This window comes from Phocoena sinus, chromosome 2, assembly GCF_008692025.1.
Source record: "Phocoena sinus isolate mPhoSin1 chromosome 2, mPhoSin1.pri, whole genome shotgun sequence".
Lineage (NCBI taxonomy): Eukaryota > Metazoa > Chordata > Mammalia > Artiodactyla > Phocoenidae > Phocoena > Phocoena sinus.
Window position 1 is genome coordinate 88,940,846 of NC_045764.1, and position 72,089 is coordinate 89,012,934.

Genomic DNA, 72,089 nt, shown 5'->3' on the forward strand with positions numbered 1-72,089 from the left:
GACTTCCCTGGTAGCACAGTGGCTAAGACTCCACGCTCCCAATGCACGGGGCCCGGGTTTGATCCATGGTCAGGGAACTAGATCCCACATGCATGCCACAACTAAGAGTTCGCATGCCACAACTAAGGAGCCCTGGAGCCACAACTAAGGAGCCCTGGAGCCACAACTAAGGAGCCTGCCTGCCACAATGAAGGAGCCAGTGCAACCAAATAAGTAAATAAATAAAATTTTTAAGAGATTAAGCACTTTTCATCAAAGACACCTTGAAGAAAGTGAACAAACACAAACTAGTAACATGTATAAGTAATAAAGAACTCATATTTAGAAAAAAATACTTGTACATAAATGTTCATAGCAGCATTATTCATAATACCCAAAATGTGAAAACCCAAATGCCCATCAATGGGTGAATAGATAAATAAAACATACTGTATCCATGTAATGGAATTCTAAGCAATAAAAAAGAATAAAATACTGATACGTGCTGCAATATTGATGAACCTTGAAAACATTATGCTAAGTGAAAGATGGCATTCACAGAGGATCACATATTTTATAATTCCATTTCTATGACATATCCAGAATAGGCAAATCTATACAGACAGAAAGTAGATTAGGGTTGCCTTGAGGTGGGAGGCGGGTAGGGTAGAAAGGAATGGGGAGTGACTGCTTGTGTGTATAGGATTTCTTTTTAGGGTGATAAAAATGTTCTAAAATTGGTTGTAGTGATGGTTGCACAGCTGTGTATATTTTTTTAATTGAGTTGTACACTTTAAGTTGGTGAACTGCATGACATGAATTATATCTTCATAAAACAATTTTAAAAAGTAACTTGTTGGAAATAAAGAGCCAGGGGACTTCCCTGGCAGTCCAGTGTTTAAGACTTCACCTTCCAATGCAGGGGATGCAGGTTTTGATCCCTGGTTGGGGAGCTAAGATCCCACATGGCTGGTGGCCAAAAAACCAAAACACAAAACAGAAGCAATATTGTAACAAATTCAATAAAGACTTTTTAAAAAAAGAAATAAGGAGCCAAAATGCTTAAGTTTTAGTTTGGTTCTCCCAAAAGCAGGTCATAAAAGAAGGATTTGAGTACAACTGCTTTATTTAGAAGGTGATTCCAAGAAGTAGCACTAGGAGAATAGGGAAGTAGGAAAGAAAATAGAAGGAAGCCTAATATGGGGTACAATAATGAAGAGCTTACCACTGATAGCCACTTGTGCTCCATCCCACTGGGCACCTTTGAGAGGCTGAGTAAGAACCTTGTATAGTTTTCTACTGCTGTGTAACAAATTACTGCAAATAAGCAGCTTAAAACAACATACATTTATCATCTCACAGTTTCCATGGGCCCTAAGTCTGGGCACAGCTTACCTGGATTTTCTATTCAGGGTTTCATAAAACTTCAAACAAGACGTCAGCCAGGCTGCATTTCTTTCTGGCACTTAGTGTCTTCTCTAGCTTCACATAACTGATAGCAGAATTCAGCTCCATGTGGCTCTAGGACTGGGCCCTCAGCTCCTGCAGAGGGCCTGCAGCTCCTTGCCATGCAGCCCTCTCTAGGCCCACTCACAACATGGCGGCTGACTTCTCCAGGCCAGCAGGAGAATCTCTCACTCCAGTCTGCTAAGATGGTGTCTTACATAATATCATCACAGGAGTGAAGAGCCCATCACATTTGTCATATTTATTGAGTAGAAGCAAGTCTCAGGTTCTGCCTGCAGCAAAGTGAAGGATATTATCCAAGGCTATGATTCAAAACCACAATGAATGTTTTACCCTTAGAGGTAAAAACATAACCGAGTTGTCCCACTTGCAGAGCAGAAATATGGGGAGATTCATCTACCAATCCCCAGCTGTCATTACTCTCTATCATTTCTTGCCTACTCCACATTGGACAAACAAATGTGCTCCTGCACCCAGAGGAAGCCCTGCCGCAGTGAGGCTCAGCTGCTTGCCTAAGAAGCCTTCAGCATGTCTGAGAATTGCAAGGGCCAAGAGGAAGCCAGCTAAGCACTAGAGCACCCACAATACCTCAATAAATTTAAAATAAGGGGGGAGGAGGAACAACAAATTATGTTTTAAACACCTATTTTTAAAATTATGACTTATGATATGCTTAAAATATTAGATATAAATGAAAAGGGCTAAGGCTGTAGAACACGGAGATAGTATTTGTAAAAAAATGTATGAAATACATTACATATTGTTAATCAGGGTATTTATAATACTTCAAGTTTTAAGTTTTTTTTAAATCAAAGAAAGTCACCATGAAAATACTAATAAGAAAACTTTAAAACATAGTCTTTGGCACAAGCCATCTCTCAGAGGTGCTAAGCAAAAGTCATGGTAAAAATGCCACAGGGTATCATAGGAGAAAAAGCAGGGGCTGTTGAAAGCTTCAGACTTCCCTGGCCCTTGAAGGAAGGAATGGAGGTTCAGTTCTGTATCGGCCACCTCTCAGGCTGTCCCATTGTACAGGGCACCCTATTGCTCCTTGGTGTTCTTCTTTCACCTGGATTAGCATCTGGGTATCCACAGGAGAATAATGAACACTAGCCCATACCCTTTGGAGTTGAATCCTCCCACAGTCATACCCTCCCTGAGATTACTGTTTACAGAAGTACTTATGGCCAAGGCTGTAGCTATTATCACATCCTCACTGCCCTCTTCCTGCTGTGCATTACCTGGATCTAGCAGTGCATGTGATGGATAAAGATGTGAAAGTTTATGTCATGGCTCTCTCAATTATAAACTGTGTGATCTTAAGCAAGTCCCCTACCGGCTTTGACAAATAGTTTTTTAACTGGAAATAAAGATATTGAACCAGATAACCTCTTAGTTCTCTTCTAAGTCTAAATGCTCTGAGCTCTGTGACAGTATTTGTCAAGTCTCTCTAGAACAGCACTGCCCGACAGAAATTTCTCTGATGATGGAAATGTTCTGTAGCTGTGCTATGCAATATGGTAACGACTAGCCACTCATGGCTATAGAGCAGTTAGAATGGGGTAGTGTGGTTGAGGAACTAAATTTTTTACTTTAACTTTATCAAAAAATAGCCACATGTGGGCTTCCCTGGTGGCGCAGTGGTTGAGAGTCGGCCTGCCAATGCAGGGGACGTGGGTTCGTGCCCCGGTCCAGGAGGATCCCACATGCCGCAGAGCGGCTGGGCCCGTGAGCCATGGCCGCTGGGCCTGCGCATCCGGAGCCTGTGCTCCGTAACGGGAGAGGCCACAACAGTGAGAGGCCCGCGTGCCGCAAAAAAAAAAAAAAAAAATAGCCACATGTGGCCAGTGGCTACTGCACTGGACAGCACAGCTCTAGAGATAAGCATGGGCAGAGAATAATTATTTCCTTACTAAGTGTAATCAAGCAGTTACTCCATTTTGTTATCCAGAGTCATTACAAGGTTTAAATAAGAATACATGTAGAGTACTTCAAACGTTACGTAGTCCATAGTAAACACAAAATAAATGTTAGCTTTTCTATTAACACTCATTTTATGTAGCTGATTTTTGTTAAATTTTAATTAGTAGCCAGCTTTTTGTAGTTTGATAAGATAAACAATAGATTTATGAAACTAAGCAATTATCTCCTTTGGTTCAATATTTATGTAAATGGGAAAAGGAAAAATACAGCTTGAGAGTGTGGTAGAAGAGGTTAATCGACTCTGGGAATTTAATATATATGGAAGCATAATCTCAAAAATCAGACCTGAATTCTCTCCCTTTTTACAGAATAGTTTCCATTTGCAATAGTTTTTTTTTTTTTTTTAGTTTCAGCTCCATTTCCTCTGAGCCCTTAAAGGGTCTCAACCTCCATTTCTGTGGCTCAGTAGTTTAACAACCACTGAAAATAGCTCATTTTACCTCGTTAGGTGCCCTTCCAAGCAAGATAAAATGGCTAATTACATATGCCATTAACCGAATGCAATTCCAACTAACTGACAAAAAATATTATACAGCAGCAATTTTTGAAGAACAAAGTTGTATGAAATACAAGGTGGTAAGTCAGAAGTTTGTCCCCAGGAACAAAAAATTCTAAGAATTCACAGCAAGACAGTAAATGTTAAGATCTGTGCCTTTCACGTGGTATCCCGTAACTATGGGAGTTTCATCTTTTAACCAAAATTCACTGAGTGTGGGGTATGTATGAGCTCTGCTAGGCACCATGAAGTAAACAAATGTGTCCAAGATATAGTCCCTGACCCTCAGGAAGCGTGCATCGTCCCTTCTACTTATAGTGCTCCAGTGACCCTCCTTTGCCCCTACGATAATATCTGTAGTGTATAGTTCATCATGCTCCCCTACTAGCCGCAACTTTCCTACTCAGCCTGATCTCTCCAGCGCTCTCCCATATGTCCTGTCCCTCAGCCTCACAAGAGTACAACTGTCCTCTCACCAGTGCATCCCTGCAGCACAAGCAAGAAACACCCCCCCAAGCTGTCCAATATCCATGACCCTCCAGCCTCATTTTCCCTAAAACGTACACATTCATTCGCCTCTCATTTTTAAACTCTAGCATGATTTCCCCTGTGAGAACTGCTTTAAAGCCTCTCTTTTCTTTCTGCTCACATTACAGCTTGAGCATAACAATATGACTGTGATGGAGATATTGTTCTGTGAATCCCTCTCTCCTGAATCATAAGTTCCTAGAAGATAATGACCAAGTCTTCTCATTTATGTAACTCTACATCCTAGACATAGGTGTTCAAAGTTTACTGAATAAAGTAAAAATGAGATGTTTAAAATATGCATTTAACTAGATTGCAGTGCAAAACAGCATGGGATGCATTCAGCTTTTCAAGTAAAATGCGACGGCAAATTTGATGGGGGATCTCTCACACAACAAGATCTCTCAGGAAAATTTTATCATTTTTAGTTAAGGTGACAACTGGACCAGTCCCTGAAAGTAGAAATGAGAAGGAAATGATAGCAGATGTGGCAGACAGGATCTAAAGGTTAACCACTATGACAAATATTTATTTATTCATCCATGACCATCTAGTTGCTGAGTGCTTTGAGAAATCCAGTGAAGATAATGCATGGTTCCTATCCTCAGGGATTTTAGGATTTAACAGTAGATATGAGTATTGTATATTCTTCACTGAGTGATCCACCAGAGCTAAGGTAGGGGAAAGTAGTTAACAGTCTTAATCAAGCAGACACTGTCAAGACACTGGGGTGTTTGTGGGTTTTTTTTTTTTTTTTTTTGAACCAGAGTGATGTGAAAGGTGTATACAAATCCATCCAGGAGTCATTGAGGGAAGAATACCAAATTGCAGGTAATTCTATCCAACCTATGGACACAGAAGCTTCCTTCTTTTCTCTTATCTTACGCATGCTGAGTTGCCTATCTACTTCTGGATTTAGATGAAGTACCGTAATGCAGGACATGGATCTGACTCCCTGAAGAGCTTTTTCTTTCTTTTTTTTTTTTTTTTTTTATTGCAGTACGCGGGTCTCTCACTGCTGTGGCCTCTCCTGTTGCAGAGCACAGGTTCCAGACGCGCAGGCTCAGCGGCCATGGCTCACGGGCCCAGCCGCTCCGCGGCATGTGGGAATCTTCCCGGACCGGGGCACGAACCTGTGTCCCTTGCATCGGCAGGCGGACTCTCAACCACTGCGCCACCAGGGAAGCCCCCTGAAGAGCTATTGATGGACTAGAGATACAGGAGATTTAGTTCCCCTGAGGACCAACAGGAAACAGAAGACAGGAGAAAGGAGACAGATAAAAGGTCTCTCCTTTCTCTCCCCCGTGAAATTTTGAGGTGTGGCTCTTTCCTGGTGAAGCCCTGTGTGGTGAGTGAATACAACCGCTGAGGTGTGTGCTGTGTCCTCAATAGCCTATTGTGTAGCCACAGGGTAACACTTGATTTGCTTCATATCGTTCTTTGACTCTCTTCCCCTCTTCCCTCACACTCACTGCCCTAGGCTTGTACCTCTTAAAGTTGTAGCACCCTAATCCTTAACTTAGGCTCTGATTTCTAGAGGCCCCAGACTAAGACATTATCCTATTCTTTGTTTCTCAAGTATAGTAATTTTTAAATATTTACTGATTCAGTAAGAACTTTATTTTAGAAATAGAATATAATCCAAGCCAGTTTTAATTTATGAGTTTACGTGAACTGTATCATGAGCCCTGGAGCAAGGATCATTTCTAAAAGAAAAAAAGCTGATAGCAAATACGTAAACAGTTCTTACTATGTGCAATATTCTAAGCACAATTACATAGATAAATAAATTTATATTAAAAATATGTTAATTTATTTTTGGCTGCGTTGGGTCTTTGTTGCTACATGCGGGCCTTCTCTAGTTGCGGTGAGCGGGGGCTACTCCTTGTTGCGTTGCATGGGCTTCTCATTGCAGTGGCTTCTCTTGTGGCTATAACTATAAAACTCTTAGAGGAAAACATAGGAAGAACATTTTTTGACATAAATCACAGCAAGATCTTTTTTGACCCACCTCCTAAAGTAAAGGAAATAAAAACAAAAATAAACAAATGGGACCTAATGAAAATTCAAAGCTTTTTCACAGCAAAGGAAGCCATAAACAAGACGAAAAGACAACCCTCAAAATGGGAGAAAATATTTGCTAACAAATCAACAAAGGATTTATCTCCAAAATATATAAACAGCTCATGAAGCTCAATATTAAAAAAATAAACAACCCAATCCAAAAATGGGCAGAAGACCTAAATAGACATTTCTCCAAAGAAGCCATACCGATGGCCAAGAAGCACATGAAAAGCTGCTCAACATCACTAATTATTAGAGAAATGCAAATCAAAACTACAATGAGGTATCACCTCACACCAGTTAGAATGGGCTTCATCAGAAAATATACAAACAACAAATGCTGGAGAGGGTGTGGAGAAAAGGGAACACTCTTGCACTGTTGGTGGGAATGTAAATTGATACAGCCACTATGGAGAACAGTATGGAGGTTCCTTAAAAAACTAAAAATAGAATTACCATACGGCCGAGCAATCCCACTAGTGGGCATATACCCAGAGAAAAGCATAATTCAAAAAGACACATGCATCCCAAAGTTTATTGCAGCACTATTTACAATAGCCAGGTCATGGAAGCAACCTAAATGCCCATTGACAGATGAATGGATAAAGAAGATGTGGCACATATATACAATGGAATATTACTCAGCCATGAAAAGAAACAAAATTGAGTTATTTGTAGTGAGGTGGATGGAACTAGAGTCTGTCATACAGAGTGAAGTAAGTCAGAAAGAGAAAAACAAATACCGTGTGCTACCACATATATATGGAATCTAAAAAAAAACAAAAAATCGTTCTGAAGAACCTAGGGGCAGGAGAGGAATAAAGACGCAGATGTAGAAATGGACTTGAGGACATAGGGTGGGGGAAGTGTAAGCTGGAACAAAATGAGAGAGTGGCATCGACATATATACACTACCAAATGTAAAATAGCTAGTGGGAAGCAGCTCTGTGCTTTGTGTCCACCTAGAGGGGTGGGAGACGGAGGGTGGGAGGGAGATGCAAGAGGGAAGAGATAGGGGGATATATGTATACATATAGCTGGTTCACTTTGTGATACAGCAGAAACACACCATTGTAAAGCAATTATACTGCAATAAGGATGTTAAAGAAAAAAAAATTAAACATTCTTTAAGAGCCAGAAATTTTTCCTTCTAAAAGATCAACTCTACTTTGAATAACAAGACAATCTGAAACCCCTATTTCATGTCCTCCTGAGTGGTTATTAGCATAGAAATTGTGTGCTGCCTCTAGTATGCATGTATTTTTCACTTTTAAATTTAATTTCTTTAAAATGAAATCAGGTATCCTGAAATTAACTCAAGCTCTGTAGTCAGACTTGCACTCAAATTCTGGATCTGCCACTTAATTATTATGTGATTGACTCAGTCCAGTTCCTTCAGAAAGCATAACTGGGGAAAAGATTAAAGTTCTAACTTCTTATATGGGGTGTGCTGATGAAGAGGAAAGAAATGAAAAACCTGTGATGTGATACATTACCAAGCTGGCTGCTACACGCGACAAGTTGTGAAAAGAAAAAGTGTGTTAAGCAGGAAGTGTATTCCCTTGGCACGTAGGGCTTCTCTTGAAGAGTTACAAAGGAAACAAAAATTAGAGTAGTCCGCTGAGAGTGAGGGGAAAGGGTGGGGATTTAGGCTCATCTTCCTCCCTTCCCTCATCCCCATTCGTCAGTCCTTATCCCATGTGGACTTAATCACCCTGCATTTCCACGTTAGGTCATCTGACTCCAGCAGACACTCGGGAGGCCAGATCCTACGCCCCAAAGTGTGTGTTTCATCTTACATTCGTTTTCTATTGCTGCATATCACATTACCACAGCTTAGCTTCTTAAAACACAATTAGGTTTATCTTACAGTTTCTGTGGTTTGTCTGCCCAGGGTGTATATAAGGCTGAAATTAAGGTGTCAGACCGCTGCATCTATATCTCAAGGACAGACGAGGGAAAGATCTACTTCCATGCTCCACTGGCTTGTTGGCAGAGTTCATTTCTTTGTGGCCATGTAATTGAGGTCTCTTTTCTTGCTAGCTGTTAGTGGGGGACCAATTCAGTTCCTGGAGGCCTCTCCTGGAATTTTGCTGAGTTGCCCTCCTCACAGCTTGGCAGTCTGTTCCCTCAAGCCTGCAGCAGGATCTCTGATGCCCTACCTTCTCTTAAACATCAAGCCCACACAGAGAAATTTCCCTTTTGATTAATTCAAAAAAAAATCAGTAGATGAATAACCTAATCATGGGAATCATACCCCATCATAATCACAGGTTCTGCCCACACTCAGAGGAGGGTACTACACAGGGCATGTAAATAAGGGACAGGATCTTAGAATTCTGCCCACCACAACCCAATTCCAAAAGTGAGAGGATAACCAGGTGTTGCCAGGGCATGAAACGAGAGAAAAGAGGAAGTCAGGGGACATGAAAACATAAAAATTTTGTCTCAATACATTGACCCTGGTCAATTTACTCTTGTATTTTCTCCGTGTGAAAAATTGGGAAAATGAAGCTAAAAACTTATATCATTTGGTGGAAGTATTATGTTAGAGTGCCTATTAGTTATCATTTTTTCCTATTTCCTCAGTGTCAGACACTCAGCTATGCACTCCACACGCATTCATATTTAACTACTTCCTATTCTGACAAACCAGTGAGTTTGGTCTTCAAAGCCTCATTTTGTGGAAGAAGCTATCCACTTTGTTGTTACTGCCTATACATCATGTAACATACTTGGTGTAGTGTCTCACGTAAAAGCCTCTTTTAAATGGTGGCTATTATTTTGGGAGTTGTATAAGTATTTTTGGTGAAATCATAATTTTATATTTGTATAAAATTTAAGCCATATGGCTAACAGGAATCCTCTTGCCTCCCCGCAAAGTAGAAGAAATAAATTAGGCAAACACACATAAAAACTTCTTTAATTAAAACTATCTTTTGGCTATTTGTGTTACTATTTTAAGTACTGAACGTCAGTGAAGGAATAAAAGCTTAACTTTACTGAGTATATATGTGCATAAGTGAGTGTGTTTGTATAAGTGTGTGAGAATCCAGCAAATGCGTACTATCTTTAAGAGTAGAGGTAGGTGCAAGAAAACCTTGTATTTTTTCCCCATGATCCCACCAGAACTGCACAACAGGCTACTTACAGCATTACTGTCAAAAGGATTAACAACGTGTATCATCAAAAAATGCAAATAAAAATTAAAAATTTTTCTTCTAATTATAGAACTGCTGTTATTTTCACCCATTATCTCCCTGCCCTCCACCGGCCAGGATTTTTTCTTTTTTTTTTTTTTAAAACCAGCTTATCTTCCCTATGTCCCTGTCTTCCTTTCTTCTCCTTGCCTTAGGTATTGTCCTGAAAATGAAGGGAAAACAAAATACTAAAAGGACCAGATTACAGGAATGAAATACAAAGGCAAATTTTACTTTAGCAATATTCCTGCCAGAGAGAATTATTACAGTCTAGTGCCTCTTAGTCATTTTCAAGTACATGTATCAAGTCCCCAAACAGAACGTATACAAAAATGAAACCTATGAAATTCAACTCTATCAATCAGCTTTAGCTAAATTACACTGTGATAACAAGCAACCCTCAAAAATCTTGGTATCCTACAACAGCAGAGGTTTATTTCTCACTCAGTTTGTATTTTCAACATGAGTCAGCTGTGGCTCTGTTCCATGAATCTTTAAGTCAAGGTCCAGACTGAGAGAGGAAACCCCTAACTAGAATATTTCTCATCTTGTGGGGAGAGGAAAAGGCGGCCAAATCACAGACCATGCAATGATTCTTAAAGTTTGTATTCAGAATTTAATTTCTTATTAAGAAGTGAAACGTAATTTTCACTTATTCAGAAGTGAAACGTAATTTTCACTCATTAACCATTTCACTTCATTGCAGTACAGATAGCCAAGCCTGACATCAAAGGAGCAGGTAGTGATATATATAGTCCTTCCTTACGGGGACAGCAGCAAATATTTTGAACAATAGAATCTACCACAGTAATTTACATTAATGCCACAAAGGTAAATTATTCCACCATCCTCAAAGTAGAAGTAACATCACATTTCTTTGTATATCACCAATGAAATGATTCCCCAAATGCATGGTTTTGGACTCTCCACCAATCTGGGTACATAGGCTCCTTGAGCTTGGTCTATTTCTATTTATGTAAAATCTGCAATGATAATAGAAGACAAAGCCCAGCTGTAAAAGGTGCAACTCCCAGGAGCAACGGCTATAACAACTGTGGGATGCAACCTCTCTGTCTAGCACTATTTATTAGTCTAGTGTCTTACACACCCAGCTGGTCATTTTGTGTCTAGCATGGTCCATTCAAAGTCAGACAATTCTGCTATCAGCTTCACTCTCTTTATGCAAGCTTATACATAGGGGATATTAAAACTATGTCACAAAACACTTAATATCCAGCTTACAGATACACAGGTAGCCAAACACTCTTGTGATACAGCCACCTCTAAGGTGCTGGTTCCAAGCAGGCTTAAGTCTACTAGTTTACCTATACAATGTGGTACTGTAGTGTGATTTTTTTCCCCCCAACCTGAGGAACTCAATATCACAGCAAGAGTAGGGATGCACTCCTTGCAGCACTATTCCTTTCTGTTTCTGGAAATAATACCTCTTAATTTTCAATGAGGCTTGTAGTAGATACTGTGCTTGTACCACTTCAGGACCAAGGCACTCATTCCCACAGCAACAAGGTGTGTTGGCTACTGAAGGCTCACAGCTGTGCCCCATCCAGGTTGCCCTTGACTGAAGAAAGCTACAAATATCGCTCCTCCCTAAGGGCAATCCACATCCAATAATTTGTTGATGTGCTGATACAAAAGACTGTCCCCTTCATCACCTAAATTGGGAAGCCACTGAAGGGCCTAGTTTTAGAGTTCCCCGCAATATTGGCCGAAGCTGCTGTTGCAACTGCATCGCAGTTCAGATTCCCCCTCAGCCCAATTCTACATTCATTGTTCCCTCAAAGATATTGATCCAGAGATCATACACAAACGTATGAAAATACCGATGTCTCAGAGTCTGTTTCCCAGGGAACCTGATCTGCAGTGGTTGGTCTGGAAATGATCCTACAAATCAGACTCTCAAATGGATTTTGGAGTTGAATCACTAGGAAAGAGGAGGCCATTATTGGTAGGAGGAGTATAGACAGCCCCTGGCTTGCTGTAATGACGCAATTGTTCAAGAACGCTTATGGGTGATAAACTGGAATGGACTTTCAGTAGAAGGGAATGCACTGTCGGGTGCAACACACAAGGCAGCTGAGAAGTACAGGGAAAGTAGTTATTACCAAGAGTACGGAATTGGCTGGCTGTTGCCGAGTGTACCCAATGCACTAAAGAAAGCAGTGAGACGCTAAGTATCATTAATCACCAATTTAAGGCAAAACTGGAAAGCCAGAGGCCCTTGTTGGCAACATATAAAGAGACTCTTACCACCTGAAGGCAGAGAGCAGAAAAAACTAAGGATTGGGCCCAGGTCTCAATTATAATAAAAGAGTAGAAGAGCTCCAAAGGGGGTTGAATTCTCAGCCTCAGCAACTCTTCTATTGCTAAGAGAGTAGATCTTAAAAGCTCTCAACACATGAAAAAAAGCTGTTATCATGTGAGGTGATGGATATTAAGTAAACTTCCTGCGGTGATCATTTCACAATATATACATACCTCAAATCATTATGTTGTACACCTAGAACGAATATTACACATCAATTACATCTCAATTAAAAAAAAGAAATGTCTTCTACTTCAAGAACAGGCTCTTGAGAAATAGTCAATCCTGCAGCAGCAAGAAACACCAACCCAAGTTCAATCCTCAAAGAATGGTCATATTACATTAAATTTATCAAGTTATCTTGCTGTATTATATTTCATTTCAGCACAACACGGACAGAGAAATATATCCATGGAGATAAATTAATTAGGAAAATCCAAAAGAGAAACCTGAGCTTTGAAACAAAAATAAATATACCAGCAGTAGTTAAAGTCTGTAGGTTAGTTGAGGACTCAAACACCACTATATAAGCTAAATGAAATTGCCCTAACTCTCGGTTTATTTTTTGAACAATTGACTAGAGTTAGTAGTGTAACCGTAGGACAAAAACACACGTAACCTTTAAATGCATATGCCTCAGGTTACAAAATGTAATGGATTAGAGTATGAACATGTAACTCTAATCAGTCCTAAGTGTATTGGGGAAGGAGGGAGAGCAGGGAAAGGAGAAGGGAGAGGGACATAAATAGATTTAGTATTTCTCAGTTACTTCCCCAAAGATATAAGACACCCCCTCATCCCATCTCCTTGGGAGATGTGCCTTGGTATCTCAACAGGACTGTCCAACGCTTTTCTATGTTTCTTGCTCTCTCTCTGTCCAAGTTTTTCTCGTTCTTCAAACCTCAGGAGTAGCTGGCTAGGAAGAAGGTTATCTTTTCTCCTAATGGAAAAGATTAGCATCTCAATGATAAGTTTTTCCCATCCCTTTCCCTTCTATTTCCAAACTAGGGAACTCCTTTACAGAGTCAACTTGTTTTTCAGCCCAGACCACAATTGTTTTGTCTCTTATATCTTCCTTCTAGAAATTAGAATATTTTTTCAGGAAGAATGGTAATTATTATCTTTTCCTTATACATTTTACTTTCCTTTTGTTGTAAGCTACGTTCTCCGAGAAGCAGACTCTGAGTGAGTCTAGTACTCAGGATGTTTATTAGGGCAGGGGTCCCCAACCCCCGGGCCATGGACCAGTAGCAATCTGAGGCCTGTTAGGAGCCAGGCCACGCAGCAGGAGGTGAGCGGCGGGCCAGCAAGCGAAGCTTCATCTGCCTCTCCCCATCGCTCCCATTACCGCCTGAACCATCGCCGCCCACCCCGTCCCGTGGAAAAATTGTCCTCCACGAAACCGGTCCCTGGCGCCAAAAAGGTTGGGGACCACTGTATTAGGGAATGCCCTTAGGAGCAACACAGGTAGAAGGAAGGAGAAGAGAGCTAAAGTGAGCAGAAGTCAAGCTATAACACCAACCCAACAGCCTCAGGCAGCTAGAGTTCTGGAGGGAACTCAGGGGCAGGGCAAACCCGTCAGAGTTTTCTCATGTTGGGTTAAAGCGGCTGGACCTTTATATTCCCACCTTGATTAGTCATCGAACATAGTCCAACTATATAGTTAGGATTCTATACAGAAAGAGAGAAAGATTAACTTGAAAAAATTGGCTTACGCAGTTGTAGAGGCCTGGTAAGTCCGAGATCTGCAGGGCAGGCAGCAAGATGGAGACGCAGGGAAGCGTTGCAGTTGGAGTCCAAAGGCAGTCTGCTGCAGGCCGCTCTCCTCTTCCAGGGCCATCAGCCTTTTTCTATTAAGGCCTTCAGCTGATTGGATTAAACCCGCCCACATTATGGAGGACATGCTCTCCACAAAGTCTACTGATTTAAATGCTAATCTCTCTAAAAAGATACGTTCACAGAAATATCTAGAATAAAGTTTGACCAAATATCTGGGTCTTGTGGTCTAGCCAAGTTGACACATACTTTTAACCATCACACCACCCAGAAAGGCATGATCTTGAGAAAGATGTCTCTACAGCTGAGGCAACCTATGAAGGGGCTGACAGCTGAAAGCAGTCTGCTGATAGCATGCCTCGCAGCTGGGGCAATGAATCCTTTCTTGAAATGGAATCTGAGCCACGCCCTTCTGTGTTCAGGTTCATTAAATGTATTGAACAATTAAAGTTGCAGTTTAGAAGCTTATTCAATACGTTTCAAAGCAAAGGTTAATAAATATATTAAGATACAGTCATGGAGGATACATACGCCTTTTTTGTTCAAAAGAAATGAATAAGTAAGGGTGTTTTAAATATCTGAAATCATTATTTACATATGCAGTAAACCACATGTAGGGTCTACACTGTCTAAGCTACACAGATTAGTTACCATCACTCATCCAGGTAGCCTCCCTCAGAGTTAGCTTATATCCCTTATCCCTTTCAGAGCCTGACGTGGTGCTCTATTTAAGGTGACTGTAGTGGAGGAGGGGCAAACAGACAACTTACAGAAACTTATCCTGTGACTTAAGCAATTATTTGATAACATTTCCTGGAACAACTAATAAGTATTATTCAAGGATAACTTGTCAGGACTCAGAACAGAAGCACAAATACACAGAGATCTCAGTTTCTATCTCCCTCGTTTTTTGCTTCTCTCCAGGTTCTAGTAGGCTTTACAACAGATGTGAGAGACCATCAAACCAGGAGTTGGGTGGATAGATAAAGACTGATTGAAGTGGAAGAATGATCACTTGAGATGTGCCTCCCCCATCTCCCCCACCTGCTGGAACTGATTCCACTGGAGGAGTTACCTGTACTGCAAACTCAGCTAATGAAATTTGCATGGAAGCGATTCCTCTCTCGCCTTGGCCACACTGACTAGCTCAGGAATGGGCATGTGATGCAGAATGAGCCAGTGAAATATTTACGGAAGTTTCTGGGGAAAAGGGAGGGAGAAACTGTGTGGTGAGAGGTGAGATTGTTGCAGCCACCCTGAATGTGAGGTGGGATGACAGAGAAGAGCCTTTTTGTCAAGGACTAAGCCTCCGGATTAAAATACACTTAAAGTTAGCTCTACCTCTGAGTTTTTCAGTTATGTAAATCTGTGAATTTTCTTTTTTGTACTTTCTGTGAGGTATATCACACACACACAAAAGAAAGCATAAAATTCATGTGAGGTTTAAAGACAATAATAAAGCAAACAGCAAGGTAACCGCCAATCAAGGCAAGAAATTGAATATTGCCAGCATCTCAGAAGGCACCTGTATACTCTCGCCCCGCCCCCCGCCCCCCGCCCCCAGAGGTAACTGCCTGCCTGGATGTTGTGATAATCGTTTCTCCTCCGTACCACATAGTTTCTGTTTATCCTCCAGATGTACTATCCAGCCTTCCCCTTGCTCTATACCCCAAGAGAAATAAATTTGTGTATTACATTAACAGATCTTCTTGTCCTCTGGTTTTCAGTTGAATGTGACCGAGGGGAGGTAGTGAAGGAAAATTAGAACATGGGAGGAGAAACCAGGGAGTTTCTTTGTTACCCGCTATAGGACAGTGTCTGGCAGCAGCTACGTCTCTTCTTGGAAGTTCCTGCCAGGCATAGCCCTTCCCTTCGTGGTCCCCATGACATCATGGTTCTAGCCTCTACCAGAGGACTCCAGCGACTAGGGTCTCATAATACTACCCCCTCCCCACAACTCTCCAGCCCAAGGAGTTCCTGTTGTTTCTAATCTCTGGTAAAATCCACCATCCCCTCTTTGGTTTCTCAACTCCTCTTCACCTGTGCAATTATTTCCCTGTATTGAAATACTTAGAATTTATTTTTCCTGTCTAGTCTACGAGATTAAGAGCAATAAAACGTTAGCCACACTATCAGCCAAAGGGAAAGCTTTGAACATTTCACCAACTGTGGTTGTTGATAAGGGTAAGAAAGGTTCTTCATAGGTTTTTTAAAAGTCTTTATCATGCTGAAATCTATGATAGTATTTTTCTATACCTACTGAGATTATCTCATGATTTTTTTCTCCTTTAATCTGTTAATGTGGTCAAGTTACATTAATATTCTGTTTTCTCAATCTGATCCTCCCCAAAAGCAGACTCTGCTACAATGAGAAGCAAAATCGGGAAGCGGTTCTTCATTTTCTTCTGTGCTTAGTTGCCCACACACACACCCTTTTTTTTTTCTGTGAGCTTGTCATTTAACTTGAAAATTTTCTTGTAGGAATTTTTTCAGCACCTAGGATAAAGGGACATTCATCCAGGGATTTGGATTTTCTTCTGCCAATCCTGGACTACTTGTTGGATCACCAAAGTGATGCAAATTTAAGCTAAAAATTCACTTGATGGCCAACCTATTGTTCAAACTTCTCAGGGCCTTTTACCTCCCTGCTTTGCTCACTCTTCACAGAGGTAAATTTTCCTACAAGGCCCTAGGGGTAGAGATCTAGAGCATATTTAATTCTGGATCACCCTTACTCTGAAGAATGGTCTTTGGAGTCCCAGCATGGAGGGAGGGTCTCCCACGAGGTGCCCCATCTTGGGGAAATGCTGTGCTTTGTCTTCTGAGGTCCCTAACAAAGCTGAAAAACAAACAAGCACAACACAACACAACACAGGTTTGGTAAATGTTCTTTGAACAAAACAAGATTTAACACTCAATTTACCTTTCTAGGTTCCTACTCTCTTTGATGTTGGCCTTAGAATTCTGTTAGGGGAACCACTGACTGAAACAGCCCACCCTGGCCAGGCACCACAGTAACCACTTTCATGAGTTATCTTATGACAGGAGGTCCTGGTAAGGAATGCGGAACTAACAAGCCACCACCAACTGGAAGAATTTGGGAAAGGTCAAAAGGAGAGGAGATGCCAGTCCGTATGTCCACCAACCTCCCAGAATCCTCCTCGCTGGAATCCATCTTGGCTGAGTGATGCACACGCCACCAAGAAGGACCCTGAAACAGAATGACTGGCCAGAGACAACGGGGAAACTAAACCCATCACCATTAAACCTGAGACTTCAAGCCACATGGCAGAGCAGTCCTCCTGGGTTCCTTTACCCTGCTACTCTCCACCCGGGTGCCCCGTCCCAATAAAGTCTCTTGCTTTGTCAGCACGTGTGTCTCCTAGGACAATTCATTTCTAAGTGCTAGACAAGAGCCCACTCTTGGGCCCTGGAAGGGGTCCCCTTCCTGCAACAATTCCTCACCACCTTAGCATCTCTTCAATACTTTTAAGAATAGTTTTTATTTAACATAGCATTTTTGTTTTAAGAGGAAAGATCAGTTCTAAATATCCATATTATCAGAAATGGAATTCTGCTCCCTTTTGTTAAAAGCCAACTTGAATTAGGTTTTCTGTCACTTGCACATGAGAAAGTCCTAATAATTAAGAGGGAGATGTGGCTTTCCATGCATCAAAATGATGTACTAAATGACCGGTTAAGTGTAGAGGAGATAGTGTCACTGCATCGTCCTTTGTCACTTTGCTCCTTGAAATAAACCTTCTCAGAACTTGTGGTACATTATTTCTCTAGTGTATTCTATGCACATGTTTATATCACCCTATGGGTATTACTGGGTGACATTAAATCATGGTTTCTATCTATCCATGTATGCTATAAAGGCCTTCAGGACATGGACCAGACTTATCCATTTATGATTCAGTCCACAAATAACCATTGTGTCTTGTACAGACACTAAAAATACAGTGGCAAACAAAGCAGCCAAGATTCCTGTCTTCATGTGCCTCACATGAAAGTGGGTAAGAGAGATACCAATAAAATAATCAAATAACAAAATGTATGAAAAGACATGGTGCTATGAGAGTATATAATGAGGGAAAGGGTCCTAGCAAGTAAGTCAAGAAAGGCTTTTGAGGAAACAATAATTGAAGCTGTTAGCTTCTGTGGAAAACATTACTGACTTTTCAAGGCATTAAGAATTATTAGGGAGAATTTTTTTTCTGTTAATTCTAAATTGTTCATTTAAAAATAACTGTGAACATGATGGCTTGTAGGCTGATTAATTTGAAATTCGATCAAGTAAATTGTTTTAAACCTTGTCCATTCCAGTGAACTCTGTATGGGATGCTTTTTAACCACAGGGTCCTGTCCTAAATCTAAGAATTCATCTCACACAAAATGTCAAGTGCATTTCCCTAGTACTAATTCTTTCAAATTCTAACACCTTTCCCCCAGAACTATCACTATTGTAAAGCAAACTAAGGCCATCACCATCAAATACTTAAACTGTATATTAAAGATGTCATCCCATTTATCCGTGTTATCCTAGTGTCTGTTATTTCAGACGAGGTACAAATGGCCACAGATTATTTGCCAGCTAAGCTTAACAAAATGGCTCAGTTGAATAACTCAAGGCATCTTTGCTTCCTCAAACATGAGACACTAATATGAGGTAAGCATTATTTTCTGGACATGTTTTTTTCAGTGAAGTGTTTAAGATTTATGGGGGGCTGAAAAAAAAAAAGATTTATGGGGTCATTTTTTGTGATTATTTCTGATGTTTCCTGACTACATTTACCATTTTCAGAACTCAAAGCAGCAGCTCCAAGTCACTAAATCATGCCTGGCCCTCTCATAATTCATTCTAGCAGGATACTAACTGAACCAGAACCGTTCTGTGTTGCCATCTGCAAAGCAAGGTCTGGGAAGTGGAAAACTTTTAGCATTTGATCCAAAGTAGGGCAACTCAATTTTTTATAAAAGTCACCTTGAATTTTCAATCCCCCAATACATCTATTTCTCTTCACTTCACCCAACTCTTCGTAATCTGCAGAAATTCATTTTTAAGGGATGCATTTTAAAATAAAGGAACATTCTAACTAAACATTGTAGTAATCATTTCACAATATATGTAAGTCAAATCATGATGCGGTATACCTTAAACTTATACAGTGCTGTATCTCAATTATATGTCAATAAAAACGGGGGGAAAAAGGGCTTCCCTGGTGGTGCAGTGGTTGGGAGTCCGCCTGCCGATGCGGGGGACACGGGTTCGTGCCCCGGTCTGGGAAGATCCCACATGCCGCAGAGCGACTGGGCCCGTGAGCCATGGTCGCTGGGCCTGTGCGTCCGGAGCCTGTGCTCCGCAACGGGAGAAGCCACAAAACAGTGAGAGGCCCACATACCACCAAAAAAAAAAAAAAAAAAAAAAAAAAATGGGGGAAGAAAGATGAGAGCTGGTAAAGTAAGCTAGGTAAAGAGAGAGGCAATAAGTATCATAGGCAGAGGAAACGCTGTGTGCAAAGATCAGGATTTGATAAAGAATGCAGCATCCCTTCTAGACACTATTTATTGCCTCATCAACATCCATTTAGCCTTTTCTTACTCTGCATATGATTTCAATTTTGTTCAGATATCCGAATCCATCTCTGGATACTCAGGAGAATTTAATTAGTTTAAGCTAATTAGTGTGTGGCATTTCCTTGGCGACTATTATTTGTTCAGCCCAATAAAATTTAAAGGGAAAGACCTAGTCCATGCCTCAAGGAGAGATTTTCCTCTCTCTTTCCTGCTGGATGTGATCAAAAAAAGCTTGTAACCCTTATTTCCATTGACAATCCTCTGGCTACAGCAGCCTTAACATGAAGCCAAACTGTGGAGAGCTTAGCACAAAACAGAAATAAATTCAAGTATTTCATAATAAAAATAGAGGAACATTCAAAATATCACAAGTTTGTATTTTGTTCATATTAAGCCAATAGGCTTAAAAATGTAATTTGACTACATCGAGATTTAATTCCCAATGTGAATATATTAAGAACATGTTCATATTATGTTAGACACATAGCATACAGTACAGTTACAAATAAACAATTCTGCAATATTGCCAGCTGTCTAAAATTTAAACAAGCAAGTCAGGGAAACAATCTGTTCACACATCGTATTGTATTTAATCACATTAATTTAAAATGACTCTTGATGATTTTGATAAAGCTGATGGTGATGTTTATTTTTTCCATTTCTTCATTAATGCCATATTTGTATAGTATTAGACAATAATTTGTCAAGGTGCTGGAATACATTTTATTGAAAATAGTGTAAATATCTTTGTCAATATAAAAAAACATTTGTATTATAAAACTGTCACATAATTCCGAGAAAGTTTTCAAAGCTATTGTTCAGTAATTTCTTTCTTTTTTTTTTTTTTTTTTTGCGGTACGCGGGCCTCTCACTGTTGTGGCCTCTCCCATTGCAGAGCACAGGCTCCGGACGCACAGGCTCAGTGGCCATGGCTCACGGGCCCAGCCGCTCCGCGGCATGTGGGATCTTCCCGGACCGGGGCTCAAACCCGTGTCCCCTGCATCAGCAGGCAGACTCCCAACCACTGCGCCATCAGGGAAGCTCTGTGCACACCTTTTGACCTGAGTATCATTTCATAAAGTGGGGTAGCAGGGAAAGGCCATAAGTGTGCTCACCAAGGAGCATAGTAGGGCTGACACTGGAGACTAAATCTGACTTAAATGAACTTGGATGAGGGCAACAGAGTGGCAGCAAGGGCAAAGCAAGTACAGCAGAGAGCTGGGCAATCGTTGGTCCCAGAGGTCCTTGCCAACACAGAGAACAGCAGGAAACACAAGCATCAGACCATACATGCCATCAGCAACGCAGGGGCTGTTTTGAGAAAGCCACCCAAGCACAGGGCTTAGAGCAATGGGAGCGAGGCAAAGGATGGAGATGGTGTGAACCGGCTGCAGGGAGCAGAGAGGGGCTGAGGGAGGGGGTGGTGGAAGGTAGGCAAGTTCAAGGAACTCGGCCATCCACTGGCCTCACAACAAGGCCTGGGTCTTAAGCAGGATTTTCAGGCAGAAATCATAAGTGGGAAGCAGACAGAGCCCGGGAGAATATATGCCTTGCTGCCCCCCTAACTTCAACATTTCTTGAGTCTTTTTCTCCTGGCTTCCCAGAACTGGGAGTTGAACACAAGGTTTCTGGGTGGTTGGATATATTTGGCTACGTAAATGTACTCAGCTTGTTTATAACTGACAGGCTTGCCACATTTTTGTTTAGCATCAAATCATTCTTAAAAGATTTGCTTTCACAGGTCTCTCAGTCAGCACAATTAGCTGAACACCTGTTGTGTATACTGAGCTGTGACCTAGGTGTTACAGTGTGAAACAGAGGATATAAAGATACAAACAAATGTGTCCTGTACCCCACTCAGACCCTCCTCATCAACCATAAACACATATGAAAGTGACAAGAAAATACAGCCAAGGAAACAGGAAGGGAAATGCAAACTCTTCACTATATAGCATTTTCTTTTCTTTTCTTTTCTTTTCTTTTCTTTTCTTTTCTTTTTGCAGTACGCGGGCCTCTCACTGTTGTGGCCTCTCCCGTTGCGGATCACAGGCTCCAGAGGCGCAGGCTCAGCGGCCATGGCTCACGGGCCCAGCCGCTCCGCGGCATGTGGGATCTTCCCGGACCGGGGCACAAACCCGTGTCCCCTGCATCAACAGGCGGACTCTCAACCACTGCGCCACCAGGGAAGCCCCAATATAGCATTTTCTTTATGATGCTAGGGGCCCTGGGCTACTGCCAAGTTCATCCAGAGATTAGCACCACCATGGGTCTGAGGATCCTCAGCTGACTCTCATGCTGCTGAAAAGCAGAAAACACTTGACTGTGTTCCCTGGAGTTCTGGATGCCCTAAAACCAAAGCCATTTTCCTCATAGAAGAGCAAGGATGCATTCTCTCTCCCAACTGAGTTGTACTTTTCCTTGCAGGAGCCAAAGCAGTGTTATTTATGCCCCAAGATCTCTGAGCTGTTGATGTGAAGCAACATTCCATTTTTACGACAACCCACATTTTCTTTCACAGAACTCCTGGTCAAGAGGCAAATGAATGGTTGCCAGGACAGAATCCCACTGGTGACTCAAGATTGGTTACTGGGTCAACCTTGTCTAATTCTCTCTTCCTTTGAGATGAGGGTTTCTTCCCAGGAGGCTCCCATGTCACTCATGTAATAAATTCACGTAGGCGTGCTTCCCCAGTTATGCTCAGATGTCTGGACACAATTTATGCACAAGCTGTACCTACCACTCCCCACTCAACACCACAATAAGAAAGAAGTGGAGATGTCTGTCACTTAGTTTCCCCGTCAAGTTCATCAACAAGATGTATAAACCTTGTTAACTGCAAATAACCTAGAGAAAGTTGAAGGCAGAGAATATATGAGAGTGACTAAATGAGTTAACTTCATATTTATACAAGGGCCTAGTGGCTAGTCACTTTCTGATTCTTTAAGAAGACGTCTATATCTCCTCACCTCCCTTGAATTTTCTCATTCCTCCTAAATCCAGCAGGAGAGCCATTGGCTTTGTTGCTCTCGTTCTCAAAAGACTTCTTTCTTGCCTTTGACATAGTTACTCATTTCCTAATCAGTTTTTGAACGGATTTTCCACATCAGCAGTGAGATACTGTATCCCTTGAAAAGACATGCCCTCTTTTAAATCACTCTCTCCAGTGCTTCTCAAACTCTAGCATCCATTAGAGTCACCTGGGGGACTTAGGAAAACACAGATTGTTGGGCCCCATCCCCAGTTTCTGATTGAGTGGGTCTGGGGTGGGGCCTGAGAATTTGTATTTCTAACACATTTCCAAGTGATGCTGAGGCTGCTGGTCCAGGCACCACACCTTGAGAATGGCTGCTCTAAACCAACATCCAGCCCCTTTGTATTCATGAGCTAAGTGGAATGTTACAATGAGCTTCGCAAACAGCATCAAGGAGCCGCCAAAAGGCAGATGCTAGAGTGGTGTGTTTTTGTTCCCCTCAGAAAGTGTCTCACCTTGAGCCGGTACTTCCTAAAGCACCATCTCCACTTTCCTACCACATTTTTTATATCCCGGCTTTCATGATGAGAATTAGAATAGGATGTTTCTGTAGACTTTTCAGATACTCACCCAGTTATCATGTCTCTTCATCTGCTGAACCCAGTGGCTTGAGAAATCTCTAAAACAAAACTTTAGTGCTGTTTCCAACTAGCTGTACAAAACATAAAATAGGAGATTGCAGGAGCAGTCAGACTAGTAGCCTTAGTGCATCTGCAAGGCCAAGATGCCTAATTGCACTACCATAGTTACAGTCACCCTTGAGTTCTCCTCACACATAAGCAGTTGCACAGAGAGAGTTATTAAAAGACTGCTTGTAAAAACATTATGGGCTCAGACTTGGCCTCCATCAACTCATCCTAGCAGTCATGACTTTGAACATAAATTTTAAAAATCCATTTAGTCTCTGGGCAATTGTAAGCATCAGTTGAAATAAACATTCTAAAAATACAAAAATGTTTATTTTCCAAGCAGCAGACATTTATGTTTTGCGCTAGTCCAATTAAACCAAAACGTTAACGACATAAATGTAATCATTCAGTGAGCTGGGGCTAAAATTCAATGGAGGAACAATTACAAACTGCTCTATTGTTGAAAGCCCTTGTTCCAACTAACCTGGAGAATAGACTTAGTGCTCGAACTACACAAATCTAGACTTTCTTCACTTCTTCATCAGGAGAAGGTAATAACTCCGAGTTGAGAAACCCTAGCATGATAAGAAGTCAGGTATTTATAAAGCTTCATGTAGGTTGGAAATAAAAAAAGAGGCCAGGAATGTGAAAGAACAGCATGCAATCCCTTTACCTGCCCAGCCCTCTTTACTGGGACAGGATTTACAGATGCTGTAGAGGCTTTTGCAGATGCTAGTTTGAGGTTTTCCAAAAGATCCTGTTTCTTTCAGCATCCTCTCTAAAACTGTAGCTGAGTCAAAGACTAACAAATTGTTCGGTATTCAACAATATTTATCTAGCACCTGCTATGTGCCAAGTACTTAAAAATACACGTTAACACTTAATTCAAATGTGCCTTTAAAATTTCCTCTGTTCTCCTAAGATTTTAGCACCAGAAGAGGCTTTCTGGGCAAATCTAGAACAAGAGCTAGTCTCCACACATGCTGTTACCTGGGACAAATCAACCAGCCTCTGGTCTCAAGTTTCCTCAACTGAAGAAAGACCAGCTGTATCATGCCAGTGGTTCTCAAACTTTAGCAGTCATCAGAATCACCTGGAGGACTTGTCAAACCACAGATTGCTGAGCTCCACCCCCAAGTTTCTGCTTCTGGAAGTCTGGGGTGGGGCTCAGAAACTTGCATTTTTAACAAGTTCCCAGGTGATGCTGATGCTGCTGGTCCAGGGATCATAATTTGACTAGAGTTTAATGATTATTGTCTAAAAGTTTTCTGTCTTGCCAGGTTGCCCCTTGCCAGGTCCAAGACCAGGCTTTTTCTGGAAGATTTTTTTTTTTTTTTGTCTGTGGCTGTTTGTGTTTCTGCGTTGCCAGTATCTTCAGCTGTAAGGCTATACATGAAGCTAGAAGAAAACTAAGGGAACTCATCACTGTGCTATTCCTTAGGGTCCTAAGGCCCGTCTGCCTTCTTTTTCTGTTTTACAGAGTCTTATGTTTGCTTTATACAAAGTGTCCAGGGTGCTTAGTTGTACTTACCAGGAGAAATAGCAGAAAATGGGATACATGCCTCTACTCCATAATTCCAGAAACAGAAGTCTCTGGTCCACATTTTGAGAACCACTATATCAGATGATATCTCACATCCCTTCCAACTCTACACTCTATAATTATGATTTTTAAAAGTGTCCTTATGAATTCATAAGACACATGGCAGAGCATATACTGAGCAACATAGAGAAGGGATAGTGCTGGCCCTTTGGACCTCTATCTTTTCTTTTGTTCTAATTAGCTACCAATTAGCACTACCAGGTGTAAGGTCTGGGGAATCCTCAGCTAACTCTCAGCTGCCAAGGTTCTCCTACCACACCTGTTCAGACCACACCTCCAAGTAAGTATTCTGGGTTCTACAATTTGCTAACCTAGGACCCATTCTCTGGGGCCTCCCTCTGTGCCAGAACTAGTCTGTCAAATCTTTCTCTATGTGGTACTGGTGAGGAAATGGCCACCTGCTTCCAAGATTTACCCTTTTACAGGGACTTTATTTCTTCTTAACTCAGAGGAGAGGTTGGTGGTGATTTCAGATACTTTGAACCATCCTGGTCAAGTTGGCATCACTTCTTCACTAGTTGTCCACAGTCGCCTTCCAACTGCTCGTCTTCTGTACATTCTTGCCCCTTGAAACCTCCTTTCAACATAGAAACCTGAGTGATCTTGCCAAAATGAAATACTCATGGCTTGCTTAGCTTTAATTACTTCTTCAGCTCTTAAAACAAATAGTGAAATACTTGGTATGTCCAATGTGGCCCTGCGTGGTCCAGGACCAGCCCCTTCTCTCACTTCTCCCCTTCTCTGCTCCCTGCACTTAGTCACAATGACCTGCACTGGTTTCAACAACCTTCTTTGGTTCCATACACCTTCCTGCCACTGGGCTTTAGCTCTTGCTGCTCATTCTCCCTGAAATACTCTCTCTATTCAGCTAGTTAATTCCTACTCATCCTCCTGCAGGTGTGAACTCAAATCTTTCCCTGATTTCAGGGAAATCAAAAGACCTGGTCAGGGCTTCCCTGGTGGCGCAGTGGTTGGGAGTCCGCCTGCCGATGCAGGGGACACGGGTCTGTGCCCCGGTCTGGGAGGATCCCACATGCCGCGGAGCGGCTGGGCCCGTGAGCCATGGCCGCTGAGCCTGCGCGTCCGGAGCCTGTGCTCCGCAACGGGAGAGGCCACAACAGTGAGAGGCCCGCGTACCGCAAAAAAAAAAATAAAATGTCTAAGGTGAAGAGCTAACTCCATAAAGGTCCAAGTTGGCCTTGACAGAACACTTCCCCTTTAAAAAAAAAAAAAAAAAAAGACCGGGTCACATCCTGCTGCTACTCACTTATAGCACTGTTTCTTTTCCTTCATAGCAAATATGATCAAATAATCACAAAATCACTTTTAGTTATTTATTTTTGCACCATTATATCACCAGCACCTGCCACAACGCCTGGTGCATGAGATAAGTACAATAAATCTCTCTTGAATATTTGAGCAGGAGAGACTTACCCCAAAATATCACATCTTAGTCGTTAAGTGTTGCAAAAAAAATAAGTTGTTTCACTTCAATCAATAGTGCCCAGCATTGAGTGCTTTTTCAAACACATTGAAGGAGATAGAAGATTTTCATATTTCATTTCATGTGTTAAAGAACTAGCAAAGTGTTCAAATACTCAACATAGTAGAGTTTTGCCATTCAGAAGGGCTCTGTCTGGGGACTTTGGCTAATCCCTCAATACATGAAAAATTCCATAGCATTTTATTTACTCCATGAAAGTGTGGTTCAACAATGACAAATAAGCCTTTACCTTCTAATGCTTCAATGAAATGACTGCTGAGCCTCCTGACTTTAAGTCACATTAGCAAAGAGACTCAGTCATGAGTTTCCTAAGCATATCCTCGACCCCTGAGGTAACTGCTCATTCAGCATTCACTGAAGTTGTCTCTTATTTGATGAGCCTAACCAAAGAACACATTGAAATCTTACAAATCACTTTTATTGTTCCATAGAGTGCCTATTGCAAACTTGCTCTGGTCATGGACAGAATAATAGCTAGAAATAATTTGGGATAAATTAAACATAGAGTGTTGAATTCAACTAAGAACCATCACTTTCTTTGACCTTGTCTAGAGTCACAAATACCATAAGATGAAGAGGTGTCCACCAAGGGCCTCACAGGAGCAGAATCTTGACAAACTGCAAACCTCAGATTAAATCATAATTAAAATGTGAACAAGATCCCAGTTCATTTACTTAAGTATAGTTTGAACAAACCATACAACATTAGTTAGAATATATTTGCAACTACTTTTAAAAGAAAACATGTTTCGAGGCATCGCATTTATAGATTTGAGCTAAAGATTGTCAGACATTCATAGAACGTCCACCACCAAAAATATATATATAACATAAAACACATGAAACATGACTCTACTGTGAGAGTGGTTATTCAAAGCTACACCTCAGTGAGCAAACCTGGCTTAACCTACAGAAAATTCAACCAATGAGAATTCTGTAATGCCTAATCACAAACACACCCAGAGGAGTTTGTATGTGCCAACAACCTGAATTTAGTAACTAAGCTGTAGTAGTTGCTGTAGTGTTTTGAAAACAAAAGTTAATTGAAGAATGTGAGCTATCAAAACACAGCTACCAATAAGGAAAAGAAAATGGTAAGGCCAGAAAATCTGAATTGAGTTATGCAAAAAAAAAAAAAAAAAGGATAAAAGGTAATTTGAGAAAAATTACTTTGGACTAAGGCAAGTATGGTTAACAAGTATTTTAAGTGCCTACTCTGATGTATTGGTAGGGACTGCCCAGAGAGTTAAGCTTAAAATAATTGTGAGGCAGGGGCTAAACTTAGCAGGAAAAAATGAATGGTCAACTTGCAATATCTGCTATGGGCTTGAGAGAAAGGGATAATGGGACAAATTCCATTTTTGTTGACCCTAACCCAGGGTCTCTGTACTTTTAGAGCTACTTCTAACTTCTTGTCTTCACCAGTACAAGCAGTTGGCTTCACTGGGAGTGTTATTTTTCACAAAGAACTAAGGTATTTTACCCAAGGGCTAGTGTGCGTAGGACAGCCAAATCCCACCAGGGTGTTGTAAGGTCTACCAGCTGGCTCAGGGGCTTGCTGCTACCCACTAGCCTGACAGTATGCTCAATTCCAGTTCTCGCCTCAGTATTTTCAAAATTACTACATGGGCATTTAGCGTCAGTCACTATTAGTTAAAAATGCGGTGGTTAAATGTGTAAATGAGATTCAGTATTTGGTTTATGCATGTTATTAATTGTTTGCTTTTAGACATAGTTCTTGATACAAGTTGGCAATTTTATATGGGAAAGTATAGATATAGTAGTAGATGAATACCCACATAAGTAATGCTAACTTTGCAGATGTGAAGAAAAAAGCCCTTTAGAACTAAGCCTTGAAGGATTAATAGACTTTTGAAAGCAGATGATTAGTAAAAAAGCAAGCATTTCAGGCTGAGCAACGTTGGAGAAAATGTTTTTAACTTTAGTTCCTGCTGCTTCCTCCAAAGATCCCATGGCTACTTTACCGATACTGCTAAAAGTCTCGTTTATGTTAACTCTCCACTCTTCTGCCTCTTGGTTGTATTAGTGGGTGTTATCCTAGGACATACCAGTTGAGAGAAACAAGAAACTTCACAGGGTTAGGGAACCACTGCTGTGGTCTATGAGTCCCTTTCTAATTTTTCTGGACTTCCACAAGCAGAAGAATAGGATGTATAATGTATTATATATCCCAAGATTCTCAGGATGATGAAAAGGAATAGAAGAAATTCAATAGATTGAGAACAGGACAGACATCTCTTTGCTGCTATAGAACCCAAGCCATATTTCCTTTTTTTTTTTTTTTTTTTTGATTTGGTTAGGACACAAATGGCTTCATGGGTTTCATGCTGCAGAGAAAGTTTTTTTTTAACTTTTTATTTTATATTAGAGTATAGTTGATTAACAATGTTGTGATAGTTTCAGGTGTACAGCAAAGTGATTCAGTTATACATATACATGCATCTCTTCTTTTTCAAATTCTTTTCCCATTTAGGTTGTTACATAATATTGAGCAGATGTCCCTGTGCTATACAGTAGGTCCTTGTTGGTAATCTACTTTAAATAGAGCAGTGTGTTCATGTCAATCCCATACTCCCTAACTATCCATTCCCTCCATCCTTTCCCCCTGGTAACCATAAATTCGTTCCACAGAGAAAGTTTTGAATGATCTGAATGTAGCAGCTAGTTAGAAAGGCCCCCTGCCTAATCACAGACACTTGTCCAGAGCAGCTTCTTCACAGATGACAAAGACCTCAAACCTTGTATCTACCATATGCACAAGCAAATCCAGTGCTTGTGACTAAGAAGAATATGATGTGGCAGACTGCTTTAGTCTGCTTCTCAGACCATAATTTGTAATTTAATTTTATTGCTGACAATTTTAAAGATCATATTTTTCTACAGAAAATATAAAAGTCCCTGTGGTCTTTGGTGCTTTGCGTTTATTTCTATTAAAAACTTGGCTAAGCACACTTTCTGACATTAAAATAGTACTGCCTCAGTCAAGTTCCATAGAAGCGGGGTCTGAGAGAGGAATTCTGGTTCAAGGGATTTACTGGGGGAGTACTTTGAGGAGTAGGACTGTGAGGGAAGCAGGGCAGGGCAGGGCAACAACAGGAAGAGGGAATGTGCTCTCAGCTGGAAACCAGCTTCAGTCTGATCCCTGGGGAAGCCCTAGGGGCTGAACTGCAGCACAGAATTGCACCTTGAGGGAAGAGGGCTGGCCTTTGTATATACTTGCTGGAGACATTAGTCAAGGTCATCTCTCAGAAGGGAACATCTGCGATGGTTATCATCTGTGGATGAAAGATATCAGTAAACAAAAGGATGTTGTAGTCAAGCCATCACATTACAGCCACCCCTACAGTACACCCTGAGGGAACTCAGGATGAGAAAACACAGGATACTGTCCCCAGAGAGCTGAGGTGCACATCAAAGGAATGATTTCAGTGAGCCCAGACTCTTGCATCTCCCCATACATAGAAAAGCACTAAATTCCTTAACTTGAGATGTCCGGTTTTCTTCAATTAACATAATCTTTTGATGCTCCAACAACCTGGTCTTTGGTGCAGAAAGTCCTGTCTATCCTGGCTCCTCACTTGCCTCCGCAGAGCAGTCTATCAGAGTCATCTGAGATGTTGTGTCCCAGGCTTGATGTCCTCAGTTTTGCCCACTGAATAAAACATAACTCGCAACTTTTAGGTTGTGCGTTTTTTTTTTTTTCAGTTGACACAACGTTCAAAGAAGCTGGAGGACCTGGGCAGGACAACGACAACATTCACTAAAGCCATCCTCATTGGCAACTGGTCACCTATGACTTTCATTAATCAATTGATTTCTCCTACTTTACCCTCCTTCCCTCTAGTCCGGGGGTCAGCAATCTTTATGTGAAAATAGGTATTTTAGGCTTTGCAGGTCACATAGCATCTCTGTCACAACTACTCAACTCTGCTGTTCCGGTATGAAAGCAGTCATAGACAATATGTAAACGGATGAGCCTGACTGCGCGCCTATGAAATTATTTACAAAAATGGGGGCAGCAAGTCAGATGTGACCCACAGGCCACTGACTCCTGCTCTATCTAGTTCTCTCTCCTCAACTTCCTGACTTATTTCCTTAACTGCTCATCTCTCTCTCTCGCATGTAATCTCACATATAATCACATGTAATTGTATCTATTACTTCCCCATTGCTCTCCTTCCTACTTCTCCCTTTTCTGAAACGCCTCCCTGTCATCTTCCTTTCCCTTCTATTCCTCTACTTATACTCTCATTTGACCTTTGAAATCCAACATAATTTGAAGTACCTCGCACAGTGGCTTAATAAAATCCCCACTGTTCTTTTTTTTAATGATCTCATCTTGTTTTACCATCCCACCTCTCTTCTAGTTTGTTGACTGAAAAGAAGTGTACAACCTAAAAGTTGAGAATTATGTTTCATTTGATGGACAAAACTGAGGACTTAAGCCTGGGACACAGCCTCTCAGCTAGCTCTGAGGGACTGCTCCCAAGAGGTAAGGGAGGAACCAGGATATGTAGGGGCTTTTGTACCAAAGCCCAGGCAGTCGGAACATCAAAATATTACCATTAATTAAAGAAACCCAGACATCTCAATTTACTGAATCTAGCGCTTTTCCATGTATGGGAAGAAGCAAGGGTCTGGGCTCACTGAGGTCATTCCTCAGCTATCTGGGGCCAGTATCCTGTTCTTTCCCATCCTGCGTCCCCTCAGTGTGCATTGATGGGGGTGGCTGCAGTGGCTGAGGGTTTGGCAATGGGCAGTCCCTTTGTCTCCATCCTGAGCTCCTTCAGGGCTCAGGGTCGGGGCGCCTGTAGTGGCTTGATGGCTGCAACCTCCTTTGTTCATGGATATGGCTGGCAACATTTTTCATTCACAAGTTCTTCACTCATTTCTGATTCATCAGTATATCCATGTATCCTAAAATTCAATCCTCTCAGGCTGGTCTCCTAGAACAGCGGTCCCCAACCTTTTTGGCACCAGGGACCGGTTTCATGGAGGACAATTTTTCCACAGACGGGGGAGGGGATGGTTCAGGCGGTAATGCAAGTGATGGGGAGCGGCAGATGAAGCTTCGCTTGCTGGCCCGTCACTCACCTCCTGCTGTGCGGCCCAGTTCCTAACAGGCCCAGGACGGGTACCAGTCTGAGGCCCGGGGGTTGGGGACCCCTGTTCTAGAACAGAGCGAAAATATTGTACCCACTAACCAGTAACAAATTCTTTACTTATTCCTGACTCATACAAAAGTCCAGGTTTTCTGTTTGTGTTTCTTTAGTTTAGACATTTCTTCGATACTCTGAACACTGGTTCAAGTTTTATCTGTTTTATTTGGAACAAGAAAAAATATTGATTTTCAACAAGTCTGGTACCCCAATCTAACCTCACACCCTCCTCAAGGAGCATCTAAGGACACTATGTGATCAATAATCAGAAAAGCAATCAGAGGTAGAATTTTCCTTGGAGAAGAGATAAATTTGTTTTCCATGTAGAGAGCTCTTTTAGCCTCCCTTTTTAAGATTGTTTTATCCTCTTATAACTCACTTCTTCATGTGCTTTTTCTGAAAATAATGTTCTAAAATCTCTTTCCACTTGGCAGGAGGCATTCTTCTAGGGTGGTGATCTCAGAGGTAAGAAGGCACAGAGCTACAGCAGAAGCCTGTAGATTAGTTAGGAAGCTACGACCAATTCACCAAAGTAACATATCACTTAAGAGTTTGGGTGTAAGCTACTAATAAGGTATTTCTTTTCACTGGAAAGGACCCAAGGTACATATCTCTGGGGACTAACTGGAGTGGCAGCAGTCACAATAGGCAGCTGAGCAATGATCTGGGCATTCAGGATCCCAGTTAAATCTTGTCCCAGAATCACACCTGCTGAAGTTGGGTATATGCAGAAAAGCACAGAATATGGGAGACGGGCTCACTCAGAACATAAAGAGCAGCTTTATTTCTCATGGGAAAAGCCCCAGGTGGAGGGAAAAAAGTCTCTGGCATTGGGAGATGTTCTCCATCATGGTTCTAGAAGCCATCTCAGTGGGGATAAAGATTTATCTTAAGGGCTAAGACAGGTTCATTCTTGAAGTACATATGATAACAGCAATATTGTAACTGATCCCACTTGGAGCAATAGCACTTGGTCTTAGTTGGGGATAGGAATTCATTTCTAGGTTGAGACAGGCCCAGCTCAGATAAGGAAGTGTATTTGGGGCCTGACAGTATGAAGACAGAGTAGGGGGCAGTGTACTCCCTATCTTACGTTTGTTTTCCTTCTTTCTCCTATATTCAGTGAGAATTGAAGACTAGCATTGATGGGAATGCAAAGCTGTGAATTTTACTTCTAGAGTCTCCTGTCATCTGTGGGGAATTGCTTGCTTGCCAGAAAGTAGGACTAACTACATTTGGATTCCTTCAGAAATAAGGAATTGAGTACAAGTAGTTTATTTGGGAGGTAATCCAAGAAACAGCTGCAGGGAAGTGGGAAATGAGACAGCTACCACTGTGGCAACTGGAGCGTCATCCTGCTGGGAAACTTCAGGAATCAATGGAGAACAGGCAATTCAAAGATATCCCACCCAAGCTCTTGATTATGAGGCTTTCTAACCTATCCTGGGCACAAGAAGCATGTTCCAGCTGCCTTAGCAAGGCTCCCAGCAAAGAGGTACACACACTGGCAGTTGGAAGTAAGACAGGGAGTGTACCACAAAGTTAAGGCCCAAGAGAATGTGGCTGGAGCACCAATAATATCTCTTACAAGGTATACTCCTGAACTCATTTAAGTGTGGACTCTGGAGGGAAGAAGCAAGAATGCAGAGTCCAAAAGGGATAGAAAACATCTTGTTTTCCCTTTCTGGGGAATTCAAAATATATAATCTGGACACTAAATGGAAGAAAAGGGTCTCACAAAGACATGGAGAAACAGATGTTACCATCTCAAAGTTAGACATTTTATGAGAAGAAAGGAATGTTTCAGAGTTGTGCATATTTTCCCTCCCCTTCCCTCTTCCCACCAAGCATGACAATTACAGTGTAAGAATCCTTTGTCAGAAGAGCTATTACATTTGAGTTTGAAATTCAAGGGTAGTAGACTAGACAATCGGTATCAATTAGCCAGGCCCTATGGAGACACTGAAAGCCTTTCTCTATTGCCCTCTCTCTCTTTTCCTAATCCGTTTTCTCTGTTTATATGATCTCCTAAATATGCTGCATCTCTTTGGTAGTCTCTGGCTGATAACAAATCAGGGTTAGAGTCTAGGATATGTATTTAGTACTGGAAATACTGGGTTGCTTGGGAAATACGTGTGCATAAGACAATTTGTACTTAGACCAGAAATATTTAGTTCAGTAGATCTGTGTTCTGACAATTCCTTGGAACTTTGGAAATATGGGAGACTTGAGATTTAGGTAATTTCTGAAGGTGCCAAAGGAGCAGTGCCACTTCCTATGCAAAATAGTCCAGCTGTTTGGAGAAGAGATCCAGATATTAATCAGACACCAGAAAGATACCACACAGCTGAGACTCAGCCAAACAAGAACACAATGAGGGGGAAAGCACTTTGTATGCATTTTGTTAGGTCTTTAATCCCCCTAAGAACAAGAGACTGACTCTGAAAAGCAAGACAATTTTTAAAATTAAATCAAATAACAGTGTCAAGTGGAGTTATAGGAATTGGATTTACCCTCATAACTTAAACAACTGAAAACCTGAACAAAATACATGAAACCAGTTTTCATGTAATGAATGACAAAATAGCAGTACAGAGATCCCTGAGAGAAGGGACACAAATAAAATGAGCTCTACAACTATACCAGGTTACTGTTCAGCAGTAGTTTCTAGGTCTCACTGCAGAGGGATAATCCAAACAGCCCAGCACTTCTCCTTGAGTTCAGAAGACAGTGACTGGAATTTGCAAGGGCCAAGATAGCTAAAATTTGTGGGGCAAAAAACAAAAAAGGAGAGATATGCAAGAGACAGAGCTCCAGATTTCTGTAGAGTCCCCTGCTAAGTAGAAAAAGACATGTGTAACAGGGAAAGAATCAACAGAAAAGAGTAGGAAGAACAATTACAGAAGCCTACTCAGAATAGGAATAATCTGTGTTCCTACCAGTCAGAGTATAAAGATATCGTAAGACCAGGTGCATTATGTAGAAGAATATCACCACCATAATAGAGCTAAGTGGATGCTCAACTAAAGGATGGTCTGGATCCATCCTAACAAAGCTTGCAAGCAAAGTTCAAAAAGATTCAACTGATTCCAAGTAACTAACTGCACATTAGGATAAAATTCAGCACTATTTAACTGAAAACAGCAAAACCCACCAGCTAAAAATATAAACAATGCAAAGTCACAATGTCAAACATGCAATCAAAAATTATAAGGCATGCAAAACAGCAGAAAATTTTGATCTATTACCAGCCAAAAGAAAAAAATAAAATAAATATAAGTAGATCAAGAAATGACTGAGGACCAGTCCCTCGCATCAAGAAACTTGCATAAGCCTCTCAGATAGCCTCATCCACCAGAGGGCAGACAGCAGAAGCAAGAAGAACTACAATCCTGCAGCCTGTGGCACAAAAACCACATTCACAGAAAGACAAGATGAAAAGCCAGAAGGCTATGTATCAGATGAAGGAACAAGATAAAACCCCAGAAAAACAACTAAATGAAGTGTAGATAGGCAACCTTCCAGAAAAAGAATTCAGAATAATGATAGTGAAGCTGACCAGGACCTCGGAAAAAGAATGGAGGCAAAGATCAAGAAGATCTTTGAAATGTTTAACAGAGACCTAGAAGAATTAAATAAAAAACAAACAGAGATGAACAATACAATAACTAAAATGAAAACTACACTAGAAGGAATCAATTGCAGAAAAACTGAGGCACAGGAACGGATAAGTGACCTGCTGTGGAACAGAATAAAGAAAAAAGAATGAAAAGAAATGAAGACGGCTTAAGAGACCTCTGGGACATTAAACCCAACAACATTCGCATTATAGGGGTCCAGAAGGAGAAGAGAGAGAGAAAGGACCAGATAAAGTATTTGAAGAGATTATAGTTGAAAACTTCCCTAACATGGGAAAGGAAATAGCCACCCAGGTCCAGGAAGTGCAGAGAGTCCCATACAGGATAAACCCAAGGAGAAACACACCGAGACACATAGTAATCAAATTGGCAAAAATCAAAGACAAAGAAAAATTATTAAAAGCAGCAAGGGAAAAATGACAAATAATATACAAGGGAACTCCCATAAGGTTAACAGCTGATTTCTCATGAGGAAATCTACAAGCCAGAAGGGAGTGGCATGACATATTTAAAGTGATGAAAGGGAAGAAACTACAACCAAGATTACTCTACCCAGCAAGGATCAAATTCAGATTTGATGGAGAAATCAAAAGCTTTACAGACAAGCAAAAGCTAAGAGAATTCAGCACCCCCAAACCAGCTCTACAACAAATGCGAAACGAACTTCTCTAAGTGGGAAACACTAGAGAAAAGGACCTACAAAACAATTAAGAAAATGGTCATAGGAACGTACATATTGATAATTGCCTTAAATGTGAATGGGTTAAATGCTCCAACTAAAAGACACAGGCTCACTGAATGGATACAAAAACAAGACCCATATATATGCTGTCTACAAGAGACTAACTTCAGACCTGGGCACACATTCAGACTGAAAGTGAGGGGATGGAAAAAGATATTCCATGCAAATGGAAATCAAAAGAAAAATGGAGTAGCAATACTCATAAGACATAAAAAGACTTTAAAATAAAGAATGTTACAAGAGACAAGGAAGGACACTACATAATGATCAGGGGATCAATCCAAGAAGAAGATATAACAATTATAAATAAATATGCACCCAACACAGGAGCACCTCAATACATAAGGCAACTGCTAACAGCTATAAAGGAGGAAATTGATAGTAACACAATAATAGTAGGGGACTTTAACACCTCACTTACACCAATGGACAGATCATCCAAAATAAAAATACATAAGGAAACAGAAGCTTTAAATGACACAATAGACCAGATAGATTTAATTGATATTTATAGGACATTCCATCCAAAAACAGATTACACTTTCTTCTCAAGTGTGCACGGAATATTCTCCAGGATAGATCACATCTTGGGTCACAAATCAAGCCTCAGTAAATTTAAGAAAATTGAAATTATATCAAGCATCTTTTCTGACCACAATGCTATGAGATTAGAAATGAATTACAGTGAAAAAAATGCAAAAAACACAAACACATGGAGGCTAAACAATACATTACTAAATAACCAAGAGATCACTGAAGAAATCAAAGAGGAAATCAAAAATTACCTAGAGACAAATGACAATGAAAACACGACAATCCAAAACCTATGGGATGCAGCAAAAGCAGTTCTAAGAGGGACGTTTATAGCTATACAAGCCTACCTCAAGAATCAAGAAAAACCTCAAGTAAACAGTCTAGCCTTACACCTAAAGGAACTAGAGAAAGAAGAACAAACAAAACCCAAATTCAGCAGAAGGAAAGAAATCATAAAGATCAGAGCAGAAATAAATGCAATAGAAACAAAGAAAACAATAGCAAAGATCAATAAAACTAAAAGCTGGTTCTTTGAGAAGATAAACAAAATTGATAAACCATTAGCCAGACTAATCAAGAAAAAGAGGGAGAGGACTCAAATCAATAAAATTAGAAATGAAACAGGAGAAGTTACAACAGACACCACAGAAATACAAAGCATCCTAAGAGACTACTACAAGCAACTCTATGCCAATAAAATGGACAACCTGGAAGAAATGGACAAATTCTTAGAAAGGTATAACCTTCCAAGACTGAACCAGGAAGAAATAGAAAATACGAACAGACCAATCACAAGTAATGAAATTGAATCTGTGATTAAAAATCTTCCAACAAACAAAAGTGCAGAACCAGATGGCTCCACAGGTGAATTCTACCAAACATTTAGAGAAGAGCCAACAGCCATCCTTCTCAAACTTTTCCAAAAAATTCCAGAGGAAAGAACACTCCCAAACTCATTCTATGAGTCCACCATCACCCTGGTACCAAAAGCAGACAAAGATACTACAAAAAAAGAAAATTACAGACCAATATCACTGAGGAATATAGATGCAAAAATCCTCAACAAAATACTAGCAAACAGAATCCAACAACACATTAAAAGGATCATACACCATGATCAAGTGGGATTTATCCCAGGGATGCAAGGATTCTTCAATATACACAAATCAGTCAATGTGATATACCATATTAACAAACTGAAGAATAAAAACCATATGATCATCTCAATAGATGCAGAAAAAGCTTTTGACAAAATTCAACACCCATTTATGATAAAAACTCTCCAGAATGTGGGCATAGAGGGAATCTACCTCAACAAAATAAAGGCCATATATGACAAACCAACAGCAAATATCATTCTCAATGGTGAAAAGCTGAAAGCATTTCCTCTAAGATCAGGAACAAGACAAGGATGCCCACTCTCAACACTATTATTCAACATAGTTTTGGAAGTCCTAGCCATGGCAATCAGAGAAGGAAACGAAATAAAAGGAAAACAAATTGGAAAAGGAGAAGTAAAACTGTCACTGTTTGCAGATGACATGATACTATACATGGAGAATCCTAAAAATGCCACCAGAAAACTAGTATAGCTAATCAATGAATTTGGTAAAGATGCAGGATACAAAATTAATGCACAGAAATCTCTTGCATTCCTATACACTAATGATGAAAAATCTGAAAGAGAAATTATGGAAACACTCCCATTTACCATTGCAACAAAAAGAATAAAATACCTAGGAATAAACCTACCTAGGGAGACAAAAGACCTGTATGCAGAAAACTATAAGACACTGATGAAAGAAATTAAAGATGATACCAACAGGTGAAGAGATATAACATGTTCTTGGATTGGAAGAATCAATATCGTGAAAATGACTATACTACCCAATGCAATCTACAGATTCAATGCAATCCCTATCAAATTACCATGGCATTTTTTACAGAACTAGAACAAATCATCATGGTGGTGTGCTGAATTGGGTGATTGGGATTGACATGTATACACTGATGTGTATAAAATTATGACTAATAAGAACCTGCGGTATAAAAACAAACAAAGAAAAAGAAACAACTAATACTAAACTTTCTTTGGGTTATTTGTATGGAAATATGTTAATATAAATGTTTCAGACATTACATGAAATTTCTAAAAATCTTATGTGTTCTGGTATAATGTTATAAGTCATAATTCTAGGTATTACTTTAAAATGTATTTCTCAGAAATAACTAAATTTCCTTGTCAACTGCATTATTATGAACTCTCATCAAATCTTTAACCGTGGTCATTTTTAAGTCTTTTGTCATTTACAGACAGTTCTGGGTGCACTCTGATGCTTTTGCAAAAATATTCCTATAAAAGGGTTTCATCTTCAAGGAATTCGTGGAAAAGACTCTGACAAGTACAAGTTTCTGGTAACTGACTATACTGCTAAACTGAATAAATAAGCATTTTCAGAACTCTAACGGAAAACTGATGAATTCATAAAAGTGCTAACAAAAGATCAAGATAAAAAAAATTAGGGCTTCCCTGGTGACGCAGTGGTTGAGAGTCCGCCTGCTGATGCAGGGGACATGGGTTTGTGCCCCGGTCCAGGAAGATCCCACATGCCGTGGAGTGGCTAGGCCCGTGAGCTATGGCCGCTGAGCCTGCGTGTCCGGAGCCTGTGCTCCGCAACGGGAGAGACCACAACACTGAGAGGCCTGCATACCACAAAAAAAATAGAAAAAAAAAAAAGAAAAAAGAAGTAATTACATGGGACTGAGTGAACTGATAAGGATGATTATAATTTTTGTGACTTTCTGTTTGAATAAAAAAAAAAATTCCACAAGGCCTGAGAGGCAAAAAACATACAAATCAATTTTCACTGCAAAGTAAAGAAGCTGTTACAGTGGAGGATTACTGGACTGAATGTCAATATTATGACATAGTATGAGTGTATTTTGTGTTTAGTAATTGCAATCATTGTTGCTTTTTTTGTGGTCATCCATTTACAATGCTTGGTGTCAGTTTATTTATCTCTTGTAAAAATAAAATACAGTGTGTGTGTGTGTGTGTGTGTGTGTGTGTATGTGAAAAAGAAATACTGATGGTAACCTGCTGTATAAAAAAATAAATAAATAAAATAAAATTAAAAAAAAAATTTTTAATTTAAAAAATAAAAAGAAAAGATAATTGATTACTGCTTTGTTTTAAGGACACATCTCAGGTGCCAGAAAAGCTTTATAAAAGTCACTGCTGAATCAGGCTTAGAGGAAGAGGTGTAGCTACCCAGCCCATCTGGTGCCTCGGAAGGGGGCCTTTTGGTAGGGGGTAGGGAGAAACACTCCCATTTCTTCTCCTACTGGTATTCTTAGAGATTTGCTTATTTTACTTATGTATGAAAAAAAATCAACCATTCAACCATAGGGCTCAGGGGAACCACAAAGGGAACAAGCATTCTGCCCTCCCCTTGGGAGTCTACCACCAGCCAGAGCACCACAACTGCAGGCAGCAAGGGCATGCTGACACAGACCCGAGTGAGCAGGAATTGGGAGTTGGAGCAAAGGCAGAGGGAGAATTTCTCCAGTTCCTTGATCTATTTTTGTTTTAAAATATTCAGTAGCAAGACTCACAGCAGACTGTCCCTTGCCAGCAGAGTGTCCCTTGCGAAGCTACAACTCTCTATGACATGGTCTTCCAGGAATTGATTCTAATCTGCTCTGTGCTGCTTACTCACATAAGGAAAATAAAGCTAATGTAGACCCCGTGGAAACTTCAGGGAACAAACTCTGTGCATTTATATACCAACACTACAGGTGCACAGTGGCAAAGCAGGAAGCTCTGAGACACCAAGCAAGATTTCAGAACACCTTTTTTTAAATGTAAAAATAAATAGGCCTCTAACTCCACACACAAAAGGTGTTTGTGGAGTAGCATTTACACCTGTGGAGAGAGTAGAAGGTGGCAGCTGAGAGGATCAGAGTTTCTCTAACTTGTTTTCCATGATTTTTGCAGTGCCCTCATGCAGGCTAGAGACCCCAGAGTGTTTTATTCAGGGTGTGTGAATAACCCAAGGAAATGGGCAACTTTAAAGAGATTAGTTAAAATGGGTAAATGCCAGCTGTTGCCTGTCTTGAGCTCTACCATTTCAGAGGAAACTGACATGGCAAAAGCACTGGCCTTGGGCCTGAAGCCCCGAGCTCTGCTGGATAGCCTTGGACACGTCACCTAAGCTCTCTGAGCACTTCTCCCCTTCCGTGAGATGAAGGTGGCACCACTTCAACAGATACTGTTGTAAGGATCAAATGGGAAGGATGGAGGAGCATTTTAAAGGGTTTGGGATTAGGAGTCTTACAGAGGTTTACAGTGTTCCTTGTTTAGGTGGTACAGTGTTGGTAGAATGTGGACAGTGGTTTTCAGATGCTCCTTCAATGTTTAATCCCCAAAACTTGTATCTTGAGGATAGATGTAGCTATGCCAATATGCTTGCTTTTCCTCTTTACTTCTTTCCCACTCTTTTAATCCATCCCCTTCTACTCTGGAAAGCCTACCCATTTCTACTGCCCTGTGTTTCCTTCCTGGCTCTACCTGCTCCTATTAGTTAAGACTGTGGCATTTGGGCCAATTACATGATGTTCTGATCATGATGATGCAGTGGCTCACCCTGAGCTGGTTTAAGAAGGTGTTCCCTGTTGGACTGCACAGGAAGTAGACTCCTTGATGGGGATTAGTGGGCAGGAGGGTTATTAGTAAGTGTACTTGGGGAAGAAAAGGGAAGAAAGCTAGATTGGAGTGGAATAAGATGTTTGGCTGCAACACAGATTCAAAAAAGGTCTCTGCCAACTCTGTAGAGAGGTCTGAACCTGCAGGGGCAAAAGGTCCAGGCTTTCATATCCCCCATAAAGATCAGTCATTGAATGCAGGCAGCCTGGGAAGGGGCATCAGTTTCAGCCAAGACAACAGGAAGCTGATAGCTGAGGTCTTTCTTCCATCAGCACTCTCAGTAGCTGGAGGGATTAATCCTTCATTTCTGATAGGGTATCTGTGTAGCACATCTCAGCTCTCTTCTCCAGAAGCCATTAAGCGACCATGATTAGTTCCACCATTTACTGGGTTGACCTGATCCTTTGTGCTTCTGTGTAAGAAGACTCACACTGTGGCAAAAGACACAAGCATTCAAAACAACAGGCTCAAGCCAAGGGCCCAGGAAAGACCAGGCAGAGAAAACTCGAGGAGATTCTAATTATCTGGAGCAAGTAGAAAGTTTGGGAACCAGGAGAAAAACAAAGTCAGGAGGATTAACTACGCCTCAGGAATCAAGATTGGCAAGAATGCAAGTCCAGGTGTAAGTGCAGTAAGAAGACCCAGAACCAGCACTAGTAAATTCATGTACAGGACAGAGGCAATTTCTATTCTCACTGTTGGTAATCACCCAAATGCCAGGCTCCTCAGCTCCTCTCCTTCAAACAGGAGAACAATCTACCTTCGTGCTACTGAAATCATATAAGGGACATGTAGTAATATAATGAACAATGGATATTCATTGAACAAATCCTTTTTATGAATTCTTAGAGCCAGGAAAATGGTTGATGGCCATTGGATGATATGCTTCCCTTCATCAAGCTATTAAAAGAGAATCAGCCTTTGTGATTTTCCTCCCCAGAGCTGGATTCCAGGAAGCTTAGAGTTAATTTCCATGTTGATCTTCAACAACCACCTTGTCACAGAAATATGACAGAGTTCTCCTTTCTTTGCTCTGTCCCTTTTCACACTTATTTCTCATCCTTCCATTTCAAAGCCTATTTTTCATTTATAGTGTAACATTTTCATCTTAACTATCTCAAATCCATTAGTAAGAGAGCCTGACATGTTCTTTTAATTTTTTATTGAAGTACAGTTGATGTACAATATTTTATAAGTTACAGGTATATAATATAGTGATTCATAATTTTAAGGGTTATACTCCATTTATAGTTAGTATAAAATATTGTCTATATTCCCTGTGTTGTAAGCTTGACATGTTTTATAACTAGTGGCCTATTTCCTGATCTTAGTCACAACTCTGGACAGGGAATATGCCTGTATCTATTTGGGGAGGTGCAAAACTATGAGCTTAGAATTTCTAGTCAAGAATGAGAGATAAGGGTACGTTTACTCTTCTTCCTTCCCAGAAAGCCACAGATATAAAAAGAATAAAAACTAAAGAAGAAAATTCCATCTAAAATGAAAATAGGAAATGGCTACAACCCTCAATCACAGGCAGTGAAGGACACTGTCAAAATATAGCAAAATTTAGACCTAAACTAGAGGTAGCAAAAAACAATGCATACCTCCTTAGGTCTTGATAAGAATAGAGATTACTCTGTAAATCAAAACCATAATGAGATACAACTTCACTCCTGTCAGAATGTCTGTCATCAAAAAGTCCACAAATAACAAATGTTGGTAAGGATATGAAGAAAAGGGAACACTTGTACACTGCTAGTGGGAATGTAAATTGGTACAGACACCATGGAAAACAGTATGGAGGTTCCTCAGAAAAACTAAAAATAGAACTACCACATGATCCAGCAATTCCACTCCTGGGCAAATATCCAAAGAAAACAAAAACACTAATTCAAAAAGATGCATGCACCCCAAAGTTCATAGCAGCAATTGCTCGTATTTACAATTGCCAAGATATGGAAACAACCTAAGTGTCCATCAATAGATGAATGGATAAAGAAGGTGTGACATATATAGGCAGTGGAATATTAGCCACAGAAAAGAAATTCTGCCATTTGCAACAACATAGATGACTTGGAGGGTATTATGCTTAATGAAATAAATCAGACAGAGAAAGACAAATACTGTGTGTTATCATTTATATGTAGAATTTACAAGATAAAACAAACTAGTGAATATAACAAAACAGAAACAGAGCCACAGATATAGAAAACAAACTAGTGGTTACCAGTGGGGAGAAGGAAGCAGGGAGGGACAAGATAGGAGTAGGGGATTAAGAGATACAATCTACTATCTATTAAAGAGATAAGCAACAAAGATATATTGTGCAGCCCAGGGAATATAGCCATTGTTTTGTAATAACATTAAATGGAGTATAATCTATAAAAACATTGAATCACTGTGTTGTACACCTGCAACTATATTTCAATTAAAAAAAAAAGGAAAAGAAGGAATAGAGATTTCTCTGAAATTAGGTAGGAGTGACTTGAAGGACCTAGCTTTACCTGGAAGGATGAGTATGAGAACATGCATAGGCCATGTAGAGACCACCCTGGGTTCTTGTTACATGCTGAGAAACAGAAGAACAAGAGCTGAAGAAGAACTGTTTCAATCTTCACTTTCTCTAGTTAGGACTCCTGTGCTGAAAACAACTAGAGATCAGGCAAGGTTGAAGACAGATCAGAAATAGCAAGCAGATATGCACCTGCTTACTACACCAAACTAAGTGAGATATTAACTACAAGATCACCAAACAAAAGACCCATGAGCCATGGAGGATTCTGTGAATTCACATGGATCTTCTAGCTGATGATCTGCTTACCAGGAGATGAGAAGCAGGGGCAGATTATTCCAAAATCTGAGGGATGATGGTTGCATAGATGTTGTAAGTATCAAAAGGAGGAAAGGAATAAAAGAGGCAAAAGAAAGACAAAGAATGCACATATTAGGAAAAAGTAAGGTGGTAAAGTCAGAAAGAGGACATAATAAACCACTATAAAAATGAAAAAGATTAAAAGCAGCAAAAACATAGACATATCTGAAATGCAATGACATGGACTTTTTAATACAACTAGGCAATAAAATAGAAAAAGAGAGGCTAAGAGATCAGAGATGTGGAAGATGGAAGTGGATACCTGTTAAGCACATAGTTGATATGTTTCAACATGGGAATGAAACAAATGAACACAAGAAATTTTTCAAAAGTATAATAAAAGTTGGCAGAGAAAAAAAGAAAGCCCTAAATCTGCAGTAGCAAAGATCACACTGTGTCCCAAGAAAAATTGCAGAAAAAAACACTATCCACACCAAAAAAAATTAAGTCATTTACAAGAGGATGTGGGGCATCAGGTTAGCACATATATACTTAACAGGGATGATATCACTCCCAAGGGGACAAGAATTGGTTCTTGAGAGGGGAGGGGTGAAAAAAATCTTAGATATTATAGGTTTCTGGCCCTCCAGAAGGTTATAGTATAAAAATAAATATAAAATATATCTGTGGTATTAAAGGCTCTTTGGGAGAGGGAGCAATAATGAAAACAGAATGTGTTATATATGTAATACATATGTTATATATGTATATGTAAATAAATTAATAATAAAAATTAAAATGCTGGGTTAGCATAACCCATCCACAAAACATTCATTGCCAGAGCAATGTTTAGAGAGTCCTGGGGAGAAATAACCATGCCACCAATAATTTCAAGCCAACGTTATCAATCATGAATACAATCATTACACATGCATTTGCAACATGCAATAAGTCAGGATACAACAGCTATAGGCTTTTATGGGAACAAATAATAGAGAAGGAAACCCAGCCAGCTAAAAGATGGACCATAATAAGTAACCAGAAATGGGGAAGCTGTGGTATTTAAGAATTGGTATTGAACCCTGAAGCCATACAAAGTTTATAAAATTTAATATGTGTTGTGAAGATAAACTAAACTTTAACATTGTGAAAATAAAAAAAATAGGGATGGACCAGGGCAGGAATTTCCCAATGTTTCATAGCAAGGAATCAACAGATCTAGCTTTAACAAAGCATTTATAGTCATACACGTAGCCACCAGAGGAATTAAAAACCAGATCATAAATCTCTCAAATTATCAATAGTAGGAGAACAACAGAACTAAAATAAAGAAAAGATATAACCAAATATAAAAGATAGAAAACAGAGAGGACCTTCAAGACAGCAGAGAAGTAAGATGTGGAGTTCAGCTTTCTCCCCACAAATAAACCAAAAATGCATCTACATGTGGAACAACTCCTACAGAACACCTACTGAACACTGGCAGAAGACCTCAGACTTCCCAAAAGCCGTGTGACTGACAGGGTCTTGGTGCCCCAGCTGGCTGTCAGGCCTGAGCCTCTGAGGAGGGAGAGCCAAGTTCAGGACATTGGACCACCAGAGACCTCTCAGCCCCACGTAATATCAATCAGTGAGAGCTCTCCCAGAGACCTGTCTCAACACTAAGATTCAGCTCCACTCAATGACCAACAAGCTCCAGCACTGGAAACTCCATGCCAAACAACTAGCAAGACAGGAACACAACCCCACCCATTAGCAGAGAGACTGCCTAAAATCATAATAAGTTCAAAGACACCCCAAAACACACCACTAGAAGTGGTCCTGCCCACCAGAAAGACAAGATCCAGCCTCATCCAGCAGAACACAGGCACAAGTCTCCTGCACCAGGAAGCCTACACTACCCACTGAACCAACCTTACCCACATGGGGGCAGACACCAAAAACAACAGGAAATATGAAGTGGCAGCTTGAGAAAAGGAGATCCCAAACACAGTAAGTTAAGCAAAATGAGAAGACAGAGAAATACACAGCAGATGAAGCAGCAACGTAAAAACCCATCAGACCTAACAAATGAAGAGGAAATAGGCAGTCTACCTGAAAAATAATTCAGAGTAATGACAGTAAAGATGGTCCAAAATCTTAGAAATAGAATGGAGAAAATACAAGAAACGTGTAATAAGGACTTAGAAGAACTAAAGAGCAAACAAACGATGATGAGGACACAAAAAATGAAATTAAAAATTGTCTAGAAGGAGTCAATAGCAAAATAACTGAGGCAGAAGAATGGATAAGTGACCTGGAAGATAAAATAATGGAAATAACTACCACAGAGCAGAATAAACAAAAAGAAAGAAAAGAACTGAGGACAGTCTCAGAGACCTCTGGGACAACATTAAATGCACTAACATTCGAATTATAGCGGTCCCAGAAGAAGAAGAGAAAAAGAAAGGGACTGAGAAAATATTTGAGAGATTATAGTTGAAAACTTCCCTAATAGGGGAAAGGTAATAGTCAATCAAGTCCAGGAAGCACAGAGAGTCCCATACAGGATATATCCAATGAGAAACATGCCAGACATATTAATGAAAGTATAAAAAATTAAATACAAAGAAAAAATATTGAAAGCAGCAAGGGAACAGCAACAAATAAAGGGAATCACCATAAGGTAAACAGCAGATCTTTCAGCAAAAATTCTGACAGCCAGAAGGGAGTGGCAGGACATATTTAAAGTGATGAAATGGAAAAACCTACAACCAAGATTACTCTACCCAGCCAGGATCTCCTTCAGATTTGATGGAGAAATTAAAACCTTTACAAACAAGCAAAAGTTAAGAGAATTCAGCACCACCAAACCACCTTCACAACAAATGCTAGAGGAACTTCTCTAGGCAAGAAACACAAAAGAAGGGAAAAACCTACAAAAACAAACCCAAAACAATTTAAAAAATGATAATAGGAACATACATATCGATAATTACCTTAAATGTAAATGGATTCTTTTTATGGCTGAGTAATATTCCATTGTATATATGTGCCGCATCTTCTTCATCCAATCATCTGTCAATGGACACTTAGGTTGCTTCCATGTCCTGGCTATTGTAAATAGAGCTGCAATGAACATATTGGTACATGACTCTTTTTGAATTATGGTTTGCTCAGGGTATATGCCCAGTAGTGGGATTGCTGGGTTGTATGGTAGCTCTACTTGTAGTTTTTTAAGGAACCTTCATACTGTTCTCCATAGTGGCTGTATCAATTTACATTCCCACCAACAGGGCAAGAGGTTTCCCTTTTCTCCACACCCTCTCCAGCATTTATTGTTTGTAGACTTTTTAATGGCCATTCTGACCCGTGTGAGGTGATACCTCATTGTAGTTTTGATTTGCATTTCTCTAATGATTAGTGATATTGAGCATCCTTTCATGTATTTGTTGGCAATCGGTATATCTTCTTTGGAGAAATGTCTATTTAGGTCTTCTGCCCATTTTTGGATTGGGTTGTTCGTTTTTTTGTTATTGAGCTGCATGAGCTGCTTGAGTTATTTGTAGTGAGGTGATGGACCTAGAGGCTGTCATACAGAGTGAAGTAAGTCAGAAAGAGAATAACAAATACCGTATGCTAAAACATATATATGGAATCTAAGAGGAAAAAAAAGGTCATGAGGAACCTAGGGGTAAGACAAGAATAAAGACACAGACCTACTAGAGAATGGACTTGAGGATATGGGGAGAGGGAAGGGTAAGCTGTGACAGAGTGGCATGGACATATATACACTACCAAACAAAATAGATAGCTAGTGGGAAGCAGCCGCATAGCACAGGGAGGTCAGCTCGGTGGTTTGTGACCACCTAGAGGGGTGGGATAGGGAGGGTGGGAGGGAGGGAGATGCAAGAGGGAAGAGATATGGGAACATATGTATATGTATAACTAATTCACTTTGCTATAAAGCAGAAACTAACACACCATTGTAAAGCAATTATACTCCAATAAAGATGTTAAAAAATAATGTAAATGGATTAAATGCTCCACACAAAAGACATAGACTGGCTGCATGGATACCAAAGCAAGACCCATATATATGCTGTCTACAAGAGAACCATTCCAGACTTAAGGACACATACAGACTGAAAGTCAGAGGATAGAAAAAGATATTCCATGTAAATGGAAATCAAAAGAAAGCTGGAGTAGCAATTCTCATATCAGACAAAACAGACTTTAAAATAAAGATTATTACATGAGACAAAGAAGGACACTACAAAATGATCAAGAGATCAATCCAAGAAGAAGATATAACAACTGTATATATTTATGCACCCAGCATAGGAGCACCTCAATACATAAGGAAAATGCTAACAGCCATAAAAGGGGAAATCGACAGTAACACATTCATAGTAGGGGACTTTAACCTCCCACTTTCACCAATGGACAGATCATTGAAAATGAAAATAAATACGGAAACACAAGCTTTAAATGAAACAAGATGGAGTTAATTGATATTTATAGGACATTCCATCTAAAAACAACAGAATACACTTTCTTCTCAAGTGCTCATGGAACATTCTCCAGGATAGATCGTATCTTGGGTCACAAATCAAGCCTTGGTAAATTTAAGACAATTGAAATCATATCAAGTATCTTTTCCAACCACAATGCTATAAGACCAGATATCAATTACAGGGAAATAAACGGAAAAAAATACAAACACATGGAGGCTAAACTGTACACTACTAAATAGCCAAGAGATCACTGAAGAAATCAAAGAGGAAATCAAAAATACCTAGAAACAAATGACAATGAAAACATGACGACCCAAAACCTATGGGATGCAGCAAAAGCAGTTCAAAGAGGGAATTTTATAGCAATACAATCCTACCTCAAGAAACAAGAAACATCTCAACTAAACAACCTACCCAATACCTAAAGCAAATAGAGAAAGAAGAACAAAAAAACCCCAAAGTTAGCAGAAGGAAAGAAATCATAAAGATCCGATTAGAAATAAATGAAAAAGAAAAGAAAGAAACGATAGGAAAGATCAATAAAACTTAAAGCTGGTTCTTTGAGAAGATAAACAAAATAGATAAACCATTAGCCAGGCGCAACAAGAAAAAAAGGGAGAAGACTCAAATCAATAGAATTAGAAACGAAAAAGGAGAAGTAACAACTGACACGGCAGAAATACAAAGGATCATGAGAGATTACTATAAGCAACTATATGCCAATAAAATGGACAACCTGGAAGAAATGGACAAATTCTTAGAAAAGTATAACCTTCCAAGACTGAACCAGGAAGAAGTAGAAAATATAAACTGACCAATCACAAGCACCGAAATTGACAGTGTGATTAAAAATCTTGCAACAAACAAAAACCCAGGACCTGATGGCTTCACAGGCGAATTCTATCAAACATTTAGAGAAGAGCTAACTTCTATCCTTCTCAAACTCTTCCAAAATATAGCAGAGGGAGGAACACTCCCAAACTCATTCTATGAGGCCACCATCACCCTGACACTAAGAGCAGACAAAGATGTCACAAAAAAAGAAAACTACAGGCCAATATCACTGATGAACATAGATGCAAAAATCCTCAACAGGGCCCCTGGTGGTGCAGTGGTTGAGAATCTGCCTGCCGATGCAGGGAACACGGGTTCGTGCCCTGGTCTGGGAAGATCTCACATGCCGCGGAGCGGCTGGGCCCGTGAGCCATGGCCGCTGAGCCTGCGCATCCGGAGACTGGGCTTCGCAACAGGAGAGGCCAAAACAGTGAGAGGCCCGCGTTCCAAAAAAAAAAAAAAAATCCTCAACAAAATAGTAGCAAACAGAATCCAGCAGCACGTTAAAAGGATCATACACCATGATCAAGTGGGGTTTATCGCAGGAATGCAAGGATTCTTCAATATACACAAATCAATGTGATACACCATATTAACAAATTGAAGAATAAAAAATGTATGATCATCTCAATAGATGCAGAAAAACCATTTGACAAAATTCAACACCCATTTATGATAAAAACCCTCCAGAAAGCAGTCATAGAGAGAACTTACCTCAACATAATAAAGGCCATATATGACAAACTCACAGCCAACATCATTCTCAATGGTGAGAAACTGAAACCATTTCCACTAAGATCAGGAAGAAGACAAGGTTGCCCACACTCACCACTATTATTCAACATAATTTTGGAAGTTTTAGCCACAGCAATCAGAGAAGAAAGAGAAATAAAAGGGATCCAAATCAGAAAAGAAGAAGTAAAGCTGTCACTCTCTACAGATGACATGATACTATAGAGAATCCTAAAGATGCTACCAGAAAACTACTAGAGATAATCAATGAATTTGGTAAAGTAGCAGGATACAAAACTAATGCACAGAAATCTCTTGCATTCTTATACACTAATGATGAAATATCTGAGAGAGAAATTAAGGAAATACCCACATTTACCATTGCAACAAAAAGAATGAAATACCTAGGAATAAACCTATCTAAGGAAACAAAAGACCTGTATGCAGAAAACTATAAGAAAATGATGAAAGAAATTAAAGATTAAATTAAATTAATTAAAGAAATTAATTTAATTAAATTAATTAAAGAAAGAAATTAAACAGATGGAGAGATATACAATGTCCTTGGATTAGAAGAATCAACAGGGCTTCCTTGGTGGCGCAGTGGTTGAGAGTCCGCCTGCCAACGCAGGGGACACAGGTTCGTGCCCCGGTCTGGGAAGATCTCACATGCTGTGGAGCGGCTGGGCCCATGAGCCATGGCCGCTGGACCTGTGCTTCCGGAGCCTGTGCTCCGCAACGGGAGAGGCCACGACAGTGAGAGGTCCGCGTACCGCAAAAAAAAAAAAAAAAAGAAGAATCAACATTGTGAAAATAATTATACTACCTAAAGCAATCTACAGATTCAGTGCAATCCCTATCAAATTACCAATGGCATTTTTCACAGAACTAGAACAAAAAATTTCACAATTTGTATGGAAACACAAAACACCCCAAATAGTCAAAGCAATCTTGAGAAAGAAATACGGAGCTGGAGGAATCAGGATTCCTGACTTCAGACTATACTACAAAGCTACAGTAATCAAGACAGTATGGTAGTGGCACAAAAACAGAAATATAGATCAATGGAACAGGATAGAAAGCCCAGAGATAAACCCATGCACATATGGTCACTTTATCTTTGATAAAGGAGGCAAGAGCATAAAATGGAGAAAAGACAGCCTCTTCAATAAGTGGTGCTGGGAAAACTGGACAACTACATGTAAAAGAATGAAATTAGAACACTCCCTAACACCATACACAAAAATAAACTCAAAATGAAATAAACCTAAATGTAAGGCCAGACACTATAAAGCTCTTAGAGGAAAACATAGGCAGAACACTCTATGACATAAATCACACCAAGATCCTTTTTGACCCACCTCCTAGAGAAATGGAAATAAAAACAAAAATAAACAAATGGGACCTAATGAAACTTCAAAGCTTTTGCACAGCAAACGAAACCATAAACAAGATGAAAAGACAACCCTCAGAATGCGAGAAAATATTTGCAAACAAAGCAACTGATAAAGGTTTAATCTCCAAAATATACAAGCCGCTCATGCAACTGAATATTAAAAAAAACGAACAACCCCATCCAAAAATGGGCAGAAGACCTAAACAGACATTTCTCCAAAGAAGATATACAGGTTGCCAACAAACACATGAAAGGATGCTCAATATCACTAATCATTAGAGAAATGCAAATCAAAACTACAATGAGGTATCACCTCACACGGGTCAGAATGGCCATCATTAAAAAGTCTACAAACAATAAATGCTGGAGAGGGTGTGGAGAAAAGGGAAACCTCTTGCCCTGTTGGTGGGAATGTAAATTGATACAGCCACTATGGAGAACAGTATGGAGGATCCTTAAAAACCTAAAAGTAGAACTACCATATGACCCAGCAATCCCACTACTGGGCATATATCCTGAGAAAACCATAATTCAAAAAGAGTCATGTACCACAAAATTCATTGCAGCTCTATTTACAATAGCCAGGACATGGAAGCAACCTAAGTGTCCATTGACAGATGAATGGATGAAGAAGATGTGGCACATATATACAATGGAATATTACTCAGCCATAAAAAGAAACAAAATTGAGTTATTTGTAGTGAGGTGGATGGACCTAGAGTCTGTCATACAGAGTGAAGTAAGTCAGAAAGAGAAAGACAAATACCGTGTGCTAACACATATATATGGAATCTTTAAAAAAAAGAAGGTTCTGAAGAACCTAGGGGCAGATCAGGAATAAAGATGCAATCATAGAGAATGGACTTAAGGATACAGGGAAGGGGGAAGGGTAAGTTGGGACAAAGTGATAAAGTGGCATGGACATATAAACACTACCAAATGTCAAATAGATAGCTAGTGGGAAGCAGCCACATAGCACAGGGAGATCAGCTCGGTGGTTTGTGACCACCCAGAGGGGTGGGATAGGGAGGGTGGGAGGGAGACCCAAGAGGGAGGGGATATGCGGATATATGTAGACGTATAGCTGATTCACTTTGTGATACAGCGGAAACTAACACAACAATGTAAAGCAATTATACTCCAATAAAGATGTTTAAAAAAAAAAAAGATGGTGCTTCCCTAGTGGCGCAGTGGTTGAGAGTCCGCCTGCCGATGCAGGAGACATGGGTTCGTGCCCCGGTCCGGGAAGATCCCATATGCCGCGGAGCCTGCGCGTCCAGAGCCTGTGCTCCGCAACGGGAGAGGCCACAACAGTGAGAGGCCCGCGTACCGAAAAAAAAAAAAAAAAAAAAAAAAGATGGAAAACAACGTACGCATTAGACAGAGAAAAACATAAGACAACAGCATTGAAACATGTTATATATGTATGCGAAATATAATAAACTCTTCAAAGATTCTCCAATTGGATTTAATAAATAAAAACTAATGATATGCCTTACTCAGTCATTCAGAAATATTAAAAATAAAATGACATTACAAGTAATTCTGATTTTTTCTTTTTTTGTATTTGTCATGTCTTTACCAGATTTCCAGGCAATAAGCATTAAACAAGACAAAAGAGTATTTTATCATTATAATAACATTCAATCTACAATGAAGAAATAACTAGTGTTCTATTTTACATTCCAATTATTGTAACATCAGAGTACGTAAAGCTTTAAAAGCAGGAAATTTAAGGAGATTCCTCCAAACACAGGAGGATTTTAATTTATTTCTCTCAGCCCCACTCAATCAACTACTCAAAACGAGTGAGGATATAAAGAATCTGGAATCTAATTCATTAGATTAACATTTTTATATCTTCAGCCCTGAACACAAAATAGACCCATTCTCAAATACTTGCTAAAATGTTTACAAAATGTAACCATTTATTAGGCACCAGAAAAAAATCAAAAAACAAATAGTAATTGTAGTTAATGACCATGATCTCCGGTTATAATGCAATTAAAGTAGAAATTATTAACTAATAAAACCAATTACCTGAAATGTTATAACTCCTTGACAATTATGATCATAATTTATTTATTGACTCCACAAAGTTGCAGAATATCTAGCAAATAATAGTACTGAAAATACTATTTTCATTGTAAAACCCATTGTAAACAGTTAAAGCTATGCACAGGTGAAAACATACAAGTCTATACACCTGCATTGCTAGACAAGAATTCAATTTAATAATTTTAAAAGGATAAAATGTAAGGAAAGGGGCTTCCCTGGTGGCACAGTGGTTGAGAGTCTGCCTGCCAATGCAGGGGACACGGGTTCGTGCCCCAGTCTGGGAAGATCCCACATGCCGCAGAGCGGCTAGGCCCGTGGGCCATGGCCGCTGAGCCTGCGCGTCCGGAGCCTGTGCTCTGCAACGGGAGAGGCCACAACAGTGAGAGGCCCGTGTACCGCAAAAAAACCCCGAAAAAAACCAAAAAAAAAAAAGTAAGGAAAGCAAAAGAAACAAACTATTTCAGATAAAAAGCAGAAATTGACAGATTCTAAAACAGAAGAAAGTAGAATTAATCAGTAAAACCAAAAGGTGGATCTTAGGGGGAAAAGTAATTAAAGATAAACCAGCTGTTAGTCTAAACAAAAAATAAAAAGGAGAAAGCACAAACACAAACAATCAACAATGATACTGCGGGGGAAGATATCAACAATGAAAGAAAGACTCATATGCCTAAGATATTAAAAAGGATTATGAGTACTTTTGTGAAAACTCTGTAAAAATAACATTGAATTTCAAGATGAAATGGATAGTTTCTAAGAAGTTATAAATTATCAAAATTGAGAGCATTCTTCTTTTTTTTTTGGCCACACCACACGGCATGTGGGATCTTAGTTCCCCACCAGGGATCCAACCCATGCTGCCTGCAGTGGAAGCATGGAGTCCTAACCACTGGACCACCAGGTAATTCCGAGAGCATTCTTAATTTCTTTCATGACCATAGATTTGTTAATCTTCTTCTGAGATCACAGCTCCGCACATCCCCACCCCCAAGAAAACTAGGCCGAAAAAGATTGGCAAATGCATTGGATTTGAATCTTCAAGGAACAAAAAATGTGATATTATTTTTATTCTTTCAAAGCATAGAAAATAAGAAACCTTGCTAATTAACATCCATGCAAAAATCTCTAATGTAATATTAGCAAATAGAATCCAGTGGAACATTAAAAATATATATATATATCATGACCAAGAACAGTTTATTGAGAAAGGAAAGGATGATTCAAGAATAATTAAAAGCCATGGCCTTCCATCTGCTATTGACCAGTTTTTCCCTGGACCCATCTCCTCACTGATCCCCTACCGTCTAAGTTCATTCCTTCTCACTTTCTCCCTATCATCCCTCCATAGTCAATCACCTATACTGTTGACAGAGTGAGCCTCCTAATACTCCTAATGAATCTATATTTTGTTGTTTCCCTATTTACACTCCATCAGAGATTCTCCACAGCCTTCAAAATAAAGTTCAACCCCTGACCATGGCATGTGAGGGAGGCTCTGCCCACCTCTCTAGCTTTGTTTCCAGCCTACACACACGTGGTTGGTTCTCTAGTCACCACAAAGTCTTTGGAGATCCTCAACTCTTATTACTGTTTCTGGCCTCAGTGCTTCCCCATATACTGTGTCCTCTACATGAAACACTCTTCTTCCTCCTCTTAGCCTCCTTCTCGGCTTATTCTGGCATCATCTCCTCCATGAAGGCTTCCTCCACTAGGCTGACTTGGTCTACTTGTCCAACTCCCCCACAGCACCCTGTTCAGACCTCAGAGGAACTCAACACAGTGCACTGGAAGTGCTGGTTTGCGTGGCAATCTCCCATGCTGCACCTTAACCTCCCTCAAGACGAAGAGTTTCCTTTTATCTCTTGCACTGAGCACATGCCTGGCATGTGGCAGACACTAAATAAATGCTGAAGAGATGAGTACTTCCCAGTCAGGTAGAAAATCATCTCCAGATCAAGAAAGTCACTACAAGTGGTTAATGAAATCACTGAGAAACAGGATTACTTTGGGGGCTTTGCTTAGAACTACTCCACGCTGGCTTTTGAACATAAAGTTTTTTAAAGATTGTCACCGCTTGGGGAATAGATGATTATCTCAGAGGACGGTGCTTTCATGAGGTGTCTTCCTATACTTGGGAGGATCAGAAACTCAGAATTTCATAGCTTGAAGGTGACAGAATGCTGAAGAGTAAATGACTCATCTAAAAATTCAGCTTGGAATAAGCACAGATAGATTTTGCCATTACTGCCCAGGGAGCACACCTGTACACAAAGCTCCCTGATTTGCCATTCTAGAAGAGGAGCTTCCCACTCCCACACATCACATTGTTTTACACTGCAGTAAGTTCATGGTCCTTACTTCCCTCACTCACTGGAAGCTGTCACAGTGTTTCTCAGCAAGGTTGCATCTGCGTTTCTGAGTCCTAGATTCTTGGACATTCCGGCTTCAACTGCAATTCCAGCTGCATACATTTTATATAGTTTCTTTTCCCCTGCAATTTTATTTAAAGACTACTTTCAAACTTTTTGGCAGGAAAACACTCTGATTTAGGCAACTCTTATTTTACAGATGAAAAACATGAGGCCAGATAGATTAGCTGAGTTTGCCCACACCATTAGTTATTAGAATCCAGAACCATAATACAGATACCAAAATCCTAGACACAATGTTCTTTGTTTAGGGAGAATAATACTTGTACTTATTTCTATTTTGCTGTAATGGTCTAATATAGCACAAAAGTCAATGTGCTCATTGTCTGAGTCTCTTTTTTTTTGTTTTTTTTTTTAACATCTTTATTGGAATACAATTGCTTTACAATGGTGTGTTATTTTCTGCTTTATAACAAAGTGAATCAGTTATACATATACATATGTTCCCATATCTCTTCCCTCTTGCGTCTCCCTCCCTCCCACCCTCCCTATCCCACCCCTCTATATGGTCACAAACCACCGAGCTGATCTCCTTGTGCTATGTGGCTGCTTCCCACTAGCTATCTATTTTACGTTTGGTAGTGTATATATGTCCATGCCACTCTGTCACTTTGTCACAGCTTACCCTTCCCCCTCCCCATATCCTCAAGTCCTTTCTCTAGTAGGTCTGTGCCTTTATTCCTGTCTTACCCCTAGGTTCTTCATGACATTTTTTTTTCTTAGATTCCATATACGTGTGTTAGCATACGGTATTTGTTTTTCTCTTTCTGACTTACTTCATTCTGTATGACAGACTCTAGGTCTATCCACCTCACTACAAATAACTCAATTTCATTTCTTTTTATGGCTGAGTAATATTCCATTGTATATATGTGCCACATCTTCTTTATCCATTCATCTGATGATGGGCACTTAGGTTGTTTCCATCTCCTGGCTATTGTAAATAGAGCTGCAATGAACATTTTGGTACGTGACCCTTTTTGAATTATGGTTTTCGCAGGGTATATGCCCAGCAGTGGGATTTCTGGGTCATACAGCATCAGCTGCTATTCTATTCAATTATCTGACATGGGAAAGTTTCATATTTTCTAAAGTATTACTCAAAGACAAGGTTTTAATCCCTAAAACTAACCAGATAACACGCACGCTCATATGAAGTTACCAGACCCATAGTTCACGTAAGCTGGAAACTACCTAGCAGAGTTCTACACTAATGAACTCCATTGTCAGTAAGTCACAAAACATTAAAATGCAACAGAAAATGAGGAAAGTTAACTTCAGGGTCCACCAGTGTGTTCATTCCAGAACCATCTGTGCATCTGCTGCATGAGGCGACTCTGTGTTGGGCAACATTTAAATTACTGGGCAGCCCTACCATAAAGACCATATGCTTACAAGTGAATAAGAGCTGTCAATACAAGAGTCATTAACTGCTTGGCAGAAGAATCTACTCTGAGAAAAAACTTCTGTAAAAAGTTTTTGTTTTCCCATAGACTGTCATAAGATTGTAGGTTTTGATCAGTTGCTTTCTTGGTGGTTTCTGAGATGTTTGTAGAGGGTGGGGGAGAGGCAAGCTGAAAATGTTAGAAAGGAAGTTCTTTCTAAAGACCTTATAAGAAAGAACTACATTGGGGCTAAAGCACAGTGATCACAGGTAACCACAAACCAAGTCGCCTTCCCATGTGGCTTGCTAGAGACCTTCAGTTATGCTCTCAGACCCCGTCGAACCACCCTACAGTTTCACAAAGCTATGGACGAAGTGGAAGATGGCACTAGAGGAAGTATATTATAGTGAGTCTCCTATACTCTATTTCAGTTTTTACCACACACATGCTACTAGATATGCCTTTTGTGTGCTAAAAAACACAGTATAAATTTTTCCACTTTACTCAGTTCAAAAACTCATTACAATGTCATTTCCTGCCAAGATATACCTTACGAAAGAGGCAGTTTTTTCCACCTCTTTTATATGGAAATTATTACACTCTTTAAAATCATTTTGTGTTTGTTTTCCCCCATCAGACAGGGAGCAATTTTGTATATTCACTGTCTAGCACAGCACCTGGCACATAATAGGCACTCACTAACTACTGAAAGGAGAGGAGAGGGGAGGAGAGGAGAAAAGAAGAAATAGCAACTGAGTCATCAGGATGAGAGCAATGTAGGAAACAGGAAAAGGTATAGACCAGATGAGTTGTGACTTTATTGCCATCAGACAGGGGCTGTGGAACCTCAGTCCTGATGAGAGAAAATTGAAGACTGACATCAAGATGCACGGTACACTTTCAAATTTTGTTCTGTAAGTGTATACATATAGTAAACTTTACACCATTTTCATTTCAGAATGTAAACTCAAAAGAATTTGTTGAAATAATAAAGGCTGGAGAGGGTGTGGAGAAAAGGGAACCCTCCTACACTGTTGGTGGGAGTGTAAACTGGTGAAGCCACTATGGAGAACAGTATGGAGGTTCCTTAAAAAACTACAAATAGAATTACCATATGACCCAGCAATCCCACTACTGGGCATATACCCAGAGAAAACCATAATTCAAAAAGAGTCATGTGGGCTTCCCTGGTGGCGCAGTGGTTGAGAGTCTGCCTGCCAATGCAGGGAACACGGGTTCGTGCCCTGGTCCGGGAAGACCCACATGCCGTGGAGCGGCTGGGCCCGTGAGCCATGGCCGCTGAGCCTGCGCGTCCGGAGCCTGTGCTCTGCAACGGGAGAGGCCACAACAGCGAGAGGCCTGCATACTGCAAAAAAAAAAAAAAAAAAAGAGTCATGTACCACAATGTTCATTGCAGCACTATTTACAATAGCCAGGACATGGAAGCAACCTAAGTGTCCATTGACAGATGAATGGATAAAGAAGATGTGGCACATATATACAATGGAATATTACTCAGCCATAAAAAGAAACGAAATTGAGTTATTTGTAGTGAGGTGGATGGACCTAAAGTCTGTCATACAGAGTGAAGTAAGTCAGAAAGAGAAAAACAAATACCATATGCTAACACATATATACAGAATCTAAAAAAAAAAAAAAGGGTTCTGAAGAACCTAGGGGCAGGATAGGAATAAAGACGCAGACATAGAGAATGGACTTGAGGACATGGGGAGGGGGAATGGTAAGCTGGGACGAAGTAAGAGAGTGGCATGGACATGTAAACACTACCAAATGTCAAATAGATAGCTAGTGGGAAGCAGCCGCATAGCACAGGGAGATCAGCTCAGTGCTTTGTGACCACCTAGAGGGGTGGGATAGGGAGGGTAGGAGGGAGATGCAAGAGGGAGAGGATATGGGGATATGGGGGTATATATATACATATAGCTGATTCATTTTGTGATACAGCAGAAACTAACACACCATTGTAAAGCAATTATACTCCAATAAAGATGTTAAAATTAATTAATTACTTAATTTAAAAAGCTAAAAACAGAGTCATCATATGATCCAGCAATCCCACTCCTGGGCATATATCTGGAAAAGACAAAAACTCTAATCTGAAAAGATACAGGCACGCCAATGTTCATAGCAGCACTACTTAATAATAGCCAGGACATAGAAGCCACTTAAGTGTCCATCAACAGATGAATGGGCAAAGAAGATGTGGTGTATATATACAATGGAATATTACTCAGCCATAAAAAGAATGAAATAATGCCATTTGCTGCAACATGGATGGACTTAGAGATTATTGTGCTAAGTGAAGTAAGTCAGAGAAAGACAAATATCATATGATATCGCTTATATGTGGAATCTAAAAAAAAAAGTGATACAAATGAACTTATACACAAAACAGAAATAAGCCCACAGACATAGAAAACAGACTTATCATTACGAAAGGGGAAAGGGGAGGGGAGGGATAAATTAGGAATTTGGGATTAACATATACACATTATTATATATCAAATAGATAACCAACAAGGACCTACTGTATAGCAGAGGGAACTATACTCAATATTTTGTAATAACCTATAAGGGAAAAGAATGTGAAAAAGAATATATATATATATATATATATATATATATATATATATATATATATATATATATATATATAACTAAATCACTTTGCTGTACACCCAAACTAACACAACATTGTAAATCAACTATACTTTAATTTTTAAAAAAAACAAAATATACGGCCTGAAAAATAAAAAGAAAATGATACTCCAAAAAAAAAAATGATGTGGCATATATATACACAATGGAATATTACTCAGCCATAAAAAAGAATGAAATAATGCCATTTGCAGCAACACGGATGGACCTAGAGATTATCATGCTAAGTAAAGTCAGAAAGAAAAATATATGATATCACTTACTTGTGTGATCTAAAAAAATAATACAAATAAACTTATTTACAAAACAGAAACAGACTCACAGACATGGAAAACAAACTTACAGTTACCAAAAAGGAAAGAGGCGGGGGAGGGATAAATTAGGAGTTTGCGATTAACAGATACAAACTACTATATATAAAATAAACAAAAAGGGCCTACTATATAGCACAGGGAACTATATTCAGTATCTTGTAATAACCCTTAATGGAAAAGAGTCTGAAAAAGAATATATATATATAACTGAATCACTTTGCAGCACACTTGAAACTAACACATTGTAAATCAACTATACTTCAATTTTTTAAGAAAAGGATTTCTTGAAAGACGAAAAGTCTCTATAAAGCCCAAGTTATTAAACCTCTTTGGATATTGGTATACACATGGATAGATATTGCAGAACTATTAGACTGAAGATTCTAGGGCTCAAAGTGAGCAAAACTCCTGGCCCTCTGCCTGCATCTCCACCATTCCCTGTTAGATAACTTTTCTGAACATGTTACCCACCATTCGTCAATATTTCCCCCATCAAACTTCCAAAATGATACAGCAGCTGAGGTGAGAGAGATATTGGCATAAGTTATTGTACCTATGTGCAGGCAATTTCTGTTCCTGGTTGGCAGAGCTTCTTCTTCAGTTTTTTTTGGTGGCACACATAGCAGACCCCACTGAATCCAGCTTTTGAGGCTTATGTAAATCAGTGTTGCACATTAGAATACAGATGCCTGCACACCACCGGCAAACTAATTAAATTAGACTTCTTGGGGCTAGAACCCAGGCATAGGTATTTTTTTTGAAGCTTCCTAGGGGATTCTAACATACAGCCAGGGTTGAAAATCACTAGTGTACTAAGCATGCTGATCGCCTGCACTTCTCAGTTAATATCCTCGAGTTGTCTCGTTATGGCCCAAGACTTTGAATTCGGTTTATTTGCAATTTTCCCAGGTGACTTAAAGGATAATCCATCTAAATAAAACATCATCTGTGGTATAACTACAATTTGAGGTAAGGACGCTGAGTCAGCTTCCTTTTAGAGAATGCTGCCCAATCAGTGGATGAATGTCTGAACCAAAACATCATACAGGCATGTGGGATTTTGTCTTGCTTCCTATTTCTGGGTGTAGTGTATAACATGCATTGGCAACATTTCATTTTTATATTGCAATGGGATCTCCATAGACTTATACTGAAATTGGTTTTCTGCTGTAATCTTGCATTCTAGAAGCTGCTATAGACCCGCTCAGAAACTGACTCAAATTGTTGTGAAGAATATTTGGCATCATAATTTATTTTTAAAGATTATACAAATGCCTCCTCGCCCTCCCCAGTCCAACCACAGGAGATACTGAAGTATCATTACAACTGCGGTGGGAAGTAAATACTTGACGTGTCCCATAATTATTTTACAAAAACTAGAAAATTGTTTTTCCTCCCAACTGCAGTCTTCAGTCAGCCTCAGATTTTGAATAGGATTTTGACACCCATTTCAAAACGATGGGGCAAGTGATTTTATCACTTGTTTTCTTTGAGTAAATATTAGATTGAAATGAATATTATTAGCATTGGACCTATTCAAAGCCCCAGAGCATTGGGTTGGTGGCCCTCCTTAGTCAGACTTGTCACATCAGTCTGCCCTCCACATCAGCCAGGCCACTCTTTTTCTCAAATGCACCCCCCCCCCCAACCACCTTCAAAGTAACTGGAGGACTAAACCCACCTCCTTTGCGGTGAAATAAGCATTACCAGTTGCATTATCAGCCATAATATGCGTAAGGGAGGTGGCCACCTGCTCCTTCCGGGCACCATTTCTGTGCAATCTCTCTGGGCAGTTGGACTCACCCTCCTTGATCACTCCTCTCTGAGGCTCTGCAGAGGCTCAAAGTGCGTACCACTTACGAGTTCAAGGTTATTTAAACAACTTCACCACTAGAAATCTCCATGTCTTAATCAGTAAAATGCAAATGTTACCTCTTAGCATCCTTGGGAGGATTTCACGAGATATTGCATGGATTGTGTTCATTTAGCACAGCGCATAGCGTAGGGTGAGGTCTCAGATTTTAGCTGCTGTTAACACACCATTACTGCTTCTGATTGCTGTCACCACAATGGTGGCCATCCTGTGGGCGACATCTTCCGTAGTTCTATAGTTTTCTTACATCTAATTTCTCTTTTCTAGTCCCATTGCTGCCACCCTTCAGGTCCTTACCATAACATTCCTATACTAAGTATCACAACAGTGTCCAGCTGTGTCCCCCTTTCCTGCCTCTAGCTGTTGCCTCTCCTCTCCAGCAAGGGGAATAAAACTAAATTCATCTTCCAGTCCACTTTATCATGTGACTCAAATCTCCACAATATAACCACTCTCACCTCTCTAAGTTCTACTCACTTTTTCAAAAATTGTTTTCCTGACTCTTTGACAGAATCTTTCAAAGCCCCATTCATGCCCCATCTTCCGCAAGAACTTCACTAAGATCCTCAAGCTGAAGTGAAAGAACACAGATGCAAACTAACGCGAAACAATCATCTCCCAGATCCAACCCCTTTTTCTTAGTTCTGCTCTTATCTCGCCTGAGAACTGGAGCTCTGCAGAATGCACGTTGGGAAATGTTGTTTAAGGGAAATGATATGAATAAATCACAGGAACCTAATATGCTCCTTCTCGATGTCCCCATGCCCTAAAGAACAAAAAGCCAGCAGCTTAAGAGAGGGAGCATGACCAAGCCTAAATTAGACCTCCTTCATGAGCCAAGTTTCTAGGAGTGCGCACTTCTGTCAGTGATCCCTGAGGAGGCTTGGGAGAGAGGATGACTCCCAGCGTGAGGTCAAGTCATGCATGGCAAGGACCTGCGGCATCTGATGCTGCTGCTCAGCCCCTTCGATAACACAGGAAGTGCACAGCCTTTCCCCAGAGTCTCTCTCCAAAATCCCCTCTTCCCATTGCCTTCTCAGCATCAACCTTGCTTGTTGCTTGGGTTTGAGATGATTCATCCAGTTGCTGCTCCAAGATACACCAAACACTATTCTATTCCATTTAAGCAAACGTAATACCCCAGGGCTCTGAAAAGAAGGCTTTGCTACTTGGTGCAGAGATTGGTCCAAAAGTTGATAAAAGCGTCCTCCTCTGCCACTTCTCTCTCCATTAAAACACACAGCTCTGTAAACAGGAGGGAGTTTGTGCTCACAAAGGTGACCTTTTCCACTTCTAATTAGCAGTCTGAGTCTTGTACCTGTGATAACAAAAGGTCCATTGAGGGCTTCCCTGGTGGCACAGTGGTTGAGAGTCCGCCTGCCGATGCAGGGGACACGGGTTCGTGCCCCGGTCTGGGAGGATCCCACATGCCGCGGAGTGGCTGGGCCCGTGAGCCATGGCCGCTGAGCCTGTGCGTCTGGAGCCTGTGCTCCGCAACAGGAGAGGCCACAACAGTGAGAGGCCCATGTACCGCAAAACAAAAATAAAAAGAAGTGTCCATTGAGTGCTGAGCACCTGTTCTCCCCATCTCAGTTCCCAGTCTAAGGGTACAGTGGTCAGTGTAACTGCAGCCACTGCTTCATGGTACAGTATGAGTAGCGGGACATCATCCAGACCAGAACACTTCTGACAGTGAAAAAGGGAACTATTAACAACTATACTAGAACAACAGGCACAAAACAGAACAGTCCTAGGAATTATATCACCACACTTATGAGTGCTGTGGTTCTTAGAAAATGGCACTGGAGCACAATTCCCTGTCCTGTGTCCCCAGAGAGGAAGATGGCCTGAGTCCTCTGCTACCACCAACTGGCCAAGAAGGAGCCCCCATTCCTCTTACCTACCATGATGCAGGCCTTTTCTGCTCATCTGGCATCTGAGATGACAGTGACCACCACTCTCACCCTTCAGTACTATTCCTCAAAAGGAAGGGGAACTGAGTTCTCTGGTTTGGTTCCATCTTTGTTCATCTTACTTACTCAAAGGTAAAAAATAGTTTCCTTTGAAATTAAATCATAAAATCAACTGACTCTTCAAATTAATAATTCTGAAAATATAGTTTGATTTGTGATAAACAGACAAAAAGAAAAATCTAACTTCACAGTACTCTAAAAAATATGGGGAAAATACCAATAAAAATAATGGCTAAAAAATTAGAGAAAAAATTTTAAGTGTGCAAGGCATATGAAACTGTGCTAATATATATAAATGACTTCAATGGCAACTTTTGGCACAATTATTAATAGATGGTTAACTTTTATAAAGATTACAGGTCTTTCCAACATAATTTATAGATTTAATAAAATGTCTCTCAAAATTGCAACAAAATTAGGAGATTGCCAAAGTGGTTCTAAAGTTTATTTGTTAATATATTCTTTTTCTCAACTTTGTTTCTGTTGTTTCACAAATGGGGACGATCCAATCCTTACAAATATTAGAACATATTATAAAACCATAATACATAAATACTGTTTTTTTAAGAGCCAGATATATGGAAGTGGTTTCATTAATTGAATTGGGAGGGGATTATTTCAATACTAGTTGGAAAAATCATTTCTGGAAAAAAAAAATTCTAGATCCTTAGATCATACCATATAAACAAATGACCCAAATTTATGTAAAAATTAGATTAAAATTGAAACCACAAAATAAAAGAAAATATTATATATATACATGTTTGATTTCTCAGTGAAGAAGGATTTTCTACATGTTAAAACAATGGAAGAAGTCACAAAGGGAAAAAACAGATTTGGTTTTATAAACCTCTTAAGTTTCTACAAGGCAAAACATCATAAACAAAATTAAAGGGCAAGATCTGGGATGTTATTTGTAACTTAATGGATGAAAGAGGATAATAGTTGTATTAGTTATCTATTATCATAACAAGTCTGCCTAACAAACAACCAAAGCCTCAGAGGAACACAACAGTAATCATTTATTGCTCAGTCTGGGGTCAACTAGGAGTCAGCCAGGTGGCTTTCCTGATCTCGACTGTATTCACTCCCACGTCTGGGGGTCAGCTAATGTCAGCAGATTTACAATGGCCTCTGCATCTTTCTACACGTCTCTCATCTCCAGCAAGTCAGCCCCAGCATGTACTTAGGCAGGGGTAAAGGGGGGAAATCAGAAATTTGCAAAGCTGTTGGGGGCCTAGGCTCAAAAGTGACTCACAATCACCTCTGCATCATTCTACTGATGAAAGAAGTTCCTTGGGATGGGAAATAGACTCTGCTTTTATAGGAGGAATTCCAAAGTCATAGGACAAAGGGTATAATGGATACAGGGAAAAGTGAAAATTTGAGACCATTAATGTAACCAGTCTCTCACAATATCATTCATCTATCAAGAAAATCATCTCATCCCAAACTGATAAATGGGCAAAAGGCTCAGGTAATTACAAAATGATGTACAAAGGGAAAATTAAAATATGAAATCTTAATCACTTAGAATAAAGAAATATAATTTTTAAGAAATAATATGTAAAAATAATGTTTTAGAATCTATTCTAATTTGATAAGACCCCCAAATATAATTTTTAAAACAAGAAAACATACTGTTATTTCTTAATCTATTTTCTGGCTTGGTGCTATCCAAGGAATGGAAATTGGACATTCAAGTGGAACTGGTACAAACAAATATTAGTAACACTTTTCTAGAGGAACGTGGGGCAATATGTATCAAAAGTGTTTTCTCCATTACCTCAAACTTAGAGGAGATAAATACATCTGAAGAGGTTAGTAAAACCTAGAACACACAAAAACAGATCATTACCAAGCCATCATAGCAATACCAGTGTATCCTGTAGGCGTTTATTAAAGTTTGAGAGTGAGAAAAGAGGAACAGAGATAGGAAGGCGGACTCCTAACATAAGAATCTGGATGAATGGGGCCCCAGATACAGCCTTTCTCTAGGTAAAGAAGAGTGCTCTTCTTCTCTGGTAGAAGACAGTTTGGTTTTTTATCCAGTTCCATCTCTCCTCTTTATTCTTTCTGGCAGAATCCCAATGTTGTCCAGGCATCCACCCCGTTTCCTGAAATCCTGATCAATGAAACCCAAGCTGCACAGCATTTTCCTGACAATGATTACTGGTCCTGATATGGGCATGTGACCTAGGATGGGCCAATTGTAGCAAAGGGAAGACTGTATATTCTGTGCTTGAAGGAGACTTTTCTCATCCTTTCTCCTGCTGTTTGTGAATAAGGAAGCATGTACCCTGATTGCCACTGGTGATCATTTTGCAACCATAAGGGAAATAGCCCTAGAAAGTAGCAGAGCAGAGAAACGGAAAGAACCAGGGTCTTTGATGCCATCACTGAACCTCTGATCACCATGCCTGGAACCTGCTTTGCCTCTGGGCTCCCAGACCTATGTGAGAATTGTCTCATTATTTAAGTCTTCAGGAGTCTAGACTTTGTTACTTTTGGCCAGAGGCAACCTAACCAATACACCTTACACACACACACAAACACACCCTTCCTCCTAGAAGTATCTCTTTCCAAAATATGTGAAGCCTTTGGAATCTAAATTTTTTTTTACAGAGTTCAGAACATGATACAGAAAAACATGAATCAGTACCACTGGCCAATTCTACCTCCTGAGGCAGCTACACAAAACATCAGACACAGCTGCCCTGGCTCCCCTCCAGCCAGGTGCTATAACAGCATTCCACACACCCTTGAGAGTGTGAGGTAAATGGAGGGGACTGCCCTCTGTAGACCTATCTGTGGCTATAGGCACAAGTCAGAATCTCAGATGAAGCCTGTTATATGTGACCTAAAGGGCCTGGCTTTATGCAATATCTCCAAACATATTCTTGATGTAAGACAAGTCTGTTTTGTGCTTGGTTTTTCTAATCTACAGGAATACTATTTACCTGCCTATGAAAATCATTACAGTCCCAATATCTTCTTAACTGAGAATGAAAACACTAAAGACGTGCTACAATAAATGTCTTTTATAAAGATATGAGTTGCGATTTTGTTCTCCAAATCACCATTTTTAAGCTCTATTATAGTGATTATGACCTTTCATTTGAAATGTTCTTGAGATATTTTTCAAAGCCACATCCATATGATTAGATATAAAAAGAATATTTTCAACACACTTTTAATACACTTTAATAAAGGGCCCAATAAACAATGTTCTGTGGATATGAGAAAGTTTAAATTATTGGTACCTTTTTCAAAAATTTTATTAAGATGATATTGAGTTTTAGTGTTGAGTTGGAAGCTATTCCTATGGTACAAATACAAAACCTCATCAATTTTGACTGCATGAGAATGAAAATTTTACCCTTCTAAGTACTGTAATGAATAATTAAGATCATGTCCATTGATCTGGCTTCAAACACCAACCAACTGGCCAAAATAAATTGGATTTGTACTGAAGAAATAGTTCTCCATGCTCACCACAAATATTACTGTTTCTTTTAGGAAAAGCTATAATAGTATGAAATGAAGCCCTATTGGAACACCTGGCTGCTAGCTGCATAAATAATCATTCCTTTTTCAAACTATTCAGTCAAAACACAAGCTGACCTTAAAAATTAAAGGCCTGTTTCTAAAAGACTGCTCAGTAACAACAGAAATTATCCAGTAAATCGATTTGTATAGACCAGGTACACACCTCCTTCTCCTCTTCTTTTGAAACCATGTTTCCAATGCTTTGGATGCAAGGGAAGCCCTTCATAGCAACGTGGTAGTAAAAAAAAACCCTGCCCAGTGCACTTCCCAATTACACTGTAACTTCTATTGGTGGAAAGAAAACTGTGGGAATGCTAAAATATGTGATGTAGCCTATGAGTTAAGAAGAGTGAATGATCACCAGGTTTCACTGCAGAAGAAAGTCTGAAGAGCATAAAATATCAAAATCAGAAGAAAGCACAAAGGTTATTTCATTGAATCATCCATTTTTGGATGGATTTTTGAATCCTCTCTACAAAAGAAAAATCAAGTAGACATTTTTGTCAGAGCGTACTTGGGAGATGCAAAAGACCCCAGGGCCTATCTTCTTTTGGGAATGGAGTGGTACTAGGTGATAATCATAATGAAACCATTGAATAAGCAAAGCAATTTGGAAGTGGGAGAGCAGGGTCTGGATTTATATACTTAGAGATATGCCAATAGAGGTAAGGATAACTCATATTTGAGCTAAATACATGGTTTTAAACTTTAGTTAATGGAAAATCATGGGTACAAAATGCTTTTTTTTTAAAAAAAAAAAAGTCTTTTTTGAATTTGTTACAATACTGCTGCTGTTTTTTATGTTTTGGTCTTTTGGCCATGAGGCATGTGGGATCTTAGTTCCCTGACCAAAACGCTTTTGAAGCAAACAGATCCTACTATAGTGTTAATGCACCAATTCACACAACTAACTAAGTAGATAATAACAATAAACTACTAATTTTAATTCAAAAAACTTTGCTATAAATGCATCATGTTTTTTTTTTATCACAGTTTAAATGAATGAATCACGAAGCAATGTGTCTGGGACTTTCCTGAAGAGTTCCTAATTTTTATCTAAAAGTGAGCACAATAGTGGTGCCACGCTGTCCATTACTGGACAACATTTGTTAAATTACTACTCCTCAGGAAGCTGGTAAGAGCACATATTTTAGTTTATGAGTACCAAATTTAATAAGACTGAATTCAGACACCTTCTGTGGCAAACAAAAATAAAATCCAATGGAATGGTGCCCTCTGGGTGGATGCCATGTAAAGGAGGGATTTGAATTTTGGATCTGTTTTGGAGCCATTAGGAAGATGATGAACTGAACAAAACTACTCTAAACCCCTTCCACATGGAAGCCTTTTAATTAAAGATGGTTGGTTTTGTCCTTCTGAGTCGTCTCTCCTCCAGGCTTAACATTCCCTGGTTTGGGGGCATGGCTTAAAATCCCATCACATCCTGGTCACTCCCTGCCGAATGCAAGTCTTGCGCTGAGTTTGAATAGAAGAGTGGGGGGAGAGTACTTGGCAGAGGAAATGGCAAAATCAAAGATTCCCAAAGAGGAAAAGTATTAGGTAAGTTCAGAGCAGAGGAGAGTGGGGTTAGACAGGCAGTGAGCAGGCCAGCCTGCCGAGAGTAGAAGGTCACTGGGAGCAATAGAGGAGGTGCAGGCAAGCTAGGCTGCAGCCAGACAGCATACTGCCTGGCTGAAGAGTGTAGACTTTATTCTGTGTTTGGGAAGAAGCCAAGAAGGCTTTCAAACACAGGAAGAAAATGTTTGAAGCAGTATTTTTTTTTAACATCTTTATTGGAGTACAATTGCTCTATAATGGTGTGTTAGTTCCTGCTTTATAACAAAGTGAATCAGCTACACATATACATATATCCCCATATCTCCTCTCTCTTGCATCTCCCTCCCACACTCCCTATCCCACCCCTCCAGGTGGTCACAAAGCACCGAGCTGATCTCCCTGTGCTATGCGGCTGCTTCCCACTAGCTATCTATTTTACGTTTGGTAGTGTATATATGTCCATGCCACTCTCTCACTTTGTCACAGCTTAAGAACATTAAATCTAACAGCAGTATCAGGCTAGCCAGAGGCAAGACAACAAAGCATTAGTGCTTACAGTCTTCGGCTCTGGAGCCCAACTGCCTGATATGGAATTCCTGCTCTGGCACTAACTGTGTGAATGTAGGCAAGTTACTGAACCGCCCCAAACCCATTTCCACACGTGTAAAGTGGGCATAGAAATATTACCTACTTCAGAAATTGGTTGTGAGGATTAAATGAGTTCACGAATGCAAAGCACTTCATATGTGACACATAGTAAACACGATAAACGTTAGCTTGTATTATTATCATCTTCATTACCATATTATTATTTTTATCACCAGGCAACACTACATATAACATAAGATCCTGAACCGGAGTTGTGGTAAAGGGAGTAGAAAGGAAGGGAATATTTGAGATTTCTCACCCTCCTCCCTAGCTTTCGTTTGTCTTCCCCCTCATTTCTGGTCAAAGACATGCATTTGGGTCCAAGTACATGTGAGAGTATAAAACCGTGAAAAAAACTTGTTTGGTAGACAGTGTGAACTCTACTTCTGTCAGTGAGTCTAAATTAAGTCATTAATTTTAGATACTTTAGAAAAAGAATTATCTATACAGACAATATCCCTAAACTCTTGACTCACATAGACACTCCAAGATTAACTGAAGTCCCCTATTCCTCTCTGCCACTGTTCCCAGATTCTAGTCTTCCCTGAACCAGGGGAAAAAGACTGAACTTGTAGACCCGAATACTGATATACCTCCTGGTGCTCTTTTGTATAAAATGTAAAGGAGTTCTAGGTTCTGAACTTACTGGGTTTGGAATTCTAGAACTTCACCGCCATTCTCCATTAGTTATATACTTTAATTTTCAATGTAACCTATAGGAATTAGCGTTTAAATTATTTAAACTAACTTATTAACATACTACCTATAATTCCTCACAAAACAGAAATATTACCCATAAAAACTTCCACAACCGGCTTGTCTCTCCTTATCACCCACATACCTGCTTCTTTTACTGTTAGAAAGAATTAAGTTTACGTGACCTAAAATTTATAAGAAGAGATCCTGAGGAATTAATTAGCTCCAATCCTGTAACATCAAACGTTCTCTACCCTTTATACCCACGAACTGAAATGAAACTAGGGAAGATATAGTAACGTTAGCATTTATTAGTTGCATATTATGTAGCTGGAGAAATTCCAGGAGAAAAGAAACCACTGGACTTACCATTTAGAAATACCACTTAGAAACAGTTCCAGGGGAAAGGAAAAGAAGCTGTGTGGTGACTTAGGAAAAATATCTACTAAGAATACCAGTCCTCTTACTATGTAGGGGGATTTTAAATGTTTATACACATTTGTTGTATTTGAGTATTATGTGTTATCAGTATACTGCAGATGTTTTATGTTAGTGACTGACATCTGTTTTTTAAAAAATAAACATTCTGAACTAGTCTGACTTAAAAATGCTGAGAAAGAGTTGTTCCTACCAAATTAGCCCTATGCACTCTTCCATTTCCCTACATTTAAATTCTATTTTAGATTCATACACTAGGTCTCCATACACCACTCCCCCAACCCCACACGCTGTTAAGACACTTTTTATGTTCACTTATGTGCCAACCCACCTGCTTGCCCATGACACACCATGGACTTTATAGAGAGTCAGCACAAAGTAGGCACAAAGTAACGTTGAACACATGGTTTTTATCAGTGAAAAAAGGCTATGCAAGACTTGGAACTACTCCATCTTCTCTCTCTTGCTGGGCTGCAGGTCCTGCCTTTATCCATGACTAACAACAATAGGGCTTCTACAAATGAGGATGTGGAAGCCTGCAACAGGTCAACGATGTCAAAATTTGTCTTAAAACGGGGACTAGGGCTTCCCTGGTGGCACAGTGGTTAAGAATCCGCCTGCCAATGCAGGGGACATGGGTTCGAGCCCTGGTCTGGGAAGATCCCACATGCCGTGGAGCAACTAAGCCCATGCGCCAAAACTACTGAGCCTGCACTCTAGAGCCCGTGAGCCACAACTACTGAAGCCACACGCCTAGAGCCCATGCTCCGCAACAAGAGAGGCCACCACAATGAGAAGTCCATGCACTACAACGAAGAGTAGCCCCCGCTCTCCGCAACTAGAGAAAGCCCGCATGCAGCAGCAACGAAGACCTAATGCAGCCAAAAATAAAATAAATTTTTAAAAAACAGATTAAAAATAAATAAAAAATTAAAAAAAACCCCAAGGACTAGATAAGTGATCTCTAGAGATGACTTCAATTGCTAAGACCTAGATTCTCTGACTCTGTTCATGTTTTTTCAGACCATTTCTGAGGTTTGTAACACCTGGTAGTATTATAGAAAAGGCCATATTGTCTAGGTGCAGGTTGGAAGCTCTACTCAGTACTTGGCCAACTTCGCCCTGCTATGATGGTGGAGCCTGGAGCTAAACCCAGGCTCATCAGTAAAATAAGGATCGTAATAGAATATAATTCATAAGAATACTTTCAGCACTAAATGAGATAATCCATATAAAGTTCGTAGCACAGTGCCTG